The sequence below is a fragment of the Eurosta solidaginis genome, chromosome 2 (assembly GCF_040869045.1).
Source record: "Eurosta solidaginis isolate ZX-2024a chromosome 2, ASM4086904v1, whole genome shotgun sequence".
NCBI lineage: Eukaryota > Metazoa > Arthropoda > Insecta > Diptera > Tephritidae > Eurosta > Eurosta solidaginis.
In genome coordinates this window covers 243,175,268-243,247,356 of record NC_090320.1, presented here as the reverse complement: position 1 = coordinate 243,247,356, position 72,089 = coordinate 243,175,268, and positions in this window count along the sequence as shown.

The window sequence follows — 72,089 nt, the reverse complement described above, 5'->3', positions numbered from 1 at the left end:
ATCCAACAGATGATGTTCTGGTCACCCTGGTCCCCATTTTGGTCGATATCTGGAAAAGGCCTTCACATATACAACTACCACCACTCCCTTTTAAAACTCTCATTAATACCTTTAATTTGATACCAATATCGTACGAACACATTCTAGAGTCACCCCTGGTCCACCTTTATTGCGATATCTCGAAAAGGCGTCCACCTATAGATCTAAGCCCCACCCCTTTTAAAATACTTATTAACACCTTTCATTTGATACCCATATCGTACAAACATATTCTAGAGTCACCCCTGGTCCACCTTTATGGCGATATCTCGAAAAAGCGGCCACCTATAGAACGAAGACCCACTCCCTTTTAAAAATACTCATTAAACCTTTCATTTGATACCCATATCGTACAAACAAAGTCTAAGTTGCGATACCTCGAAAAGGCGGCCACCTATAGAACTAAGGCCCACTCCCTTTCAAAATACTCATTAACACCTTTCTTTTGATACCCATATTGTACAAACGCATTCTAGAGTCACCCGTGGTCCACCTTTATGGCGATATCTCGAAAAGGCGACCAGCTATACAACTACCCCCACTCCCTTTTAAAACCCTCATTAATACCTTTAATATTATACCCATATCGTACAAACACATTATAGACTCACCCCTGGTCCACCTTCATGGCGATATTTTGAAACGGCTTCCACCTATAGAACTAAGGCCCACTCCCTTTTAAAATACTCATTAACACCTTTCGTTTGATACCCATATTGTGCAAGCGCATTCTAGAGTCACCCCTGGTCCATCTTTATGGCGATATCTCGAAACGGCGTCCTCCTATGGAACTAAGGATCACTTCCTTTAAAATACTCATTAACACCATTCTTTTGATACCCATATTGTACAAACAAATTCTAGGGTCACCCCTGGTCCACCTTTATGGCGATATCTCGAAACGGCGTCCACCTATAGAATTAAGGATTATTTCCTTTTAAAATACTCATTAACACCTTTCATTTGATACCCATATCGTGTAAAGAAATTCTAGAGTCAACCCTGATCCACCTTTATGGCGATATCCCTAAATGGCGTCCACCTATAGAACTATAGTCCACTCCCTCATAAAATACTCTTGGACGAGAAGTTGCCAAATTGTACCCGATAAATAGGTGTCCCTGTATCTCATAATTTGTTGCACAGTAAATTCAAAAAAGGGTTTTTTCGTTTTGTATTGATAACTGAAAAACTAGTTTTTTATTGTTTTCGCATTTTGTGTGTTTTTTCGAATTGATGGTTTTCTTATTTTGGTGTTTTTTTTTTTTTTTAACAAGTGGCACCATCGTCATAAGTACAAAGTAGAGAGCGCAGTGAGCGTAAAATTCTGTTTGAAATTTGCTCAGGTATTGACAGTTGATCGCCGTTGAAATGACCTGTAAGATCAGTTGTGTTAACAGAAACATCAGTGAGATTGATTAGGAATCTGTCAATTTTACAAAATTTGGTAACTTAAGAGCGACAGTTTCTCTTCTGTTGAAATGACTAAACTAATTTGTTCGCTTGACAAAGAACACGGTCGGATTAACCATAATTGATCAATTTCACCGAATCTCTGTTAAGTCAAGAACAACAGAAAAGATTTGTTGATTTTACTAGCACCGTTTCTTTTAGTGATACTCCTATTACTATATGTATATTAGTAAATTATGTCAACATTCAACTCCAGTAATGATATGGTGCAACAAAATAGAAAAATTAAAGAAAATTTCAAAATGGGCGTGGCTCCGTCCTTTTTAATTTAATTTGTCTAGAATACTTTTAATGCCATAAGTCGATCAAAAATATACCAATCCTTGTGAAATTTGGTATGGAAATAGCTTCTGTGACGACAACTGTTTTCTGTGAAAATGGGCGAAATCGGTTGAAGCCACGGCCAGTTCTTATACACAGTCGACCGACCGTCTGTCCTTCCGGTCGGCCGTTAACACGATAACTTGAAAAAAAATCGATATACCTTTTCTAAACTTAGTTCACGTACTTATTTGAACTCACTTTATCTAGGTACTAAAAATGGACGAAATCCGACTATGACTACGCCCACTTTTTCGATATCAAAAATTTCGAAAAATTAAAGAAATGCCATATTTCTATACCAAATACGAAAAATGGGATGAAACATGGTGATTGGATTGGGTTTTTGACGCAAAATATAACTTTAGAAAAAACTTTGTAAAATCGAAAGCGTGGTGTTGGTGACTGTTGATGTCAAAGCATGTACTGCCTGTGGTGAATTTGCTTGAATGCAGCGAATACTTTACTAGTATTCGCGATTGGTTTTATATGCACCTATGCCTTTGAAGATTACTTGATACCTTTTTTATGAAGCTACACAATTAATGTCAAAAAAATGGTTGAACCACTTTTAAACGTTATATAGTGCTGCTAGTATGATTGTTAACTATATATTTATGCATTGAAATATAGAAGTATACGTATTTACCTATTTTAATAGAAGGGTCGTAACTTAAAAGTTTTGTTAATAAGGCCGTATCTGAGCGAAATCGTTAATAAAGTTCGTTTTAAAGAGGTCGCAACTGAAAAAAATATTTTTTTTGTCCAAAAAGCATCGAATTTAACTTTATTTCCCATTCACAACTTACAAAAGACTTAAATTGGTGAACCAGAATATTGATTTTGTCTCTCCTATAGTATAGTTTCGCATTTCAGCATTTATTCAACTTTCAAAAAAAAAATTTGAACTTTATTTAGTTAATATCTCGACCTTATTACGACTTTATTAACGACTTCGTTGAGATACGGTCTTATTAACAGAATATCTGAAATACGTTCTTTTTAACAAATCTTTTAAGTTACGACATTTCTTTTAGTACAGGCCGATATGTATTCAGCAAATTAAGTTTTTAAAGTTTTATGAAAAAAGCAGGGTCGGTTGAAAAGGAATTGATCAAAGTTAGAAAATTGTTTAGCAGCTTGATATTATGTCTCTATCTCAAGCTTTAAATGTTGAGATAATTAAAATAAGTATTTTTTACCTACGCTGTCTCCACTTGAGGTCTATTAAATATCTTAATTTAAACAATTTCCAAAAAATCATCAACGGAAATCAATGCTGATTAAGTCCACTTCTTCGGGTTACCAGATGCCCGAGATATGAATTGGGGACACTTCCATCAAAAAAGGTAATCAAATTTCAATAGTAACAAGTAAGGAAGGCTAAGTTCGGGTGTAACCGAACATTACATACTCAGTTGAGAGCTGTGGAGACAAAGTAAGGGAAATCACCATGTTGTAAAAGGAACCTAGGGTAACCCTGGAATTTGTTTGTATGACATGTGTATCAAATGGAAGGTATTAAAGAGTATTTTAAGAGGAAGTGGGCCATAGATCTATAGATGGACGCCATTTAGGGATATCGACATAAAGGTGGACCAGGTCTGACTCGAGAATTTGTTTGTACGATATGGGTATTAAATGAAATGTGTTAATGAGTATTTTAGAAGGGAGTGGGCCTTAGTTCTATAGGTGGACGCCTTTTCGGAATATCGTTATAAAAGTGGACCTGGGTTGACTCTAGAATGCGTTTGTACAATATGGGTGTCAAACGAAAAGTGTAATAAGTGTTTTAAAAGGGAGTGGGCCTTTGTTCTATGGGTGGACGCCTTTTCGGGATATCGCCATAAACGTGGACCAGGGGTGACTCTAGAATGCGTTTGTACAATATGGATATCAAATGAAAGGTGCTAATGAGTATTTTAAAAGGGAGTGGGCCTTAGTTCTATAGGCCTTTTCGAGATATCGCCATAAAGGTGGACCAGGGGTAACTCTAGAATTTGTTTGTACGATATGGTATCAAATGAAAGGTGTTAATAAGTATTTTAAAAGGGCGCGGGTCTTAGTTCTATAGGTGGACGCCTTTTCGAGATATCGCCATAAAGGTGGACCAGGGGTGACACTAGAATTTGTTTGTACGATATAAGTATCAAATGAAAGGTGTTAATGAGTATTTAAAAGGTCGTGGGTCTTAGTTCTATGGGTCGACGCCTTTTCAAGATATCTCCATAAAGATAGACCAGGGGTGAATCTAGAATTTGTTTGTACGATATGGGTATCAAATGAAAGGTGTTAATGAGTATTTTAAGAGGGAGTGGGCCTTAGTTCTATAGGTGGATGCCTTTTCGAAATATCGCCATAAAGGTGGGCCAGGGGTGACCCTAGAGTTTTTGTGTACGATATGGGTATCAAATGAAAGGTGTTAATGAGTATTTTAAAAGGGTGTGGGCCTTAGTTCTATAGGTGGACGCCTTTTCGAGATATCGCCATAAAGGTGGACCAGGGGTGACTCTAGAATTTGTTTGTACGATATGGGTATCAAATGAAAGGTGTTAATGAGTATTTTAAAAGGGCGCGGGCCTTAGTTCTATAGGTGGACGCCCTTTCGAGATATCGACATAAAGGTGGACCAGGGGTGACTCTAGAATTTGTTTTTACGATATGGGTATCAAATGAAAGGTGTTAAAGAGTATTTTAAAAGGGAGTGTGCCTTAGTTCTATAGGTGGACGCCTTTTCGAGATATCGCCATAAAGGTGGGCCAGGGGTGACCCTAGAATTTTTTTGTACGATATGGATATCAAATGAAAGGTGTTAATGAGTATTTTAAAAAGGCGTGGGCCTTAGTTCTATAGGTGAACGCCTTTTCGAGATATCGACATAAAGGTGGACCAGGGGTGACTCTAGAATTTGTTTGTACGATATGGGTATCAAATGAAAGGTGTTAATGAGTATTTTAAAAGGGCGCGGGCCTTAGTTCTATAGGTGGACGCCCTTTCGAGATATCGACATAAAGGTGGACCAGGGGTGACTCTAGAATTTGTTTTTACGATATGGGTATCAAATGAAAGGTGTTAAAGAGTATTTTAAAAGGGAGTGTGCCTTAGTTCTATAGGTGGACGCCTTTTCGAGATATCGCCATAAAGGTGGGCCAGGGGTGACCCTAGAATTTTTTTGTACGATATGGATATCAAATGAAAGGTGTTAATGAGTATTTTAAAAAGGCGTGGGCCTTAGTTCTATAGGTGGACGCCTTTTCGAGATATCGACATAAAGGTGGACCAGGGGCGACTCTAGAATTTATTTGTACGATATAGGTATCAAATGAAAGATGTTAATGAGTATTTTAAAAAGGAGTGGGCCTTAGTTCTATATGTGGACGCCTTTTCGAGATATCGCCATAAAAGTGGACCAGGGGTGACTCTAGAATGTGTTTGTACGATATGGGTATCAAATTAAAGGTATTAATGAGGGTTTTAAAAGGGAGTGGCCCTTAGTTGTATATGTGAATGCGTTTTCGAGATATCTACCAAAATGTGGACCAGCGTGATCCAGAACATCATCTGTCGGGTACCGCTAATTTATTTATATATGTAATACCACGTACATTATTCCTTCCAAGATTTCAAGGGCTTTTGATTTCGCTCTGCAACACTTTTTCATTTTCTTCTACTTAATATGGTAGGTGTCACACCCATTTTAACAAGTTTTTTTCTAAAGTTATATTTTGCGTCAATAGACCAATACAAATACCATGTTTCATCCCTTTTTTCGTATTTGGTATATAATTATGGCATTTTTTTCATTTTTCGTAATTTTCGATATCGAAAAAGTGGGCGTGGTCATAGTCGGATTTCGGCCATTTTTTACACCAATACAAAGTGAGTTCAGATAAGTACCTGAACTGAGTTTAGTAAAGATATATCGATTTTTGCTCAAGTTATCGTGTTACCGGCCGAGCGGAAGGACAGACGGTCGACTATGTATAAAAACTGGGCGTGGCTTCACCGATTTCGCCCTTTTTCACAGAAAACAGTTATCGTCCTAGAAGCTAAGCCTCTACCAAATTTCACAAGGATTGGTTAATTTTTGTTCGACTTATGGCATTAAAAGCATCCTAGACAAATTAAATGAAAAAGGGCGGAGCCACGCCCATTTTGAAATTTTCTTTTATTTTTGTATTTTGTTGCACCATATCATTACTGGAGTTGAATGTTGGCATAATTTACTTATATGCTGTAAAGATATTAACTTTTCTTTTAAAATTTGAATTAAAAAAAATTTTTTTTTTAAAAAGTGGGCGTGGTCGTTTTCCGATTTTTCTAATTTTTATTAAGCAGATATAAAGTAATAAGAGTAACGTTCCTGCCAAATTTCATCATGATATCTTCAACGACTGCCAAATTACAGCTTGCAAAACTTCTAAATTACCTTCATTTAAAAGTGGGCGGTGCCACGCCCATTGTCCGAAATTTTACTAGTTTTGCGTCATAAGCTCAACTCACCCACCAAGTTTCATCGCTTGATACGTATTTGGTAATGAATTATCGCACTTTTTCGATTTTTCGAAATTTTCGATATCGAAAAAGTGGGCGTGGTTATAGTCCGATATGGTTCATTTTAAATAGCGATCTGAAATGAGTGCCCAGGAACCTACATACCAAATTTCATCAAGATACCTCAAAATTTACTCAAGTTATCGTGTTAACGGGCAGACGGACGGACGGACATGGCTCAATCGAATTTTTTTTCGATACTGATGATTTTGATATATGGAAGTCTATATCTATATCGATTCCTTTATATCTGTACAACCAACCGTTATGCAATCAAAGTTAATATACTCTGTGAGCTCTGCTCAACTGAGTATAAAAAGTTTGACCAATTTTAACCTTCTAAACGCAGTCGAAGACGTGCAATTGCACCCAGAGAACTGCAAAAAAATTTATAAAGGGTAGGGGAATATTGTAAATAATTTAACAATTCGCACAAACATGTTGTTTATTACATATAATTGTTTATACATTCTTTTTTCTTACTTCTAATTTTAAGAATCTGGTGCTCTTTTTCTGTCAGCACTTCCCGACATATTTCTGGGAATTGCTGATTTTTTTCAAAAGTTCAGCATTCTCAGGAAGGGTTAAAATTGTTTGGAATTCGAGACATGTAAAATCTGAAAAATTAAACTTCACTCGAAGGATGTGCCCAATATTTTCAACAATCCAACGATTTCTTTCTTTTGTCCATTGCGAGCTCATTAAGAAAATTCTTTCGCAGTTCGCATTGTGACATGGTATCGAATGAAAAAATTGAGCAATTTTGAGCACTTCCGAATATCCTTCGAGATCTTTATTAGCTGAACAAAACGTAGCCATTTTGGCGCTTGCAGATTTTTGTGCAAAAAAAAATCGTGACCATCGGCCTTGGATTCCAAAAAGTTTCTCAAACTTACTATTTGATCATGTAACAAAGAATCATTGATGGTCACTTTTTTTCAAGCAAATAAAAGAGGCATGGTTCTGCTTCACTATATTGCAAGTTTTGATCTGTTTTGAAATTCAACCATTTGAAAACTCTGAATTCCAAAAATCCTGACGTCCAAAGTTTCAGATATTCTAATGTTTCACAATAAACAATATAGGTTTTTGCCAAATATTGTCCCAAGCATGGTCCTTTCCATCTTTTCTTAATTGTACCAAATTCGTCCATAAAATTCGGTTTTTGTCGTTCATCCACTTTTGATAGGAGGTCATCGTAAACTGAAATTATATCTAAATTGCTATCGTAAAAGGGGGGACATTTAGAGTATAAGCGGCGACGCTGGGACAAATCGTCGAAATCGGGGACAAATCCCCGAAAGTGGGGACGTCTGGCAACCATAACTTACTTAAAAACAGAACGGATGATTGTTATCTAAGTAAGTTTGATGCTAAAGTTAAGGCTAGGAAATAAGGAAGGTTTAACCAGCTGATTCACAAGGGCAAAATTAAATTAAAGTAAAATTAATCATTCACGGATTGTTATTTAATTTTTTTCATAATTTATATTTATGTTTTATGTTTTTGTCTTATCTTTTTTTTCTTACTTTATTTAAAAAAAAGTAAGCATTAATCCCCTGCTAAACTCTACTGAAAATTGGAATCACCTGAAATGATTCGTCCAACACCAAAAATTATTCGCTGCTTTTTAGAAGGCAGTAATGTCATTCGAGGTGTATGACGATGTTAAAGTGGTCAAACCAACCTGTATCATACAACGACAAAATGTTGCATACTTTTCAGGGTTTTTCACGCACACACAAACATTTTCGTTCATATACTGAAAATGCTTCTAAATATATTATTACTAAAATAGTATTCTCATATTTTATCAATAAAAAACAATTCTTCCTATCAAACTTATCTCTTGATTGAAAAAAATTTAATATATTTCAAATAATTTTATTCTAAAACTATAATAGTTCCACGTAAAATAAAAAATAAATGTAAGGCGCGATAACCTCCGAAGAGATCTAAAGCCGAGTTTCTCTTCCAATTTGCGTCGTGCTCCTCTTGATTTTCCCTATAAATTGGCCGGACGGGACCTACATGTTTTATGCCGACTTCGAACGGCATCTGCAAGGCAGATGAGTTTTCACTGAGAGCTTTTCATGGCAGAAATACACCCGGAGCGCTTGCCAAACACTGCCGAGGGGCGACACCGCTTAGAAAAATTTTCTTCTAATTTAAAAACCTTATTTCTAAAATTTTGATGTTGCTTTCCCGGGGTGCGAACCCAGGGCATACGGAGTGGTAGGCGGAGCACGCTACCATCACACCACGGTAGCCGCCATAGTTCCACGTAAAAAAGTACAAAATCTTAAAATTAAGTTGAATGAGTTTTTTCCTGATACAAAAAAATGCATATATATCTAATTATATATTTAGTTATTATTATTTTTAAAATTACTTAAAGCATTTAAGAATAATAAATTATTTAAACTTTTTGGTCCGTCATAATATATCCCGCGAGTGAAAAAATTCTTTCAGATGGGGCACTGCTTGCAGGAATGCACAAAATCATTCTTGCAAATTTTGATAGGCTGGGATATTCGGATGAATGGTGATCCCACCATTTCAATGGCTCAAAATTTTTATCAGAATTTACTTTACACGAGCAGTACCTTTGCAATTCATCTCCTACACGCCCTCTATCTGAACGGTTCTCTGTACTAATCACACTTGAGAAATATAAACTGAAATCTAGATCTTGATTTATGGAACGCATTGAGGTATTCTCGACCGCTAAATCAATTGTTGAGTTAACCATATTTCTTTCCAAAATTTTAGAAATGCAAAAATTTTTGATTTCAGCATTGTCTTCAATTAAATTATTAGTGGGAGGTTACAAAAAACAAGCTACTTTGTGGTATATGCTAAGATTTGTAATCCACTTCTCCTCTATTTGATGCAAAATCTAATCTTTCAATGTTTGTATGACTAATAAGTTTTCGTGATTAGGAGAACAAATCTGCCTCATGCTAGAAATCGAAAGGTAAACATAGTTTATTGACACATAATTTGTTCCCTGTATTTTTCGGTTGATTCCATCAAACTTTTCAAAAAGTTCTAACAATGCATTTAAAGTCGGGTAATCTATCGAACTTATTCTATACATTTCGTTGTGATTAGACAATATTTTGCCTATCTTTACCCAATTAGCTAAAATTGATTTGAATAAATTAAGATGGGAGCTCCAACGCCTAGTGCAAAATTTTTTTAATGAAGTATCTAGCATGTGCTGTAAGTTTGATTTTTTGAAATAACGGACCAGTTTTTTACAAGAGTCAAAAATTGGGCCTAGTTCCTCAGTTTCTTCAAATGCAGAGCGTTGAACATTGTTCAGCAAATAATTAGCACAGTTGGTTCTATTGAAGCCTTCAAGAGCTTTAAATATATTGGAACCCCTATCTGTTACAAATGTAACATTTTGAAGGTCTCTTATGTTAAATTCGTCTAAAAGTGATTGAAGCTTGGACAAAATATTTTCTCCTGTACATCTCTCGAATTCAAGAGATTTTGTGCCTAAGACTAACTCTGCCGGCTTGACACTTTTTTGTAAATGAAGAGTAGCACATAAATAATGTCTTCTTACAAAATAATCGCTCCGAAGGTCGCATGTAATTGACACCCCCTCTTCTATAAAAGGCCCTAACTCTGCTGATAATTCTGTAATCTTCTGTTGAGCCATTTGGCCGACATGCCGGTATAATGTAGTAGAACTAGGTATCATATCTTTTATATTGATATTTCTTCCATACTTTTCTCCAAGATTAACGAAGTATGTTATCATTTTAAGATATCATTTCCCATCCACCGACGAAAATGGCTTCGTATGTTCAACCACCCACTCGGAACATACTTCCATCAGTGATGATAATCATGTTACATTTGTACTTTTTTGGTACATTTCGCTTCCCGAAAGTACGTTGGTACTACATTGACATATTTCGTACATTTTTGTAAAATACAGCACTACACTTCAAGTCATTTGCAAAGCAGCTCTGAACGTAAGCAAATTTTAAATTTTTCGAAGAAAATATATAGTTAAGTTGTTTTTGTTGCCGAGCACATGGATCATTTAAATATGCTTATGAAAAATAGTATAACTGATTCTAAAATTGTGAACAAATTTTGCATCAATAGAATTAAAGCACAGAAAATAATAACTCAAATAACAGGGCCAGAAAATTATAAATCCACAACTGCATTTTGTCAGAAGAATTATTACTCTTTAATAACACTGTTCTACACTCATTTTGCACCTTAATACCGACCTAGTGTCGGTTGTAGGCCTTGATGAGTAGATCAAGATGCCGTGTTTCAAAATTTTCTAACACCCCGAAATTTTCAAGTTATTGTTGAAAACCTGTTTTTCTTGTACCTCACGCATTCAAAAATTCGTTACTCCGTTAATTTTCCATCAATTTTTGATTGCTTAACAGGTTTGGAAAGCTGCAAGATAGGGCTTCAAAAATATATATAATTGTCTACACTTTTTATAGCAAATTTTTGAGATTTTTTAAAAGATATCTAAAATTTTCTCGTTTTTTTTTAATTTTTCAAATTTTGACGGCTTTTTAATGTATCATTTCTTTAATGAAATTTTTGGACAATGGGCGTAGCCCCGCCCACTTTTAAATGAAGGTAATTTAGTAGTTTTGCAAGCTGTAATTTGGCAGTCGTTGAAGATATCGTGATGAAATTTGGCAGGAACGTTACTCTTATTACTTTATGTCTGCTTAATAAAAATTAGCAAAATCTGAGAACGACCACGCCCACTTTTAAAAAAAAAATTTTTTTTAAATTAAAATTTTAAAAGAAAAGTTAATATCTTTACAGCATATAAGTAAATTATGCCAACATTCAACTCCAGTAATGATATGGTGCATAAAAATACAAAAATAAAAGAAAATTTTAAAATGGGCGTGGCTCCGCCCTTTTTCATTTAATTTGTCTAGGATGCTTTTAATGCCATAAGTCGAACAAAAATTAACCAATCCTTGTGAAATTTGGTAGAGGCTTAGCTCCTAGGACGATAACTGTTTTCTGTGAAAAAGGGCGAAGTCGGTTGAAGCCACGCCCAGTTTTTATACACAGTCGACCGTCTGTCCTTCCGCTCGGCCGTTAACACGATAACTTGAGCAAAAATCGATATATCTTTACTAAACTCAGTTCACGTACTTATCTGAACTCACTTTGTATTGGTGTAAAAAATGACCGAAATCCGACCATGACCACGCCCACTTTTTCGATATCGAAAATTACTAAAATGAAAAAAATGCCATAATTATATACCAAATACGAAAAAAGGAATGAAACATGGTAATTGTATTGGTCTATTGACGCAAAATATAACTTTAGAAAAAGCCCTTGGAATCTTGAAAGGAATACTGTACGTGGTATTACATATATAAATAAATTAGCAGTACCCGACAGATGATGTTCTGGATCACCCTGGCCACATTTTGGTAGATATCTCGAAAACGCCTTCACATATACAACTAAGGGCCACTCTCTTTTAAAACCCTCATTAATACCTTTAATTTGATACCCATATCGTACAAACACATTCTAGAGTCACCCCTGGTCCACTTTTATGGCGATATCTCGAAAAGGCGTCCACATATACAACTAAGGGCCACTCCCTTTTAAAACCCTCATTAATACCTTTAATTTGATACCCATATCGTACAAACACATTCTAGAGTCACCCCTGGTCCACGTTTATGGCGATATCTCGAAAAGGCGTCCACATATAGAACTAAGGCCCACTCCTTTTTAAAATACTTATTAACACCTTTCATTTGATACCCATATCGTACAAACAAATTCTAGAGTCACCCCTGGTCCAGCTTCATGTCGATATCTCGAAAAGGCGTCCACCTATAGAACTAAGGCCCACGCCTTTTTTAAATACTCATTAACACCTTTCATTTGATACCCATATCTTACAAAAAAATTCTAGAGTCACCCCTGCCCCACCTTTATGGCGATATCTCGAAAAGGCATCCACCTATAGAAATAAGGCCCACTCCCTTTTAAAATACTCATTAACACCTTTCATTTGATACCCATATCGTATGAACAAATTCGAGAGTCACCCCTGGTCAACCTTTATGTGGATATCTCGAAAAGGCATCCACCTATAGAGCTAAGGCCCACACCCTTTTAAAATACTCATTAACACCTTTCATTTGATACCCATATCGTACAAACAAATTCTAGAGTCACCCCTGGTCCACCTTTATGGCGATATCTCGAAAAGGCGTCCACCTATAGAACTAAGGCCCACACCCTTTTAAAATACTCATTAACACCTTTCATTTGATACCCATATCGTACACAAAAATTCTAGAGTCAGCCCTGGTCCACCTTTATGGCGATATCTCGAAAGGGCATCCACCTATAGAACTAAGGCCCACTTCCTTTTAAAATACTCATTAACACCTTTCATTTGATACCCATATCGTACACACAAATTCTAGAGTCCCCCTGGTCTACCTTTATGGCAATATCTCGAAAAGGCGTCCACCTATAGAACTAAGGCCCACACCCATTTAAAATACTCATTAGCACCTTTCATTTGATACCCATATTGTACAAACGCATTCTAGAGTCACCCCTGGTCCACGTTTATGGCGATATCCCGAGAAGGCGTCCACCCTTAGAACAAAGGCCCACTCCCTTTTAAAACACTTATTACACTTTTCGCATTCTAGAGTCAACCCAGGTCCACTGTTATAACGATATTCCAAAATGCTTCCACCTATAGAACTTAGGCCCACTCCCTTTTAAAATACTCATTAACACCTTTCATTTGATACCCATATAGTACAAACAAATTCTATAGTCACCCCTGGTCCACGTTTATGGCGATATCTTGAAAAGGCGTCCACATATATAACTAAGGCCCACGCCCTCTTAAAATACTCATTAACACCTTTCATTTGATACTCATATCGTACAAACAAATTCTAGAGTCACCCCTGGTCCATCTTTATGGCGATATCTCGAAAAGGCGTACATCTATAGAACTTAGGCCCACGCTCTTTTAAAATACACATTAATACCTTTTATTTGATATCCATATCGTACAAAATAAACTCTAGAGTCACCCCTGGTCCACCTTTAAGGCGATATCTCGAAAAGACCTCCACCTATAGAACTTAGGCCCACTCCCTTTTAAAATTATCATTAACACATTTCATTTGATACCCATATCGTACAAACAAATTCTCGAGTCAGGCCTGGTCCACATTTATGGCGATATCCCTAAATGGCGTCCATCTATAGATCTATGGCCCACTTCCTCTTACAACACTCTTTAATACCTTCCATTTGATACACATGTCATACAAACACATTCCAGGGTTACCCTAGGTTCCTTTTACAACATGGTGATTTCCCTTACTTTGTCTCCACAACTCTCAACTGAGTATGTAATGTTCGGTTACACCCGAACTTAGCCTTTCTTACTTGTTTTATTTTATAAATTATTATTTTAATGGACTGTCTGTTATTTTACTTAGAGAGAGGTCACTATGTACCTGTTACACCTTGTATTTATTCATTGGGGGCTCCAAGGTATTGGCTGCGGGATGAGCCACCTTGTTTTGCTTTGAAAATCCCCTATTACACCTTGTATTTATTCATTGAGGGCGAGCACTGGGGGCTCCAAGGTATTGGCTGCGGGATGAGCCACCTTGTTTTGCTTTGAAAACCCCCTATTACACCTTGTACTTATTCATTGGGGGCGAGCACTGGGGGCTCCAAGTTATTGGCTGCGGAATGGGCCACCTTGCTTTGCTTTGAAAAACCCCGCTTTGGGATAAAAAATTTAAAGTATGTCTTTAGAATATTTCACTAACAAGTTGAGAATTACAAGCACACTCAATGGCTAATGAAACAAACGAAAGAAAAAAAAGTCATAGTTTAAGTCGCTTAAACAAAGAGATAGAGAGAATATTCTATCTCGAGTAAAAAAGTGCTGGTTGATTAAATTCCGTTGAGAATTCTTTAAATAACAAGACTTTTTGTGAACAAGAAAATTCTGCTCGCATTGTACAATCGATATTGCGTCGGGTGAGGATTAATTGTATGATTGCGGTATATCGCTGCCATCGTATTGAGCATTCTTATCGTTTCTGTTATTCCACCAATTATTTTTTGTTATAACAAAATTCCAATTATTGACTTAGTTATTTAAACAATTTCGATATTTTTTATTTATCTATATCATCTTGCGAGTAATTTTATTTCGCTCCTACGTTGGAGAGAAAAATTAAAGAAATAAATAGTTGCAAATATATTTACATACAATTTTGTTTTATTTTATGTACTTAATCCAAAAATACTTCGAATTTCGATAGCTATTAAAAATGTTTGCTAGATCTTCTACGTTTATAAGCCACATCGTCAGTATCGCGTTTTAGAGACCAGAAATAATTTGCCAGCATTCTGATCTGACTTTTTCCGATAAAGCGTTGTTCGATCTCTAATAGTTCCTGATGGAACCGTTCTCCCTGTTCGTCACTGAATTGTCCAAGATTTTCAGGGAAGAAATCCAAATGTGAATGCAAAAAATGGACTTTGATTGACATTCTGCACCCCAACTGCCCATAAGCCTCTAGAAACTTGTTCACTATTTTTACGTAGTTGGCGCTCCTGTTATTCCCCAAAAAATTGTTGCATAGAGAAATAAAACTTGCCCATGCTCTTTGCTCTACGTTATTAAATTTTTTGAAAAATTCCGTATCAGAAACAATTTTTCGTATTTGTGGCCCAACAAAAATATCTGTAAAGTTGACAATAATGAGAAAGTGAATGTGATGAAAATATTTCTTTTCATGTGTATATATTGTAACGAATTTACTTGCAAATCCTCTTATTTCCCCTTTTGCTAGGTTCGTATCGCTAAACTGTTGAATAAATAACTACAATATTGAATAATGGAAAAATGGCCTTTATTAAAATACTTCACAATAACACTTATACTTTGCAACTAGCTGGCTTAATAACCAAACTGATAGCTTAAATGAAACTGACTTTCAAAATAATACTGCTATTGCTCGCTAGATATCGTCTTAGTCGTAACTGCTTGACAACTCAAATCAAACTGAATTCCAGCGCCTCTACATCTGTTGCCTTTTATACTCTTTGACTTTAACATTCGCATCTTCTAGGCGCTTCCAGAATCTACTAATCCATTAGCTCTCAAACATCTCAGCTGTAACTACAATTGCACAATTTTATAGTTTTTCTCATTGCATACTTATAGGAGTATCTCAGATATACGCATGTATTTGTGCATTGACTCTCCGCTGCTCGTATACGTACATGGTACATATATGTAGACGCAGTTATTGTTTCGTTTATATAAATACATGTTGATTGAATTATTGATGTGCATTCACGTCACTGCTTAGCATCGGCTTAGAGCTGGCAGCACTCCTTAGTTTTGCTAATATTCGTAACACTGCCCTCCACCTAAGTCTGATCGTCCCGATCAGACAAATCTCTCGATCTAAACGCTGCTAGCATCGCTAAATGTACCAGTCTTCTACTCCGTGGTTTCTCTATGCGGTAGATGGTATCACTGATCTTCTTCACAACCTTGTACGGGCCTTCCCAACTGCACCGAAATTTGGATGGAACACCTTTCCGCCGGTGAGGGTTGTATAACAGTACCAAATCTCCCGCCAAGAAACCTTTCGAATTATTGTTCTCATGGTACCTGTGTTTCATCGTACTACTTAATACCCTGGTTCGTTCCTTCATACTCTGTTGTTTGGCCGATGAACTATTTCGTAGATCTTGCGCTGGACGGATTTGCTTTGCATAATCAGTATCGTTCCCACGTTTCCCCACAGTAGTGCGCTCTGGCTTGAAACTACCCTCGCATTCTTTCTCGGAAATTCGTTGCTTCGTTTTCCTGCATCTTTTAGGTTTTGTCAATGCCAGTGTTTCTCTCGCAGGTACTTTTGATTTTGATTTATTTGGCTCATTCGATCTATCAACCATTGCCTTTGACTTTCGTGGTCTTTGTCGAGTCTTTTCCTGATGTCATAGTCAACCAAGAAGTCCACTCCCAATATGACTTCATCAACGATCTCCGCCACAACGAATTTGTGTAGAATCATGACTTTTCCAATTAATACCTCACATACCACTTCGCCTTGGACTTGATTATACTCGCCTGTGACCGTACGCAACCTTGCTCCAGGTAATGACTTTACTCTCCTGTAGACCAAATCAGATCGAATCAAGGAATGAGATGCCCCCGTATCTACAGTCAGTACACGCTCTTTATCATCCACATTCCCTCTGATGGTAAGACTGCTTGATTTCCTTCCAATCTGCGACACAGATATCACAGGACATTCAATAGCCGGGGCAAGTTTTCGTTCTTTACATCCGACACGCTCTTGCTCATTTCTGCCAGTTTTGCGTTTACGGCCACCCACATTGTTGGAACTTTTAGGACCAATAACTCCGGCATTCTTCTGTTGAGATCCCTTCAGTGCTTACAAAATTGTGTCTACCCAATCTGGTCTTTCCACTTCCACACGATTGGCTTTGTATGCTGGTTTACTCAATAGTGAGGCCGTTTCCTGAGTCAATGCATGTGATACCGTTTCAGCAAATGTGAGTTTGGGTTTGCTTATGTAGCTCGCTTCGTTTCCACGTCCCGTATGCCATTTATAAAACTCTGGATTTTTACCCTCTCGACGGGTGCGTCCGCATTTGCGAGATGATCCAACCTTTCAACATCCGAGGCAAACTCCTGCAAAGTCTCATTCGCTCTTTGGTGACGGTTTTGCAACTCAATTTGGAATATCTGTTTCCTATGCTCGCTTCCATAACGTCTCTCGACAGCGGCCATCAATGCTTCACAGTTGTTCCGCTCTCCTTCGGGAATAGTCTGTAGGATTTCGGCTGCTGGCCCTTTCAATGCATCGAACAGAGCTGCAACTTTATCTTCAGCATTCCAGTTGATCGCTGCCGACGTCTTCTCAAATTGGAGCTTAAATACCTGGAATGGAACAGAACCATCAAACGTTGGGGCTTTTACCTTCAGAGTAGACGTTGAAGTGATTGGACGGTTCAATTGTAACTCCTGAATCCGATCTTTCAAAGCATCTATCTCGGGCTCCATTTTATCTTGTCGACTACTGAACCCTTCCTGAAACTGCGTTAGTTTCTCTTCCGTACGCGATTCTAGTTGTGCAGAGATCTGCGATGATACCTGTACTGAAATTTGTGTCGACATTTCTGATATACGTGCCTCTTTTGCTTCAATTTTAGATGTTATTTCTGACGACATTTCTGAGATACGTGTCTCCTGTGATTCATTCTTCGCTGTTATACGGTTCTCCTGTGATTCTAGTTGTTTTTCCATCTTGGATGTTATGCGTATCTCTTGGGATTCCATCTGTGATGACATATACGTTATCTGTTCTTCCAGTTGTGATGACATGTTGGTGGATATTTGTGATGACATTTCTGTTATACGTGCCTCTTGCGCTTCCAGTTGGAATGCCAATTGCGACGACATTGATGCTACTGTCGATGTTTGTGCAGATATTGCAGCCAATATCATGTTCAAGTCTGTGCTGGTAACCATCTGCGATTTTTCCTTTTTTCTCATATAAGACATCAATTCCTTCTGTTTCCATTGCCTCTCGTAGCCGTGCCTGAAGTTCAAGTTTAACGCCGCTTGTATTCAATCCACGGCTCTCCAACTCCTTCTTCAGTTGCTGGATCTTCAATTCACTGAACTTTGCCATGTCCTTGTTGTCCTCTGGAATTTATTCAACAATTCCTCTTCTGACACCAATTGTAACGAATTTACTTGCAAATCCTCTTATTTGCCCTCTTGCTAGGTTCGTATCGCTAAACTGTTGAATAAATAACTCCAATATTGAATAATTGAAAAATGGCCTTTATTAAAATACTTCACAATAACACTTATACTTTGCAACTAGCTGGCTTAATAACCAAACTGATAGCTTAAATGAAACTGACTTTCAAAATAATACTGCTATTGCTCGCTAGATATCATCTTAGTCGTAACAACTCAAATCAAACTGAATTCCAGCGCCTCTACATCTGTTGCCTTTTATACTCTTTGACTTTAACATTCGCATCTTCTAGGCGCTTCCAGAATCTACTAATCCATTAGCTCTCAAACACCTCAGCTGTAACTACAATTGCACAATTTTATAGTTTTTCTCATTGCATACTTATAGGAGTATCTCAGATATATGCATGTATTTGTGCATTGACTCTCCGCTGCTGGTATACGTACATGGTACATATATGTAGACACAGTTATTGTTTCGTTTATATAAATACATGATGATTGAATTATTGATAAGCATTCACGTCACTGCTTAGCATCGGCTTAGAGCTGGCAGCACTCCTTAGTTTTGCTAATATTCGTAACAATATAATAAAAAAGGAAAATATCAATATTATTGATTGAAGCCTGAATATAAAAACTGTTAATAAAATTTTTTCAAGGAAGAAAATTTATGAAATAAAAAAATAAGTATATAAATAATTTCGGAAGAATTTGAATCATAAAAATCATAAAAAAAAGGTTAAACGAAGCATAGAGAATGCTCAAAACAACGGCGACGATATACTGAAATCATTCATTCAATCCTGACATGGCGCGATATCGATTGTACAATGAGAGCAGAATTTTCTTGTTCACAAAAAGTGTTGTCATTTCAACAATTCTCAACCGAATTTGATCAACCAGTACTTTTTCTACTCGAGATAGAATACTCTCTCAATCTCTTTAAGAAAAAAAATAATTCATTAAATAAATGATACATTAAAAATTGACGACCTTGAAAAATTAAAAAAAAAACGAGAAAATTTTAAATAACTTTTAAAAAATCTCAAAAATTTGCTATAAAAACTGTAGACAAATATATATATTTTTGAAGCCCTATCTTTCAACTTTCCAAACCTATTAAGCAATCAAAAATTGATGGAAAAATGACGGAGTAACGAATTTTTTAATGCGCGAGGTACAAGAAAAACAGTTTTTCAACAATAACTTGAAAATTTCGGGGTGTTAGAAAATTTTGAAACACGATATCTTGATCTACTCATCAAGACCTACAAAAGTGCTTGAGATATTTTTTTTTGTAGCACTGTGTATTAGATGTAATGACTGATATATGTATATCAAAAAATTTGCCAGTTTCGATTCGAGTTTTTGATAAAAAATGCTTTGAAAGATTTTTACATTTGATACCTTTGACCGATAGTAGCACGGAGGGTATTTTTAATGCCATTATTAAATCTTTGAAATACCATTCAGTACCACTTGAAAAAATGATTGGTTTCACTGCCGACAATTGCTCGGTTATGATGGGAGCAAAAAGCGGAGTGCAAACAAGGCTGAAGCAAGTTGTTCCAAATCTGCATGTTTTGGATGTGTTTGTCACATTTTAAATTTAGCTTCAATGGCCGCTTGTGATGTATTTCCCAACAAAATTGATAAATTTTTAAAAGAGGTAAACTATCATTTTTGTAACAGCCCCCTTAGGAGGGCATACTTTCAGAGCTTTCAAGAACATTTCGGTACAGAAATGCATGTTATACTAAAGTACGCCCCCACAAGGCGGCTTTCTGGACAAGCAGTCATAGATAGAATTCTTGAGCAATGGGATGCCCTCAAGTATTATTTAAATCTTTACGTATTTGAAAATAAAAAGAGTAATCAAAATATTAATCTTATATCTGAAATTTTTCAAAATCCTATTTATAAAGTATATTTTACATTTCTTTCTTATATTTTAAAAGGAATAAATAATGTGAATATAGAAATGCAGTCTGAAGATATTCGCATACATTTACTTATTACCAAATTAAATATTTTATAAAAAAGTCTTATTTAGACTCCAGTCCTATTTGGATGTTAAATATTGATTCAGACGAAAATCACTTAACCCCAGATGAAGTTCACTGCGGTGTTAATGTGGATATTATTCTATCAAACAACCTTTTCAAAAAAGATGACGTACATATATTTAAGAGCTGTGCTAAAAAATTTTATTTACAAATGTAGTACTTTATTAAAGAAAGTAAATTTAAATGATAAAACTTTGTTGTGGGCTTCTAAGCTTTCACCAGAAAGTATTCTAAGCGGTGAAATAAATAGTATTGTACCTTTAGTTATGGACTTGTTTCCAAAATCTGAATTTGATAAAATAGAGAAAATTAATTCTGAATTTAGAGCTTTAGCAGAGAACGAGACTCTTAAAAAATTAAAGAATTTAAATATATGCAGCTTTTGGAAAGAATTAAGATAAGTTAAAAACAAGTAAGGACGGGACTGTCCTCGGCTGCGACGAAGACTTCATACCTTTCATGAATGGGGCTGAACAATAATCTGATCCCGTTCGTAATCTCCAAATAATCGGATGTATAAGATAAGAAATATATAGTGAACAGATGTACATACATACCTACACAGTTTTTAAGATAAATATAAAATAGACATGTAAGGAAGGCTAGGTTCGGGTGTAACCGAACATTACATACTCAGGTGAGAGCTATGGAGACAAAATAAGGGAAAATCACCATGTAGGAAAATGAAACTAGGGTAATCCTGGAATGTGTTTGTATGACATTCGTATCAAATGGAAGGTATTAAATAGTATTTTAAGAGGGAGTGGGTCATAGTTATATAGGTGAACGCTATTTAGGGATATCGCCATAAAGGTGGACCACGGCTGACTATATAATTTGTTTGTACGATATGGGTATCAAATGAAAGGTGTTAATGAGTATTTTAAAAGAGCGTGGGCTTAGTTCTATAGGTGGACGCCTTTTCTAGATATCGCCATAAAGGTGGACCAGGGGTGACTCTAGAATTTGTTTGTACTATATGGGTATCAGAAGAAAGGTGTTAATGAGTATTTTAAAAGGGAGTGGGCCTTAGTTCTATAGGTGGACGCCTTTTCGAGATATCGCCATAAAGGTGGACCAGGGGTGACTCTAGAATTTGTTTGTACGATATGGGTATCAAATAAAGGTATTAATGAGGCGTTTAAAAGAGAGTGGTGGTAGTTGTATATGTGAAGGCGTTTCCGGGATATTGACCAAAATGTGGACCAGTTTGACCCAGAAGATCATCTGTCGGGTACCGCTTATTTATTTATATATGTAATACCACGAACAGTTAGTCTGCCAAAATTCCAAGGGCTTTTGATTTCGCCTTGCAGAACTTTTTCATTTTCTTCTACTTAATATGGTAGCTGTCACACCCATTTTACACAGTTTTTTTCTAAAGTTATATTTTGCGTCAATAAACCAATATATATACCATGTTTCATCCCTTTTTTCGTATTTGGTATAGAATTATGGTATTTTTTTAATTTTTCGTAATTTTCGATATCGAAAAAGTGGGCGTGCTCATAGTCCGATTTCGGCCATTTTTTATACCAATACAAAGTGAGTTCAGATAAGTACGTGAACTTAGTTTAGTAAAGATATATAGATTTTTGCTCAAGTTATCGTGTTAAGAGCCATGCGGAAGGACAGACGGACGACTGTGTATAAAAACTGGGCGTGGCTTCCACCGATTTCGCCCTTTTTCACAGAAAACAGTTATCGTCCTAGAATCTAAGCCCCTACCATATTTCACAAGGATTGGTAAATTTGTGTTCGAATTACGGCTTTAAAAGTATCCTAGACAAATTAAATGAAAAAGGGCGGAGCCACGCCCATTTTGAAATTTTCTTTTATTTTTGTATTTTGTTGCACCATATCATTACTGGAGTTGAATGTTGACATAATTTATTATATACTGTAAAGATATTAACTTTTTTTTTATTTTGACTTGAAAAAATTTTCCTAATTTTTATTAAGCATATATATAGTAATAGGAGTAACGTTCCTGCCAAATTTCATCATGATATCTTCAACGACTGCCAAATTACAGCTTGCAAAACTTTTAAATTACCTTCATTTAAAAGTGGGCGGTGCCACGCCCATTGTCCAAGTTTCATCGCTTTATCCATCTTTGGTAATGAATTATCGCAGTCTGAGTTGAGTGCCCATGAACCTACATACCACAAATTTCATCAAGATACCTCAAAATTTACTAAAGTTATCGTGTTAACGGGCAGACGGACGGACGGACGGACATGGCTCAATCAAATTTTTTTTCGATGCTGATGATTTTGATATATGGAAGCCTATATCTATCCCGATTCCTTTATACCTGTACATCCAACCGTTATCCAATCAAAATTAATATACTCTGTGAGCTCTGCTCAACTGAGTATAAAAATAAACAAAGTTTCAGGTTTTTTGTGGTCTGCGTGTAAAAACTATGACTACGAATCACGTATTTCAACAATACATGACGTAAACATAACTATTTGATGAAATTTGATGAATTTTGAAGCTACTAGCCGTAAAAAAGGGAAAAAATGACAGTTTATATGGGGTATATAATATATGTACCACCGATCTCTATGATTTTTTCAGACAACAATAAATTGGTAAAATTTGAAGCTTCTAGCTGTTCAAATGGGGCTGAAATTGCAAAAAAAAATATATATATATACTATATATATACTATATATGCCATCATATATATATATATATATATATATATATTATATATATCACCTATCTCTATGATTTTTTTACACAACAATATAGACTATATACGCAAGCAATCGGTGAAATTTGAAGCTTATAGCTGTTGAAATGGGGTAGAAATTGCGAAAAGTTTTTTATTTGAACAATCGGTTGTATGAGATATATAATATATATACATGATTTTTTCATCTATGATTTTTTCAGACAACAATATATGCTATATACGTAAGCATTCGGTGAAATTTGAAGCCTCTAGCTCTTAAAATAGGGCAGTAATTACGTAAAGTTTCTTATCTGAACAATCGGTTGTGGGGGATATATACTATATATACGACCGATCTCATCAATTTTTTCAGACAACAATATGTGTAATATACGAAAGTATATGGTGAAGTTTGAATCTTCCTCTTTTTCTGAAAAATCGGTTGTATGGAGGATATATGCTATAGTGGTCCGATCCGGCGGGTTACGACAAATGTCTAATCGGACACCCAAATACACCCGCTCACCAAATTTTATCAAGATATCTCAAAAATTGAGGGACTACTTTGCATACAAACAGACAGACGGACAGACGGACATGGCTAAATCAACTCAGCTCTTCATCCTGATTATTTCGGTATACTTAATGGTGGGTCTATCTATTTTCCTTTAAGGACTTACAATTTTGGGTTTCATGATGAAATTAATATACCATTTCATTTTCATTAAAGGTATAATGAATTAAATGCGCTAATGTTTTCCAATATGTATAGAATAGTTCAAGGCATATTGTCGATTCCACATTCATCCACAAACGTAGAAAGGATATTTTCTATACAAAATTTAATTAAAACTAAGTGTAAATATAGACTTCAAATAAACACAGTTTCAAATTTAATAAAAACTAAAGACTTGATGAAATCAGTTTACAGTAGTTGTCATAATATAGATACAAAAAAAGCTTTTTGTCAACTGATGTATTTAAAGAACTCAAAGAAGAAGAAATGTTAATGTAGTGATTGAAACATGAGTTATTAGTATTGTAACGAATTTAGGGAAATTCCGTTTATTTTACACCTTATACTAATGTTCGTATCGCTAAATTGTTGAATAAATAACTCCAATATTCAATAATGCAAAATGGTCTTTATTAGCCTACTTTGGAAGTACTTCACAATAACACTTATATTTCGCGTCCAATAGCGTGCTCAAATCAAAATGTTTAGTCATGCCTCAGCTTCTGCTGCTTTTATACTCTCGGTTTCCTCGTTCACCCATTTCTCCTAAGGTATAGTAATTTCGTGAACTTCATTATTGTTTACCAGCTATACACATGTATATTTGTAGTTTGTATCCATATCCGTGTGTATATGTGGGTACTACTTCGGTTAATGTGGCATGCGTTTGTGAGTATCTCCCTGCTGCCATGTATGTATGTGTGTACATGATGATTGATTTGTTTACGTACATACTTAGTATCGGCTTAGCGATAGGAATATCGCTTAGTGATACTAATATTCGTCACAGTATAGATGTAGGGGACAATTTGTCAAATTTTATACCTGAATCTAAATCTTTTGTACCCAAAAATGTTTTTATGAAATATTTTTGCATTGAATGTATCTGTTATTATACTCAGTTGAGCAGAGCTCACACTTTGATTGGATAACGGTTGGTTGTACAGGTATAAAGGAATCGAGATAGATATAGACTTCCATATATCAAAATCATCAGTATCGAAAAAAATTTGATTGAGCCATGTCCGTCCGTCCGTCCGTTAACACGATAACTTGAGTAAATTTTGAGTTATCTTGATGAAATTTGGTATGTATGTTCCTGGGCACACATCTCAGATCGCTATTTAAAATGAACGAAATCGGACTATAACCGCGCCAACTTTTTTGATATCGAAAATTTCGAAAAACACAAAAAGTGCGATAATTCATTACCAAAGATGGATAAAGCGATGAAACTTGATATGTGAGTTGAACTTATGACGCAGAATAGAAAATTAGGCGTGGCACCGCCCACTTTTAAAAGAAGGTAATTTAAAAGTTTTGCAAGCTGTAATTTGGCAGTCGTTGAAGATATCATTATGAAATTTGGCAGGAACGTTACTCTTATTACTATATGTATGCTTAATAAAAATTTGCAAAATCGGAGAACGAACACGCCCACTTTTAAAAAAAATTTTTTTTAAGTCAAATTTTAATAAAAAATTTAATATCTTTACAGTATATAAGTAAATTATGTCAACATTCAACTCCAGTAATGATATGGTGCAACAAAATACAAAAATAAAAGAAAATTTTAAAATGGGCGTGGCTCCGCCCTTTTTCATTTAATTTGTCTAGGATACTTTTAATGCCATAAGTCGAACAAAAAATTACCAATCCTTTTGAAATTTGGTAGGGGCATAGATTTTATGACGTTAACTGTTTTCTGTGAAATTGGGCGAAATCGGTTGAAGCCACGCCCAGTTTTTATACACAGTCGTCCGTCTGTCCTTCCGCATGGCCGTTAACACGATAACTAGAGCAAAAATCGACATATCTTTACTGAACTTAGTTCACGTACTTATCTGAACGCACTTTATCTTGGTATAAAAAATGAACTAAATCCGACCATGATCACGCCCACTTTTTCGATATCGAAAATTACGAAAAATTAAAAAAATACCAAAATTCTATACCAAATACGAAAAAAGGGATGAAACATGGTATATGGATGATTGGTTTATTTACGCAAAATATAACTTTAGAAAAAACTTTGTAAAATGAGTGTGACACCTACCATATTAAGTAGAAGAAAATGAAAAAGTTTTGCAAGGCGAAATCAAAAGCCCTTGGAATTTTGGCAGAAATACTGTTCGTGGTATTACATATATAAATAAATTAAAGGTACCCGACAGATGATGTTCTGGGTCAAACTGGTCCAGATTTTGGTCAATATCTCGAAAACGCCTTCACATATACAACTACCACCACTCCCTTTTAAACCCCTCATTAATACCTTTATTTGATACCCATATCGTACAAACAAATTCTAGAGTCACCCCGGGTCCACCTTTATGGCGATATCTCGAAAAGGCGTCCACCTATAGAATTAAGACCTCCCTTTTAAAATACTCATTAACACCTTTCATTTGGTACCCATATCGTACAAACAAATCCTAGAGTCACCCCGGGTCCACCTTTATGGCGATATCTCGAAAAGGCGTCCACCTATAGAATTAAGACCCACTCCCTTTTAAAAAACAAACAAATTCTAGAGTCCCCCCTCCCCCCCCCCCCCCCCCCCCCCCCCCCCCCCCCCGGTCCACCTTTATGGTGATATCTCGAAAAGGCGTCCACCTATAGAAATATAATGTAATGTTCGGTTACACCCGAACTTAGCCTTCCTACTTGTTTTCCTCGTTTGGATAAAAAATGAAAAAACCCATTTATCATCCCTGACTTCCATTACTCCAGTTTTGTCATCGGTGCTTATAATTTGCAGTTCATCCTCTACGTTTCTGTTAATGTAACACCTATGGCGCAGAAGGTTCGATGTTTGCTTTCCATTGTATGATAATATCTTTTGGCAGTTTCGGCAAAACGCAATCCCATCTATTATTGTGTCGGCATCCTTTTTGACCAGCCAAATACTTTCCACATTTGGCTTTTATTTTTTCCTTAGGAGCAACGGAGTAACTTCCGCTCAAAATTTTGCTAATACTTTCATGGTTGTCCATGGTAAATACTATCAGGAACTTTAAATGGCAGATTCGCGTGAAAGTAAAAATTATACTAGTGATATATTCAGAAGTAGTTGTTTTGTTTATAAAAATTTATTGCGTAGTTATGAATTGTTGAGATTACGAGCATTGTTTAATATGTGCATTGTGAAATGGTACAAACAATAGTTTTTTGGGCAGTGCGTTAAACAAAAAACATATTTTTGAAAATATACAATTTTTAACCTTAAACTGTTGCTCTAATCATTCTTAAATCAATACACATATTATCCACCCATAAAAATAGATTGTTTTACAAAAGATGCAAAACCGAATTTAATGGCATTTAATAATAATGTTTGTAAAGATATTTTTTTACTTTTTCCTTTTTTAGATTAGAATTTAGTGCTCAAAATTACAAAAAAAAGGTATACCCATATAAGTAGGTATTTTTTTTGCTTGAACAAGCTTAACGGATAACTATATTTCGAGTTTTGCGAATAAGAAGAAATCATTCTTAGATATTCACCCTTATCGCGAAGTTCACGCGGAAAATTGTTCGCCTTCACTTTTTTGTTCGGGTGAACTTTTTCCGCCTAACGGCAATTTCGGGCGAAAAAAAGTTCACTTCGAAACACCTGATGATGCTCTATTGTGAATTAGCAATTGCGTAAATTTTGTTACCAAGCATATATTTCCTTAAAATACAGCAAAAATAGAGAAAAAAAAATTAGAAAAAATGTATTGCACTTAGGTTGGTATTGATTGAGCGCGAGGAGAATATAAATGTGAAAGCGATTCGGAGGCAATTAAGGGACAGTTCTAACCCTTTGGAGTTAAGTGACTCACTGTAAGTTAAAAATTACTATTTTCAGCACTTTTGAATAACAAATTAACTTTTTCCAACTAGTTTTCTACAATATTACAGGCTAAATAAGCCGGCATTCAAATATTTGCTAGATATTCTTACCAACTCCTTGCCACCATTTAAGCAAAAATATGGAGTACAACCAATTGTAAAGTTGAGCGCATGTGTTCATTTTTTCGCAGAGGGAGGACATCAACAAGTCGTTGGAAAGGACTATGAGGTGGGCTTTAGTCAATCTTGTTTCAGTGAGGTACTTTCAGAGGTGCTGAACATTTTGGAACCGTTGCTTTGTCCACAATGGATAATTTGGCCGACTTTGGAAGAACAACGTCAAACTGCATGCGATTTTTATGACAAGTTCGGAATGCCAGGGGTTGTAGGATGTATTGATGGAACACACGTTAACATAGCAACCCTTTCCAAGAGCGTTCACCAATTTTACAATAGGTAAGGCAAATGCAGTTTAAATGTTATGCTGGTGAGTGCTGTGCATATAACTTAGGCTAAAATAAAATATAAATTATGTACATAAATATTTTTCCAGGTATGTGACAGCAATCTGAGAATTCGTGCTATCGATGCTACGCACCCTGGTGCTTGCCACGATGCATTCATATGGAACATAAGCGGCTTAAGATCAGAAATGGAACAGAATTATTTGCAAAGTCACAGCAATGCCCATCTACTAGGTAATAGCTTAAAAGAAATGAAACGAATGCATTTGAAATCAACAAGTTTTCAGGTGACGCTGGGTTCCCTCTAGAGCCTTGGCTACTTACTCCATACAGAACTCCAAAAAAGTGGATCACCTGAGGCAAAATTTAATGAAGTTCACACGCGTTGTCGAAATATAATCGAAAGAACAAATGGTGTTCTTAAAAACCGTTGGAGGTGTCTTTTAAGTACAAGAGAGTTGTATTATTCTCCTGCAAAGGCAATAAAAATAATTAGCGTTTGCGTAGCTTTACACAACATTTGCATTCATTACAACAGTGAAGCAAATTTGCCAACGCCATCTGATAACAGACATTTGAACGAGACATTAGAAAATCAACATATTGGCAAAGTAAACAGTACCTATATGGTGGCAGGTCAGCGTATTCGTACAGAAATCACAAACACTCTTTAAATAAAATTTATTAATTCAAATTCATTCATTATTTTTATTTTAAAGTATTAAGGTAGCTATGTTATCTAACTTATTTGTATTAAAAATCAAACATAAATACTTCATTTCATGAAACTTTCATCTTACACGTGGTATAAAAAAAGGAACACAAATACCACATTGCACTAAACTATATATATATTTTCAAGCAGAGCTCACACAGTATATTAACTTTGATTGGATAACGGTTGGTTGTACAGGTATAAAGGAATCGAGATAGATATAGACTTCCATATATCAAAATCATCAGTATCGAAAAAAAATTTGATTGAGCCATGTCCGTCCGTCCGTCCGTCCATTAACACGATAACTTGAGTAAATTTTGAGCAATCTTGACGAAATTTGATATGTAGGTTTCCGGGCACTCATCTCAGATCGCTATTTAAAATGAACGATATCGGACTATAACCACGCCAACTTTTTCGATATCGAAAATTTCGAAAAATCGGTAAAGTACGATAATTCATTACCAAAGACGGATAAAGCGATGAAACTTGGTAGGTGGGTTGAACTTATGACGCAGAATAGAAAATAAGTAAAATTTTGGACAACGGGCGTGGCACCGCTCACTTTTAAAAGAAGGTAATTTAGAAGTTTTGCAAGCTGTAATTTGGCAGTTGTTGAAGATATCATAATGAAATGTGGCAGGAACGTTACTTGTATTACTATATTTATGCTTAATAAAATTTGCAAAATCGGAGAACGACCACGCCCACTTAAAAAAAAATTTTTTTTTAAGTGAAAATTTTACAAAAATTTAATATCTTTACGGTATATAAGTAAATTATGTCAACATTCAACTCCAGTAATAACATGGTGCAACAAAATACAAAAACAAAAGAAAATTTCAAAATGGGCGTGGCTCCGCCCTTTTTCATTTGATTTTTCTAGGATACATTTAATGCCATAAGTCGAACAAATATTTACCAATCCTTGCTCAGCCACGCCCATTTTTTATACACAGTAGATCGTCTGTCCTTCCGCTCGGCCGTTAACACGATAACTTGAGCAAAAATCGATATATCTTTACTAAACACAGTTCACATAATTATCTGAACACACTTTATATTGGTATAAAAAATGGCCGAAATTCGACTATGACCACGCCCACTTTTTCGATTTCGAAAATTAAGAAAAATGAAAAAAATGCCATAATTCTATACCAAATACGAAAAAAGGGATGAAACATGGTAATTGCATTGGTTTATTGACGCAAAATATAACTTTAGAAAAAAACTTTGTAAAATGGGTGTGACACCTACCATATTAAATAGAAGAAATGAAAAACTTCTGCAGGGTGAAATCGAAAACCCTTGGAATCATGACAGGAATACTGTTCGTGGTATTACATATATAAATAAATTAGCGGTACCCGACAGATGATGTTCTGGGTCACCCTGGTCCACATTTTGGTCGAAATCTCGAAAACGCCTTCACATATACAACTACCACAACTCCCTTTTAAAATTCTTATTAATACCTTTAATTTGACACCCATATTGTACAAACACATTATAGAGTTACTCCTGGTCCACCTTTATGGCGATATCTCGAAGAGGCGTCCACCTATAGAACTAAGCCCCACTCCCTTTTAAAATACTCATTAACACCTTTCATTTGATAACCATATCGTACAAACAAATTCTAGTGTGACCCCTGGTCCACCTTTATGGCGATATCTCGAAAAGGCGTCCACCTATAAAACTAAGGCCCACTCCCTTTTAAAATACTCATTAACACCTTTCATTTGATACCCATATTGCATAAACAAATTCTAGAGTCACCCCAGGTCCACCTTTATGGCGATATCTCGAAAGGGCGTCCACCTATAAAACTAAGGCCCACTCCCTTTTAAAATACTCATTAACACCTTTAATTTGATACCCATATCGTACAAACAAATTCTAGAGTCACCCCTGGTCCACCTTTATATCGACATTTCGAAAAGGCGTCCACCCATAGAACTAAGGCCCACTCCCTTTTAAAATACTCATTAACACCTTTCGTTTGATACCCATATTGTATAAACGCATTCTAGAGTCATCCCTGGTCCACCTTTATGGCGATATCTCGAAAAGGCGTCCACCTATAAAACTAAGGCCCACTCCCTTTTAAAATACTCATTAACACCTTTCATTTGATACCCATATTGTATAAACAAATTCTAGAGTCACCCCTGGTCCACCTTTATGGCGATATCTCGAAAAGGCGTCCACCTATAGAACTAAGGCTCACTCCCTTTTAAAATATTCATTAATACCTTTCATTTGACAAGTTCGTACAAACAACACATTCCAGGGTTACCCTAGGTTCATTTTCCTACATGGTGATTTTCCCTTATTTTGTCTCCATAGCTCTCAACTGAGTATGTAATGTTCGGTTACACCCGAACTTAGCCTTCCTTACTTGTTAATTTTAACGTCCGTCGATTAAATTCCATTTGCTCCTCAATTTCACGTTTACGTAGCTTTTCCATTTTCATATTAGGTATGCTTTTTTAGTTCAATTAACTTTTTTCTTTTAAATCGCACATACGATCCAGTGTATCATAATTTTTCATTGTTCGGTCTTAATTCTGTTAAAATTTCGCCCAATTTATCGCATAGGTCTTGTTGAGTCTCAAGTTCCTGGCGAATCAGCTCTGTGTTTGTCAATTTTTTTGGAAAAAGACCTACTTTGCACAATCGCCTGAATGCTGCTATCGCTTGGTGGACAACCACGTTCAGCAGCAGCAGGACCACAATTTGTATCCACAGGTTCGCTGTCTGTCATGATTGTAGGCAAATCGGTACTACAACCAGGAACGTCATCATTACTACAACCAGGAACTTCACATAGTACAATGTTCGATACTATTTCCATTGGCGAACCCGTTTTCGCCTTTTTTGAAGGTATTCCGTAGCTATGTGAGTCTTGAATACCTTCAACTGAATCTTTTAAATCCAGCAGTTGGTATATTGCCTCTTCTGCAGTCGAAAGTTTTTGCATTCTGTACGGCCCGTCTCCTGTCCCCCTCGCGTAAAGAGCATTTTTTGATGCCTTCTTCCGTACATATCTTTTTTGGTCATTCCATACCTAGAAAAATATACGTTGTCATAAAAAATTGAGTTGACATAATTAGCAATAAAAGAGTTTGACTTTTTTCCACTCAGCTTCACTCTTAATGGGTGGACCAAGGCTATTTAAACATAAACTTAGCTTCTTCCAGAAGTCCGCCACTTTTTCCAGATTTTCTTTTGAAAACCCTCTTGCAATGCCGGGATTTTGCATAATTTTTTCAAGAAGCATTTCTGATTGCGCATTATTTATTGATTTAGTCCTAATAATAAAAGTACATAAAATTATGAGAATATCAATATGCAAAAAAAAATTACTCACATTTTGATTTTCTTTCGTTCGCCTGCAAAATACTTACTTACTTACTTACTTAATTGGCGCTTAGCCGTCTAAACGGTTATGGCCGTCCAACAAGGCGCGCCAGTCGCTCCGCCAACCGGCGCCAATTGGTCACACCAAGGGAGTTTAAATCGCTTTCCACCTGGTCCTTCCAACGGAGTGGGGGCCGCCCTCTACCTCTGCTTCCATAGGCGGGTTCCGATAGAAACACTTTCTTGGCCGGAGCATCATCATTCATTCGCATAACATGGCCTAGCCAGCGCAGCCGCTGTGTTTTAATTCGCTGGACTATGTTGATGTCTGCGTATAGCTCGTACAGCTCATCATTAAATCTTCTTCGGTACTCGCCATCGCCAACGCGTAGAGGTCCATAAATCTTTCCAAGAACTTTTCTCTCGAACACTCCTAAAGCCGCTTCATCTGCTGTTGTCATGGTCCATGCTTCTGCTCCATATAGCAGGACGGGTACGATAAGTGACTCGTAGAGTATGATTTTCGTTCGCCGAGAGAGGACTTTCCTTTTCAATTGCCTACATAGACCAAAGTAGCATTTATTGGCAATATTGATTCTTCGCTGGATTTCAGTGCTGATGTTGTTGCTAGTGTTGATGTTGGTTCCCAAATAAACGAAGTCTTTTACTATTTCGAAATTATGGCTGCCAACAGTAGCGTGGTTGCCAAGGCGCCTATGCGCTGACTCTTTGCTGGATGACAACAGGTACTTCGTTTTGTCCTCATTCACCAACAAACCCATCTTTACCGTTTCTTTTTCCAGTTTGGAGTAAGCAGAACTAAGAGCGCGGGTGTTTAGGCCGATGATATCAATGTCATCAGCATATGCCAGTAATTGCACGCTATTATAGTATATTGTTCCAGTGCGGTTAAGTTCTGCAGCTAGTATAATTTTCTCCAGCATCAAATTAAAGAAATCGCACGATAGGGGGTCACCCTGTCTGAAACCTCGTTTAATTTCGAACGGCTCGGAGAGGTCCTTCCCAATTCTGACTGAGCTGATGGTGTTGCTTAACGTCATTTTGCACAGCCGTATAAGTTTTGCGGGGAAACCAAATTCAGACATAGCGGCATAAAGGCAGCTCCTTTTCGTGCTGCCGAAGGCGGCTTTAAAGTCGACGCAGAGGTAATGTGTGTCGATTCTCTTTTCACGGGTTTTTCCCAAGATTTGGCGCATTGTGAAAATCTGGTTATGGTAGATTTACCAGGTCTGAAGCCGCACTGATAAGGTCCAATCAGCCGGTTCACGGTGGGCTTCAATCTTTCGCACAATACACTTGAAAGGACCTTATATGCGATATTAAGAAGGCTGATTCCACGATAGTTGGTGCATTTTGCAGTATCCCCCTTCTTGTGGACTGGGCAAAGAACACTTATATTCCAACCGTCGGGCATGCACTCGTCCGCCCATATTTTGCTAAGAAGCTGCTGCATGCGCACCGTACTTGAATAGCTCCGCAGGCAAACCATCAGCGCCCACGGCCTTGTTGTTTTTCAATCTGGTTATTGCTATTCTAACTTCGTCATAATCGCCTGCAAAATATAAGTGAATAAATTTGGGTTTTCCCCGCTGTTCATTTCGCCCGTACAAAGGGTTGCCAATAAGGCGAAATCTTTTTCCAACATGAAAAATTTGTTCGCCACCCTTTGCGATAGGGTGAAGAAAAACTGTGAATAATTTCGGGTGAAAAAGTATGCAACATTTTGTCATTGTATGATGCAAGTTGCTTTCACCACGTTAACATCGTCATACACCTCGATTGACATTGCTGCCTTCTAAAAAGCAGCGAATAATTTTTGGTGTTGTACGAATCATTTAAGGTGATTCCAAATTTCAGAGTGCGCTGCATTATGCTAATTTTTATTAAGTTAAAACAAGATTTAATTTTGGAAATTCCGTAAAGAATTCGTTTCAGCTTAGTAAGCCTTGACTATTAACCGCAATTTACTGATCCATGTTATATATTCATAACTAATAATAGATATGCACTAATTACTTTCGCAAGTAGGGCAAGTGATGCCCCGCTATTAGCCAACCTACTAAATTTTCTAAGATTTGAAAAGGCTTACATTATTGTTATATTCGCCCACAGAAGACTTCGAGGAAAAATTTGCACTCGCTGATTTTGGTCTTTGTTATGATGATTAAAAGGATACGGGTTTGCTGTTTCATTTTTTAAACCAATGCCACACTAAAATGTAGTACTATGTAACTAAACATTTGTACGTATTCAATTTGATAAAAAAAAACATGCGTTTACTATATAAATGTATGTATTTAAAATCTCTATTATTAATATTAAAAGTGATTTTATCCCTGGTATATTGGTCATTATACTCAAATGAGCAGAGCTCACAGAGTATATTAACTTTGGTTGGATAACGGTTGGTTGTACAGGTATAAAGGAATCTAGATAGATATAGACTTCCATATATCAAAATCATCAGTATCGAAAAAAAATTGATTGAGCCATGTCCGTCCGTCCGTCCGTCTGTCCGTCTGTCCGTTAACACGACAACTTGAGTAAATTTTGTGGTATCTCGATGAAATTTGGTATGTAGGTTCCTGAGCACTCATCTCAGATCGCTATTTAAAATGAACGATATCGTACTATAACCACGCCCACTTTTTCGATATTGTAAATTTCGAAAAACCGAAAAAATGCGAAAATTCATTGCCAAAGACGGATAAAGCGATGAAACTTGGTAGGATGGTTGAACTTATGACGCAGAGTACAAAATTTGTAAAATTTTGGACAATGGGCGTGGTACCGCCCACTTTTAAAAGAAGGTAATTTAAAAGTTTTGCAATCTGTAATTTGGCAGTCGTTGAAGATATCATAATGAAATTTGGCAGGAACGTTACTACTATTACTATATGTACGCTTAATAAAAATTAGGAAAATCGGTGCAAGCACACGGCCACTTTATAAGAAAAAATTTTTTTAAAGTCATATATTAACAAAAAATTTAATATTTTTACTGTATATAAATAAATTATAGCAACATTCAACTCCAGTAATGATATGGTGCAACACAATACAAAAATAAAAGAAAATTTCAAAATGGGTGTGGCTTTTTCATTTAGTTTGTCTAGAATACTTTTAATGCCATAAGTCGAACAAAAATTTACCAATCCTTCTGAAATTTGGTAGGGGCATAGATTCTATAACGGTAACTATTTTCTGTGAAAATGGGCGAAATCGGTTGAAGCCACGCCCAGTTTTTATACACAGTCGACCGTCTGTCCTTCAGCTCGGCCGTTAACACAATAACCTGAGCAAAAACCGATATATCTTTACTAAACTTAGTCCACGCACTTACCTAACCTCACTTTATCTTGTTATAAAAAATTGCCGAAATCCGACTATAACCACGCCCACTTTTTCGATATCGAAAATTACATAAATGAAAAAAATGCCATAATTCTATACCAAATACGAAAAAAGGGATGAAAGATGGTAATTGGATTGGTTTGTTGACGCAAAATATAGCTTTCGAAAAAACTTTGTTAAATTGGCGTGACACCTGCGATATTAAGTAGAAGAAAATGAAAAAGTTCTGCAGGGCGAAATCAAAAGCCCTTGGAATCTTTGCAGGAATACTATTCTGGGTATTACATATATAAATAAATTAGCGGTACCCAACAGATGATGTTCTGGGTCACTCTGGTCCACATTTTGGTCGATAAAACTAAAGGCCACTCCCTTTTAAAACACTAATTAGTGCCTTTAATTTGATACCCATATCATACAAACACATTATAGAGTCATCCCTGGTCCACCTTTATGGCGTTATCTCGAAAAGGCGTCCACCTATAGAACTAAGGCCCTTTCCCTTTTAACACCTTCCATTTGATACCTATATCGTATAAACACATTCTAGAGTCACCCCTGGTCCACCTTTATGGTGATATCCCGAAATGGCGTCCACCTATAGAACTATGGCCTGCTCCCTTTTAAAAAACTCTTTAATACTTTCCATTTGATACCCATGTCATACAAACACATTCCAGGGTTATCCTAGGTTCATTTTCCTACATGGTGATTTTCCCATATTTTGCCTCCAAAGCTGAGTATGTAATGGTCGGTTACACCCGAACTTAGCCTTCCTTGCTCGTTTTTGTTTTACTGTGAATATATCTTTTATATGCTGGACATTCCTTACTGAATGCAGCATGGTGTACATTAGACTGGGTTGGTCCCCATACAAAAAAAAAGTTGCTAATGTCCGCCCCTAAATTTGAAGATTATGTGGAGAGGGTTTCGGAAAAATTTTTTTCAATTTTTTTTGATCCATCGAAATACAGCCGAAAATGTTTTTTCGTTGTAAATTGGTTATTTGATGTCCGATTTTTAAAATTGATATGTCATTATTTTGGCCTTGTGAAGCTTCACATTTCCGTTTAATGTCCTTTTAAGCTATGAAGTCGTTTTCACATGATTAGGTCAGCTAAAAAAAATTGGAGGCTAAGTTCGAAAATAGTACTTTGTTTACTTAAGCCTCAATCTCTACAAAAAAGTCGGTTTTGTCCAATACCCAGAAAAAAAGTTGATTTTGTCGCATAACGTTAAGCGCCAAATACGCAGCTTTGGCCATACACCATACGAACTTTTGGCCGAACATTAGTTCTCTTTCAGATAGCGATGAATACGGACAACAATTGTGCAAAAAAAAGTCGCATAATCATTATTCTTTTTAATTCTATTACAATAATCTTTGCTTTTTACTTGCCACAATGATGACAAAGATTTATACATTTCAATAAATTCACTCAGAAATTTTTTATTGTCCATTTTACTTTTCCGCGCACGTCTGTTCCGTTCAGAAATTACTACGATTATGAGCTATTTCGCCATACACGCACGAACAGTTCGCGCAAATGTTCGCCAAAAATTAAAATATTTTGATTTTTGGCGAACATTTGCGCGAACTGGCAAACACCACCATACACGACAGAAAAGGTCGCAGAAACATGACATAACGGGAATGTTCGCGGAAATGTTCGTGTCGTGTATCTGGCGCTTTATTATTATAAATACGAAACAACAGGTTTGACTCACTTATTTACTTTGACTTCCCCTATTCATGATCACCCTTATCTCGAAGTTCACGCGGAAAAGTGTTCGCCTTCACTTCTTTTGTTCGGGAGAACTTTTTCCGCCTATCGGCAATTTTGGGCCAACAAAAGTTCACTTCGAAACAGCTGATGTGAATTAGTAGTGAACAAATAATTTACTTACAAATGTGTAAATTTTGTAACCGAGCATATATTTCCTTAAAATACAACAAAAATTTAAATAAAAGATTTTTAAAATAATAATTAGTATTGCACTTAAGTTGGTATTGATTGAGCGCGAGGAGAATATAAAAGTGAAAGCGATTCGGAGGCAATTAAGGGACAGTTCTAACCCTTTGGAGCTAAATGGTTCACTGTAAGCTAAAACTTACTATTTTCTGCGCTTTTGAATAACAAGTTAATTTTTTTCAATTAGTTTTCGCCAATATTACAGGCTAAACAATCCCGTATTCTAATATTTGCTAGATATTCTTACCAACTCCTTGCCTTCATTGAAGCAAAAATTTGGAGTTCCACCAATTGTAAAGTTGAGTACTTGTCTTTGTTTTTTCGCATACGGAAAGGCGTTGGAAAAGACCATGAAGTGGGTCTTAGCCAATCTTGCTTCAGTGAGGTGCTCAACATTTTGGAACCGTTGCTTTGTCCACAATGGATAACTTGGCCGACTGACACGTTGTCATAAAAAATAGAATTTACATACTTAGCAATACAGGAATTTCAATTTTTTCCACTCAGCTTCCGATCGTGCATTATTTATTGATTTATTTCTAATAATAAAAGTACATATAATTATAAGAGTATCAAATTTCAAAACAAACAAGTAAGGAAGGTTAAGTTCGGGTGTAACCGAACATTACATACTCAGTTGAGAGCTATGGTGACAACATAAGGGAAAATCACCATGTAGGAAAATGAACCGAGGGAAACCCTGGAATGTGTTTGTATGACATGTGTATCAAATAAAAGGCATTAAAGAGTATTTTATGAAGGAGTGGGCCATAGTTCTATAGGTGGACGCCATTTAGGGATATAGCCATAAAGGTGGATCAGGGTTGACTCTAGAATGCGTTTGTACGATACGGGTATCAAATGAAAGGTGTTAATGAGTATTTTAAAAGGGAGTGATGCTTAGTTCCACAGGTGGACGCCGTTTCGAGATATCGCCATAAAGGTGGACCAGGTGTGACCCTAGAATTTGTTTGTACGATATGGGTATCAAATTAAAGGTATTAAGGAGGGTTTTAAAAGGGAGTGGTGGTAGTTGTATAGGTGGTCGCCTTTTCGAGATACCGACATAAAGGTGGACCAGGGGTGACTCTAGAATGCGTTTGTACGATATGGGTATCAAATGAAAGGTGTTAATGAGTATTTTAAAACGGAGTAATCCTTAGTGCCATAGGTGGACGCTATAGTGTTAACTATTTTGTACTCTTTACTTTAATTTTTAAAATAATTTTTAATTGAGTTTTCGTGTTAACTTAAAATTTTTGAATAACTTCAAAAAATGAAAATTCTAGTTAGTTGGAAAATATTTAAACTCAAAAATAAATAACATAATATTTTTAAAAAATAAAATAAATATTTGGCTTATTACCAAATATATTGGCGATTCTACCAACGGACCTAAATTTTTATATAAGTCTATATGTGAACAATTACTGAATGTGACGCTTTAGTATCGCAAAGCTATTGACCAATAAAATACCGCAAATAAAAGTGCAACTAAGTGACGTGCTCAAGTAAAAACACCATCATCACAATACATCAGTGCTATGACAAAAACCCTCACCACTAACAAAGCTCTAACAAACAAATGTGTGATTTGTAAATTAATATACTAAAAAATAAAATAAAGCAGATTTAATATCTATAAGAATTATTCAATGCAAAACTCAATGAATTTAAATTAAACTGCCACTTAATTTTAATAAAAGAGGCCAAGAAATTGTGTACCTAAACGAAAATCGTGTTTATTAATAACAAAACTAAGAAGCTTAAAATAATTTTAAAGAACCGCTGACCCATTGACATTATATTTTCACGTCCTATCTGATATTTAAATCAATATTGAAGAACTGAAAGAATATGCGAAAATGTTTGAATTAGATTAACGCACATCATTTGCTGTCGTATATATTAAACTTAAAATTCATTAAGATAATACCGCTAATTCCTCCCTACAATTCATTCATATATCGAAGTATTTTAATACTCAACGAAACATCGTCATTTTGTATACCATTTGTTGGAATCACTTGTAACCTTTAACGTCCTCTTCACTAATTACAAAGCCATTGCATAACAAAGCCATTGCATAGACAGCAACAACGATGTATTTAATTGTCATCACGTCAAAAAACGCAATTGATTCACTTAAAATCTTTGCAATATTCAATCAACTACTTATTAATTTTAATATTTTTTTATTAAATTTAATTTTATGTAAGTATAATTTTTATTTTAATATTAAATTTAAAATTTTCAATTATAATTCAAATTAAAATTTTAAACCCTTTAAATTTTCAATTTATTTTAAGACTATTTTTATATCTTAAAAATTTTAATATAAGTTATTTTAATTAACTTATTTTTTATATAAAATTAAATATTGTATTTAAATTGTTAACTCCCTTTCCAAAAAAATTCTTAAATATTTTCTAATTTTAAAATTTTTCATTTAAATTTTTGTTTCATATGGTTCTACGTTCACCAATACGAACCCGTAATTTTACAAATTCGGAAAATCAAAACAACAACTATACAAATAACACAATGACTCAGAATACAACTCAAAATTCTAACATTAATACAACACAAAACAACATCTCTAATATAACACGAGATACTTCAACACAAAATAACTTTACAAATGTTTCTTCTACTAAATCTATTAAATTACCACAATTTTGGCAAGAATCTCCCAATGCCTGGTTTTTACTTGTTGAAGGATAATTTGAAATTAATAATATCACTGATGATAATTTAAAATTTCAAAATGTTCTAATTACCCTTCAACGAGATACTATTTCTAAAATTTTTGACATCATTAACCCTCCTCCTCTTTTCAATAAATATGATACAATCAAAAAAATTTTATGTGAAAGATTTTCTCTTAGCGAAGAAAAACGATTAGAACAATTATTTTCAAAAACTGAACTTGGTGATCGTTCACCATCTGAATTATTCAGATTTATGAAATCTGTAACAATAAAAATAAAGATGAAGTAATTATTTTAGCTGACAAACTTTTTGATTTAATCAACAAACCTCATTCTTCTAAATCTCCTATAGTTTCGAGTATAAATAATAATATTTTAGAACAATGCGTTAAAAATTTAACTGAATTAACTACGGCCATTTATCAAAATTTAAATAAAATTTCTAATGATATTAATCAATTACAAATCCGTTCCAGATCTATAGATAGAAATAGATCTAATTTTTCAAGATCAAGAAATTTTTCAAACAATCGTAATTTTACTTCACAAACAAATATTTGTTGGTATCACAAAAAATTTAAGAATAACGCTCTTAAATGTATACCCCCATGCAATTTTAATCAAAATCACAATTCAAATTCCGAACAAAATTTAAACTGAAACGATCCATTATGACGGTGGCGGATAATGGAACTATTATTAAACCTACTCGTCGCCTATTCATATTTGATAAAATCAATAAACTTAATTTTCTTATCGACACCGGCGCAGTTGTATCAGTTATTCCTTTTTCTAAATTTAAAATTTATAAAAGAAATTCGGATCTTACTTTGACTGCAGCAAACGGTTCTTCAATTGAAACTTTCGGTACAAAACTACTTAAAATTGATTTAGGTTTAAGAAGAGATTTTGAATTTCCATTCATTATTGCGAATATTGATAGACCAATTTTAGGAGCAAACTTTTTAGAAAAAATCGGAATTATTGTCAATATTAAAAATAAAGAAGTAATGGATTCTACTACAAAAATTAAAGTTGCTGGATCTTCTGGATTTTCTGATATTTTCTCACTCAAAATTCCTATTGTCGAAAATAAGTTTTCAAAATTACTTAATGAATTTCCATCTATTACCTGCGAACCAGATTATACTAAAAAAGTTAAACACCATACGGTTCACAGGATAGAAACAAAAGGTATTTTACCATTTTTGAAACCCAGACGTCTTGATCCAATCAAACTTAAAATTGCTAAAACTGAATTTGAATTTTTAGTTCAAACTGGTATATGCAGACCCTCAAATTCTCCTATTGCATCTCCACTTCATCTCGTTCCTAAAAAAGAACCAAATGATTGGAGACCTTGCGGAGACTATCGAAGACTTAATTTTATTACTACACCAGATCGGTATCCTTTACCACATATCCACGATTTAACAATTGATTTAAAAAACAAAAATTTGTTTTCCAAAATTGATCTTGTGCGTGCTTACCACCAAATTCCAATGGCAGAAGAAGACATTCATAAAACTGCAATAACTACCCCTTTTGGAATGTTTGAATTCGTAAGAATGCCTTTCGGTTTACGAAACAGTGCTGAAACTTTCCAACGCTTTATTAATGAAGTATTTTCTGATTTCGATTTTGTATTTACATACATTGATGACATTCTTATTGCCAGTGATAATGAAGATCAACATATAAATCATTTGAAATCAGTTTTCAAAAGACTTGAAGAATATAATTTAAATATCAAACCTTCAAAATGTACTCTCGGTGTAAATAAATTAAATTTCTTAAGTTACGAAATTTCAGGCGAAGGTATTAAACCATCTTTAGATAGAATTGAAATCATAACAAATTTTGAAAAACCAATTTCTATAAATAAATTACAAAAATTTTTAAGTATGATAAATTACTATCACAGATATATTAAAATGTTAGCAACAGAACTTAGTCCTCTGCATGAAATGTTAACACATGCAATTAAAAACAAACTCAAACAATTAAATTGGACAAATGAAACCACAACAGCTTTCGAAAATGTTAAAAAACTTTTTGCTAAAAATACTTTACTTACACATTTCGACAAAAATGGTACTTTATCATTGGCAGTAGATGTATCAAATGTTGCTATTGGAGCAGTTCTTCAACAAACTAGCAATAATATACTAGAACCCTTAGCTTATTTTTCAAGAAAATTAACTACAACAGAAACTAAATATTCCACATTTGATCGTGAACTTTTGGCTATTTAAAATTCTATTAAACATTTTAAACATTTTCTTGTAGGTAGAACTTTTACAATTTATATTGATCATAAACCTTAAATTCATGTTCTAAATTCTAAAGTAGATAGATCTCCTCGTCAACTACGTCATCTTGAATATATTGCTCAATTTACAAATGATATTCAATATATACGTGGAAGAGACAACATAGTTGCCGACACACTTTCCCGTATTCCACAAATAAATGCAATTTCAACTCAAGATATAAATTTAGAAACTTTATATAAAGAACAGCAAACTGATACATTTTTACAAAAAACCATTTCTGATCAAAATTCTAAAAATAATTTGAAAGAAATTCATATTCCAGTTATTAATTTAAACATATGGTGTGATGTTTCTCTACAACCTTTTCGACCTTATGTTCCACATTCTATGAGAAGAATTATATTTGACAAAATTCACTCATTATCTCATCCAAGTATAAGAACAACTAGAAAATTAATTCAAAATAAATATTATTGGCCTAACATGCGTAAAGAAATTAACGATTGGACTTCATCTTGCATCAGTTGTCAAAAATCCAAAATTTCAAGACATACTAAATCTCCTATTCAAAAAATTCAAATACCATCAGGTCGTTTTGAACATATTCATATGGATATTGTTCGACCTCTTCCAGTTTCAAATGAAAATTGTTATATTTTAACAATTATTGATAGATTTTCACGTTGGCCTGAAGCTTATCCACTTAAAGATATTTCAACAAATACTATAGTAAAAACTTTTATTCAAAATTATATACCACGATTTGGTATACCATTAAATATTACAGTAGATCAAGGTTCACAATTCACTTCAAAATTTTTTACGGAATTAACTAAACTTTTAGGTTCTCATTAAATTCATACATCTCCTTACCATCCCCAAGCAAATGGCATGATAGAGAGATTTCATCGAACTTTAAAAGCAGCAATTATAGCATCAAACGACTCGGTTAATTGGTCTGACATTTTACTATTCATTCTACTTGGTTTACGAACTTCTATTAAAGAAGATTTAAAATGTTCATCTGCTGAACTTGTTTATGGCCAAACACTTAGAATACCTGGTGAATTAATTATTTCAAATAGTAATAAAGAATATGATTTTTCTAATGACGCTCTTCATAAAATAAGAGAATATTTTTCGCTTGTTCGTTCTAAAGTTTTTCATCATAACAAAGAAAATTTTTTCGTTCCTAAACAATTAGAAAATTGTGAGTATGTTTTTGTTAAAGTTCTTCGTAAATCTAATATAGAATCACCTTATGAAGGACCTTTTAAAGTTATCTCTAAGAAACATAAAACATTTACAATTCAATACAAAAATACTATTAAAAATATTTCAATTGATTTACTTAAACCAGCAAACATACTTATTAACACTAATTTAAATACAAATACATTAAACAACAAAAAACAAAAAAAGGTTACATTTAATATTAATTAATAATTTGTTTGTTTCAAATTTTCTTGGAGGGGGAGTAAATATAGTGTTAACTATTTTGTACTCTTTACTTTAATTTTTAAAATAATTTTTAATTGAGTTTTCGTGTTAACTTAAAATTTTTGAATAACTTCAAAAAATGAAAATTCTAATTAGTTGGAAAATATTTAAACTCAAAAATAAATAACATAATATTTTTAAAAAATAAAATAAATATTTGGCTTATTACCAAAGACGCCGTTTCGAGATATCGCCATAAAGGTGGACCAGGGGTGACCCTAGAATTTGTTTGTATAATATGGGTATCAAAAGAAAGGTGTTAATGAGTATTTTAAAAGGGAGTAATCCATAGTTCCATAGGTGGACGCCGTTTCGAGATATCGCCACAAAGGTGGACCAGGGGTGACCCTAGAATTTGTTTGTACAATATGGGTATCAAAAGAAAGGTGTTAATGAGTATTTTAAAAGGGAGTGATGCTTAGTTCCACAGGTGGACGCCGTTTCGAGATATCTCCATAAAGGTGGACCAGGTGTGACCCTAGAATTCGTTTGTAAAATATGGGTATCAAATTAAAGGTATTAATGAGGGTTTTAAAAGGCAGTGGTGGTAGTTGTATAGGTGGTCGCCTTTTCGAGATATCGCCATAAAGGTGGACCAGGGGTGACTCTAGAATGCGTTTGTACGATATGGGTATCAAATGAAAGGTGTTAATGAGTATTTTAAAAGGGAGTAATCCTTAGTTCCATAGGTGGGCGCCGTTTCGAGATATCGCCATAAAGGTGCACAAGGTGTGACCCTAGAATTTGTTTGTACGATATGGGTATCAAATTAAAGGTATTAAGGAGGGTTTTAAAAGGGAGTGGTGGTAGTTGTATAGGTGGTCGCCTTTTCGAGATATCGCCATAAAGGTGGACCAGGGGTGACTCTAGAATGCGTTTGTACGATATGGGTATCAAATGAAAGGTGTTAATGAGTATTTTAAAACGGAGTAATCTTTAGTTCCATAGGTGGACGCCGTTTCGAGATATCGCCATAAAGGTGGACCAGGGGTGACCCTAGAATTTGCTTGTATAATGTGGGTATCAAAAGAAAGGTGTTAATGAGTATTTTAAAAGGGAGTAATCCATAGTTCCATAGGTGGACGCCGTTTCGAGATATCGTCACAAAGGTGGACCAGGGGTGACCCTAGAATTTGTTTGTACAATATGGGTATCAAAAGAAAGGTGTTAATGAGTATTTTAAAAGGGAGTGATGCTTAGTTCCACAGGTGGACGCCGTTTCGAGATATCGCCATAAAGGTGGACCAGGTGTGACCCTGGAATTCGTTTGTACAATATGGGTATCAAATTAAAGGTATTAATGAGGGTTTTAAAAGGCAGTGGTGGTAGTTGTATAGGTGGTCGCCTTTTCGAGATATCGCCATAAAGGTGGACCAGGGGTGACTCTAGAATGCGTTTGTACGATATGGGTATCAAATGAAAGGTGTTAATGAGTATTTTAAAAGGGAGTAATCCTTAGTTCCATAGGTGGACGCCGTTTCGAGATATCGCCATAAAGGTGGACCAGGGGTGACCCTAGAATTTGTTTGAACAATATGGGTATCAAAAGAAAGGTGTTAATGAGTATTTTAAAAGGGAGTGATGCTTAGTTCCACAGGTGGACGCCGTTTCGAGATATCGCCATTAAGGTGGACCAGGTGTGACCCTAGAATTCGTTTGTACAATATGGGCATCGAACGAATGGTGTTAATGAGTATTTTAAAAGGGAGTGGGCCTTAGTTCTGTAGGTTGACGCCGATTCGAAATATCGCCATAAAGGTGGACCAGGGGTGACTCTAGAAAGTGTTTGTACGATATGGATATCAAATTAAAGGTATTAATGAGGGTTTTAAAAGGTAGTGGTGGTTGTTGTATAGGTGGTCGCCTTTTCGAGATATCGCCATAAAGGTGGACCAGGGGTGACTCTAGAATGCGTTTGTACGATATGGGTATCAAATGAAAGGTGTTAATGAGTATTTTAAAAGGGAGTAATCCTTAGTTCCATAGGTGGACGCCGTTTCGAGATATCGCCATAAAAGTGGACCAGGGGTGGCCCTAGAATTTATTTGTACAATATGGGCATCAAACGAAAGGTGTTAATAAGTATTTTAAAAGGGAGTGGGCCTTAGTTCTATAAGTGGACGCCGTTTCGAAATACCGCCATAAAGGTGGACCAGGGGTGACTCTAGAATGTGTTTGTACGATATGGGTATCAAATTAAAGGTATTAATGAGAGTTTTAAAAGGGAGTGGTGGTAGTTGTATATGTGAAGGCTTTTTCCAGATATCGACCAAAATGTGGACCAGGGTGACCCAGAACATCATCTGTTGGATACCGCTAATTTATTTATATATGTAGTACCTGCCAAGATTTTAAGGTTTTTTTATTTCGCCCTGCAGAACTTTTTCATTTTCTTCAACTTAATATGGTAGGTGTCAAAACCATTTTATAAAGTTTTTTCTAAAGTTATATTTCGCGTCAATAAACCAATCCAATTACCTCACCATGTTTCCTCCCTTTTTTCGTATTTGGTATAGAATTATTGCATTTTTTCATTTTTCGTAATTTTCGATATCGAAAAAGTGGGCGTGGTCATTGTCGGATTTCGTTCATTTTTCATACCAAGATAAAGTGAGTTAAAGTAAGTACGTGAACTAAGTTCATTAAATATATGTCGATTTTTGCTTAAGTTATCGGGTTAACGGCCATGCGGAAGGACAGACGAAAGACTGTGTATAAAAACTGGGCGTGGAATCAACCGATTTCGCCCGTTTTCACAGAAAACAGTTAGCATAATAAGAGCTATGCCCCTACCAAATTTCAAAAGGATTGGTTAATTTTTGTTCGACTTATGGCGTTAAAAGTATCCTAGACAAATTAAATGAAAAAGGGCGGAGCCAACCCCATTTTGAAATTTTCTTTTATTTTTGTATTTTGTTGCACCATATCATTACTGGAGTTGAATGTTGACATAATTTACTTATATACTGTAAAGATATTAAATTTTTTGATACAATTTTACTTAAAAAAAAATTTTTTTTTTAAATTGGGCGTGGTCCTTCTCCGATTTTGCTAATTTTTTTAAGCGTACATATAGTAATAGGAGTAACGTCCCTGCCAAATTTCATCATGATATCTTCAACGACTGACAAATTACAGCTTGCAAAAGTTTTAAATTACCTTCTTTTAAAAGTGGGCGGTGCCACGCCCATTGTCCAAAATTTTACTAATTTTCTATTCTTTTTAGCTGACCTAATCATGTGAAAACGACTTCATAGCTTAAAAGGACATTAAATGGAAATGTGAAGCTTCTCAAGGCCAAAATAATGACATATCAATTTTAAAAATCGGAGTCAAATAACCAAGTTACAACGAAAAAACATTGTCGGCTGTATTTCTAAGGATCAAAAAAAAAATTTTTTTTAATTTTTTCCGAAACCCTCTCAACATAATTTTCAAATTTAGGGGGGGACATTGGCAATTTTTTTCCGACCCAGTCTAGTGTACATTCGCCTCTAATAGTGTTTTCTGTACAAGTTCACAACAATTAACACAATTAAAAAAAATCTTTACAACTTTAAATTGTTTACCCTCAAATATACTGATTTGCTTCGTAATACAGCAAAGATTTTTGAACATAAAGATGTTGCATACGCGATGTTCAGTGGAAAGCAGCGGAGCTTAAAAAAATTCTGGTAGGTCACATTCACCACACCACAAACTTTAACACAATTTTTAACATAATTTAAGTACACAAAATACACTGATTGGAGTTTTAGAGAGTAAAAGTTAAAATTCTGAAGATATTAGCTGAATAAAAAATGTACAAATAATTATTAAGTAATAAATACAGGCAGTGGTAGTTTAACACATTCTGCTGTGGTGAGTGGTGAATGTGACCTACTAGAGTTTGGTAGGTTGCTTCCCTCTATTTTTCGCGCATGCAACATCTCTACTTCAAAATTGTCTCTGAATACAGTCTATTCCCGCAGCTCTACCATTAGGCTGTGACTTCGTCTTTATGATTGCTGCTTAATTCAGTGTTTCTGTTTTTGTCTTTATTTATTTATTTAACTCATTAAAACTGACAAACGTAAGTTATAAGAATATTTTAAAGATGTCCTGTACTGTGAACTTTTGAATATCAAATTTATTTTTATTTTATTTCTTGTTTACAATCTTTGCGTGAACAAAATTTTACTATTTTCCATATATGTTGATAACAAAACGATAACCACGATTACGTTGACTAGTGAACTGTAGCGTAATAGAAGTATAACCGATCCCACCGCTTGTCAATTTAACATCTCCACCTTTGCCATTTTCGCATCGATCGTGCACTTTTACATACGTAATTTTAGGAGCATTTTTTATATCCTATTAAATAAAATATGTTAAAGAAATAAGAAATGTTTATTTTAATCCACCTTGTTCACAAGTCACAAGCAATTTTCACAATTTCATTAATTTACTAACCTTTGGTTTATAAGTATAATCCTCAGTTTTCTTGCACAAGAATCTCCGTTCACAAGACAATACCTTAGTGTCTAAAAGAAGGTCATTGTCTTGACGTTCACCCCATTCTTCATGATGACGATCCTCAGCTGCTACAAGCACAGTTAATGCTAAAAATATTAACACGAAAAATGATTTCATGTTTTGTGTTTTTTTTTTTTTTTTATGGACGCGCTAATTTAAATTTTATGCGTACAATTAGGTATTTTCTGTCCGCTTGAGATAATTTTCACTTGGTCTGATGTATTTCATATAGGCTAAGTATTTACGAAAAGTTCTCTACTTTTTTCATAGATTTATTAGAATTATTTGCTTAAAGTGCCAGCATCTTCTGGTTGTAGCTGCAAAATTAAAATATGTCTGTTGTGAATTCCGACTCGGCTAATAAAGTAATAGACAACTATCTTCGGGTAGTGTTCTCAATTGAGTGTCAATCTATTTGAAGAATAATTAGCCGTGTTTTTTTACAAGCGTATACGTTTACGTTTGCGCGTAAAAAACGCTTATCCTCGCTTAGATAATGCTTAGGAAACCCATCTAGCGGCTGTTGTTAAATATCTAGCTCCAGGACAGGGTGTACCTAAAATCGGAGACACAAACCTCTGGTGGCCATAATGTATAAGATAGCTGAATCAGTTGCGACGAATAGTGGACACGAATAGAATACATAGAGTTAGTGTAGAGAGTGAAACATGAACACATATTTCAGTTAGATCTGAGTATAAAGTTTGACGTTTAGCAGCACATATAAAGTTTAGGCGTATAGATGTAAAAATAAACACGGCTATTGTTAGTTTTTGTTATGCAACGAAAAGATTTGCCTACAATCTGAAATGATGAAAGACAAGACTAGACAATTTTAGCTGGATGATTACGAAATTCGAAGTAATTTTATTATTATTTTATTATTTCATAATTTATTTAATTTTTTTTATTAATTTAATTTTGGTTTATTTCATTTTATTTTATTTAGTTTAATTTTCTTTTTTTTTGTTTGTTTAATGGTGTGCTCAATTTATACTTATTAATTAAGAATTTAAGAGCTTTAACACCGGCCTATTGAAATAGAAATGTTTTTTTCTTTCTTTCCAGTTTCTCTTAGAAAAACATAATAATTTAATATTCAATCAATTATTATAATGCGGTGTTAAAACTCGTGAGTTCTTAAATTATTTTATTTTATTTTTATTTTATTTTTTTAATTTTTTTTATTTCATTTTATTTTATTTCTTTTTATTTTATTTATTTACCGGGAAGTCCCGAATTTGGGATTGCAAACATTTTAAATACTTCAGAAATCAGTTGAGAATTTCAAGCAAACTTATTGGGTAATGGAAAGAAACGAAAGAAAAAGTATTAAAGTCTTAAGGCGTTTAAATAGAGGCCGAAGTAATCCCCGTGCGAACAACCAAAAGAGATTGTAAATATTGCAGTGCCGAAAGCTCTTTTAACAGGAAACACTTACCAAAGTCGGCTAATCTGCCGAACGATGTATATCTCGATTGGGATGCTGAATATCTAAAAAGAAACTAGCATCAAGGCATGGGTTACCAATAGATGGTTTGTTTTAAAATAAATTTGAACAGAGAAGAAGGCCACGTCTAGACATAAAATATTTTTTAAATCCTGGCTATTCAACATAAAGTATTCAATTGGCTTTAAGCTAACTCTTCTCCAGCTTCGCTAAGTCAAGGTTCCGGGCTTAAGACTAGAATTGTAAATATATGCTTTAATTCCCTTTTTAGTTATATTAGGACATCTCTTCTGCAGGTTTTGGCTCTTTTCATCTGAGAATATTAGAAGGTGAATATATGAGCCCATTGATAGACGAGAGATGAGGCAATTAATACAACATGGTCGGTGGCAAGTGAAAAAATAAATGTTCAAGATATTAGAATCGACGGTTTAATGGTGCATTCATCACAAGCCTAAGCCAACTTAAGCCATTTTAACAAATTGCCGCGTATTAACGCAAGCAATTGTTCAAATAAATGGCTTTGTTTCGCACAAAATTCTTATTTTTATTAATTTCCTCTTAGAGAAACAAGTGACTCTTTTTATTTCACAGTATGGCGAATCATTTTTTACATGCCTGACTAGAAAAACTCAAAACATTTATATAATATTTGTGCATTTTGTTTATACATATCTAGATATGTATGTCTCATTAAACAAAGCAGTTTCAATATTATTATACCCATTATTAATTAAGCTAATTGCTTTCGGCCGTTAACACGATAAAAATTGATATATCGTCACAAGATTTGGTACATTGGCTTATCTTGATCCAGAATATTTTGGCACTGAAAATATCCGAAATGGAAAATAGCCACGCCCACTTTTTCGATATCAAAAATCGATCGCGATTTGAAAATGATCGAAAATTTCGAAAAATGGGAAACCTGATTAATAAATACTGGCAGAATTTTGAAACAAACAGGTCGACCATGATTCAATTACTAGAGGTTTGTTTTCCAATGATGACAGAGCTTTGACACTCCCAAATCCAAAATCTGGACGGGTTGCTTTTACTAAGTAAGGAAAACGGAGAATAATTCAAACCCCTTCAGCGAAAATTGTTGTAAAAAAGTACCTTTAGTAGTATATTAGTAGTGATTATAAATTTGTAAATGCCAACAGGTTTTGCGGCAAATAATTCATTTTCTATAAATATTTCGTGAATTGATAAAGAGTTATGTTGGTTTGGTCATTCTTTCAGAATTTGTTTGAATTTTATTCAAAAATACAATATCTGAGATAAGGCGCTCTTTAATCTAATTCTAGGGCGTTTTTGTGACAAATCCTGAAATGAGAAATTTTTTAAAAATATTTTGAGATAGGACAATTTTGAACAGGCAGACGACATGGGGTGATACTCTTCTCAGCAGCCGCAATAAATTCACAAAAAATAAATAAAAGGAAATGGCTTATTGTTTTAGAACTTTATATTCCGGCCTTGACTTTGACAGAACAGTTAAGCTTTTGTGCGGTACCGCTACACAGGGAGTATTGACATTTTTATTCTGAAATTTCGGAAGGCTCTTTTCCGTGAAGTACTCATGGAAGTGTTCCGGATAAACCGTTAATTTAGAATATTCGGAACACGGTCGTTTGATACTACCTAACGAGGTCCGAATATATGAAATGAGTATATACATAATATTCCTTATATAAACCGATTCCACACATTTTTAAATGGAGATGAATGTTCCGAACATACGGAATAAATAAATTAACATGTTCAATGAGTTCACCCCGTTATAGAATATTCATTATTAGTAATGACATTTTTCCGTGAATCGATTTACTAGTCGAGTTTTTGACGTTGAACGATGAATTTTGAATTGGTTCAGGTGTCGTACGTTCATAGGTTTACGAAAGTGCACGATTCCTTGGTGTCCGTACTTTTCATAAAATTACCTATGTTCAGCCACACTAATAGATCGAGGCATAGTTAATAAATTCATCATAAAATTAACAAGTAAAGGTGCCTAGGTTCGGGTGTAACCGAACATTATATACTCAGCATGTGCTTCAATTATATATTTCATTTCAGATAAATTAATTTTCTACATAACACGTGGCACCGCCCATTTAAAAAAAAATGACTCCCCATTTCCTCTTAAAATAAAATTTGATAAGTGAAGTATCATTGATTCAAAACTATTTTTTGCTAAGTTATAGCTTATTATTCTAGTCTACGACCCTTTTAAACTTGTTTTATATCTAAGTTGCCGTGGTCTTTAACAGATCTCGTCCATTTTTCTTAGAATATTTCCTTCTATAGGGAAAATGTGTGTACCCAATTTTTTTACGATCCGTTAATTTTTCTTCGAGTTATGTTAGTCATAAAAGGGGCGGTGCCACGCCCATTTTTTTAAATTTGAAGTTTTTCCTATTTATTGTTATAACTCCACTTGGGATATGAAATACCATTTTGCAAAGATATAGCTTATTTTATTCGCATATCAATACCTATGAAGTAGCGCCAATAATTATTCAACTAAATGGGGACCGCTCTTATAAAAGTTACGTTCCAATGACGCGTGAACCAGATACGGATAGAAATTAACATGCAAATGCAACAACAACGTCGTGATCCTGATATTTTTCTGGTACAATTTCTGATCCGTATAGCAGTTCTGTTCGTTTCGTTTTCTGTAGTAGATTTTTTAACAGCTAACCACTTTTGAGTTGGTAACATTAATGACTCAAGTATATGGTTGGCTCATCTCTACAGCAACAACATACCTTTATTCGGATGCACAGTGTTTCGTGTAGAACAAGCTAACTGGACAAAAACAAAGTTCTTATTCCAAGAAAAGTGTAATGAGAAATGAAAGAAAACAAACAAAATAACGGGATTTTTGCTTTTTTTTGATATTTTTGCTCATATATATTGAGTAATTGAAGTAAGAAGGCAGGAGTGGCCGTAAAATGCATTGATTAATTTGCAAAATTCTTGTTGAATATTAAGCTTCATATTTCTTTTAGGTGAACACTTTTATATAATTTTTTTGATGGATTCTAAGCTCGAAGGTAAGTAAAATTTTTTAATAGTGATTCTTTCGCAATTAGAGTATTTGTAATATATTTAACATTCCGTTATTAAGAAGAAAAGTTATTTTTTCTCTATATTTTTAATTTTAGGGAGAACAAAGTTACATACATCCGCGGACATCCGGGCTAAATTTTACATATGTTATAGTCGCAAGTATTCTCTAATAGTCGAATGAAAAAACCATTGCGAATTCTTTGCACATTTATTTTTAATTTTTTTTTTTGTAGATTAAGTTATCTCTACATATAAAAGAGGATGTATGTACGTACCAGCTCCGATGAGATATTTGAACCTTTAAAGCTGATCTCCAAACGGCAAAACCAATTCCCAGGTACAGGGAACAAACACGTAGCCATAAAACATACTAAAATAAACGCGCAAGGTCAACAAGAGCACACCAAAAGCAAAAAGGCGAAGATCACTGTCTTCAACCTGCCACAACCTACCGCACTAGTCACCAAGGCATAAAAACAGGTACATACAAAGCAATCCTATTGCAGGTTTAACCACACAGGAACGCTACATAAAACAACCCCATTTGGTAGCATTTACGCCAATACCTGAATGTAATATAAATACTGCACAACTTGGATTGATAGTAGATAAACCAAAACCAGGTTACGGCAATACCAATGACGGCAACACTGCTCGTAGGTTTTTCGAAAATTCTGAGGCTAGTGCTGAGATTACGGGATTAGATGATACGCTCATCAAAAGATTCGACACTCTCCTTCGCGCATTAGCATCTGGGTATAATATAAATATCCAAAGATTTGAAAAATTTGCGGTCGAGACTAAAGAACTATACATAGATCTCTATCCATGGTTTAATATGCCTGTTACTGTTCATAAAATCTTAGTGCATAGTACTGATATTATAAAATCAGCAATCTTACCTATTGGTCAACTTTCTGAGGAGGCACAGGAAGCCCGTAACAAAGATTTGAGACGATTCAGGGATGATAACACACAAAAGCAGTAGCGTGAAGCCACGAATAGAGATCTTATGAGTATGTTGCTTATAACATCGGATCCTTTAGTTAACAGTTTTAGGGAGATACCTAAGAAAAAATTTAAAAGTCTGACTTCAGAAGTCTTAAATTTACTGTCCCCCGATAATGTTGAGGAGTCAATAAATACCCCAGTTGTTTCAAGCTTTCACAGTAGTGTTGGTGATGCTCATGACTATTCCACAAGTGACTCATCGAATGAAAGTGATGAAAGCGAATAATAACATAATTATAAAAGATAACCTACCCTATAACTTTTTGTTGGATCAGGTTTTATTTAATTTAAATCTATTGTCTTTTCTACTTTGTATGAAACTTTACTTTTAAGTTTTTGTAAAAAGTAATTTTCACATAATTAATTTAATTATTTACATTTTTATTATTATTATTGTAATTCACTTTTACATTCCTGACTTTTACTATAAAATAATTTTGTAAAAATTGTAGTGCCAGGATAAATACTCAAATATATACAAAATATGTATGTACATATGTACAGTCACTCATATAAATTAGTAGGCACCCCATTTTGGGCAATTCTTACAATTTTCGCTTTCGCAAATTAATTTTAACTAATTTCCCATAAGAAAATTTGTCAGGATCTATAACAAAAACTAAATTATACTTAAAAAATGTTTGAAAAATTCAACGAATTTTCATATTTAACTAATTTCCCATAAGAAAATTTGTCGCGATCCATAACAAAAACTAAATTATATTTAAAAAATGTTTGAAAAATTCGACGAATTTTCATAAAAAATTTAAATTTTTTTTTCCGAATTTTTAGAATTTTTTAGAGTATTGAGATTTGTAGTCCATTCAATTTAAGTACAATAAAGTAATATTCTTAAGTCCTTTAAATTTTTTTGGATCTATGTCACTTATTCACATGAGTTACTGTATATGAAATAAGCAAATGTATGCGTATGAAGTAAAATTTTGGAAAAAAATAAAAAAAGAACATATGCCTAAAAAAATGACGTAGTTGTAATAAATGACTGCATATGAAACGGAAAATCTCATAAAATAATTTTGTCCAGCTAGCTTGTTCTACACGAAACTCTGTGGGATGGTCAAAATCAGCGTCTTAGTGTTAGACGAATGGGTTAATTTTGCGTTTTCCATCTCCTTCTGACAATCCCTACTCCAGTGAAATGAAAACAAGTAAGGAAGGTTAAGTTCGGGTGTAACCGAACATTACATACTCAGTTGAGAGCTATGGTGACAACATAAGGGAAAACAACCATGTAGGAAAATGAACCGAGGGAAACCCGGGAATGTGTTTGTATGACATGTGTATCAAATGAAAGGCATTAAAGAGTATTTTATGAGGGAGTGGGCCATAGTTCTTTAGGTGGACGCCATTTAGGGATATAGCCATAAGGGTGGATCAGGGTTGACTCTAGAATGCGTTTGTACTATATGGGTATTAAATGAAAGGTGTTAATGAGTATTTTAAAAGGGAGTAATCCTTAGTTCCATAGGTGGACGCCGTTTCGAGATATCGCCACAAAGGTGGACCAGGGGTGGCCCTAGAATTTGTTTGTACAATATGGGCATCAAACGAAAGGTGTTAATGAGTATTTTAAAAGGGAGTAATCCTTAGTTCCATAGGTGGACGCCGTTTCGAGATATCGCTATAAAGGTGGACCAGGGGTGACCCTAGAATTTGTTTGTACAATATGGGCATCAAACGAAAGGTATTAAATGAGTATTTTAAAATGGGCCTTAGTTCTATAGGTGGACGCCGTTTCGAAATATCGCCATAAAGGTGGACCAGGGGTGACTCTAGAATGTATTTGTACGATATGGGTATCAAATTAGAGGTATTAATGAGGGTTTTAAAAGGGAGTGGTGGTTGTTGTATAGGTGGTCGCATTTTCGAGATATCGCCATAAAGGTGGACCAGGGGTGACCCTAGAATTTGTTTGTACAATATGGGTATCAAAAGAAAGGTGTTAATGAGTGTTTTAAAAGGGAGTAATCCTTAGTTCCATAGGTGGACGCCGTTTCAAAATATCGCCATAAAGGTGGAGCAGGGGTGACTCTAGAATTCGTTTGTGCAATATGGGTATCAAACGAAAGGAGTTAATGAGTATTTTAAAAGGGAGTGGGCCTTAGTTCTATAGGTGGACGCCTTTTCGAGGTATCGCAATAAAGGTGGACCAGGGGTGACTCTAGACTTTGTTTGTACGCTATGGGTATCAAATGAAAGGTGTTAATGAGTATTTTTAAAAGGGAGTGGGCCTTCGTTCTATAGGTGTTCACCTTTTCGAGATATCGCCATAAAGGTGGACCAGGGGTGACTTTAGAATATGTTTGTACGATATGGGTATCAAATGAAAGGTGTTAATGTGTATTTTAAAAGGGCGTGGCGCTTAGTTCTATAGGTGGATGCCTTTTCGAGATATCGCCATAAAGGTGGACCAGGGGTGACTCTAGAATGAGTTTGTACGATATGGGTATCAAATTAAAGGTATTAATGAGAGTTTTAAAAGGGAGTGGTGGTAGTTGTATATGTGAAGGCGTTTTCCAGATATCGACCAAAATGTGGACCAGGGTGACCCAGAACATCATCTGTTGGATACCGCTAATTTATTTATATATGTAATACCTGCCAAGATTTTAAGGGTTTTTTATTTCGCCCTGCAGAACTTTTTCATTTTCTTCTACTTAATATGGTAGGTGTGACAACCATTTTATAAAGTTTTTTCTAAAGTTATATTTCGCGTCAATAAAACAATCCAATTACCTTGCCATGTTTCATCCCTTTTTTCGTATTTGGTATAGAATTATGGCATTTTTTTCATTTTTCGTTATTTTCGATATCGAAAAAGTGGGCGTGGTCATAGTCGGATTTCGTTCATTTTTCATGCCAAGATAAAGTGAGTTCAAGTAAGCACGTGAACTGAGTTCATTAAAGATATATCGATTTTTGCTCAAGTTATCGTGTTAACGGCCATGCGGAAGGACAGACGGACGACTGTGTATAAAAACTGGGCGTGGTATCAACCGATTTCGCCCGTTTTCACAGAAAACAGTTAACGTCATAAAATCTATGCCCCTACCAACTTTCAAAAGGATTGGTTAATTTTTGTTCGACTTATGGCGTTAAAAGTATCCTAGACAAATTAAATGAAAAAGGGAGGGGCCACGCCAATTTGGAAATTTTCTTTTATTTTTGTATTTTGTTGCACCATATAATTATTGAAGTTGAATGTTGACATAATTTACTTATATACTGTAAAGATATTAAGTTTTTTGTTAAAATTTTACTTTAAAAAAAATTTTTTTTTTAAAGTGGGCGTGGTCCTTCTCCGATTTTGCTAATTTTTATTAAGCGTACATATAGTAATAGGGGTAACGTTCCTGCCAAGTTTCATCATGATATCTTCAACGGCTGCCAAATTACAGCTTGCAAAATTTTAAATTACCTTCTTTTAAAAGTGGGTGGTGCCACGCCCATTGTCCAAAATTTTACTAATTTTCTATTTTGCGTCATAAGTTCAACTCATCTTCAAGTTTCGTCGCTTTATCTGTCTTTTGTAATGAATTATCGCACTTTTTCGGTTTTTCTAAATTTTCGATATCGAAAAAGTGGGCGTGGTTATAGTCCGATATCGTTCATTTTAAATAGCGATCTGAGATGAGTGCTCAGGAACCTACATACCAAATTTCATCAAGATACCTCAAAATTTACTCAAGTTATCGTGTTAACGGACGGACGGACATGGCTCAATCAAATTTTTTTTCGATCCTGATTATTTTGATATATGGAAGTCTATATCTATCTCGATTCCTTTATCTATGTACAACCAACCGTTATCCAATCAAACTTAATATACTCTGTGAGCTCTGCTCAACTGAGTATAAAAATAAAATCAGCTGATGAGATGAGCCAACCATGGCGGAACGATACAAGGTGGCAGCATGGGACAGCTGATTATGAACTTTTTTTATTTGATTTGATACATCAACTTCCGGTGCAGTACGATTTTTACATTTGTCCATCGAATTTACAAAAACAAAGCACTAGGAACTTTTATTTATGTTTGTAGGTATGTCACCATGCTGCCACCTTGTATCGTTCCGCCATGGAGCCAACCTTATAGTTGAGCCATGGTAGCACTTAAATAAATATGTATACATATGTGTATACATAAAAGATTTCGCCATATTTAAAAGCAAAAGCACGGAGAGAGTAAACAACTTGAAGAAAATGTAAGGAAAATAAATAGTAGGGGGACTCATGAAAGCATATAAACTTATAAGGTGTAAAATTATATCGTTTTACACACACTGTTATATGAACGCACCTAGTAATATTCTTGATAAACTTGATTGTTTATCAGCTGTATTATTGCCAAACAAAAATTTTTTGATTGTTATACAAATTAAAAATGCCAAGAATAAGTGAAAAATCAAAGCTAAAACGCATTTACACAATGAAATGTGCGCGTAAATTTGATGCAGATCGTTCCATGGAGGTTTGATCGTGAGCCAGAGCCCGATAACTCAATGGAACGCTCCTAAAGGGTGCTCCAACGTTGTTTGCGCAAACAGGTTGTAGTATTCCATTAATGTCTTCAATGACTCTAATATATTAACATCCAAAGACAATACCTTTACAGTTTTGCATAAAAATTTAAGAAGTCTCAGGCATAGTTTCGATTCCTTAGTTTGCAACCTCGAATCCTTTGTTAATCTTCCCGATATTATATTTGTCTCAGAAATTTGGATTTTTTCTTATGGTTATAAATTTTTTGCAAATACAAATGACTCGTATAATGCTGGTGGTGTTGGAGTTTTTATACGTGATTTTTACGAGTGTGAAGTTGCTTGCTTTAGTCTATCAAGCGCTGATGTAATAAAAATTTCATTGCAAATATGCAATGTACCTTTCACTTTTGTATGTCTGTATAGATTTCACTCATTATCTTTTAAATTGTTCCATGAGGAATTCTCTCTTTTTTTAAGTAGAGAAAAAGCATCAAATATTGTTATATTAGGCGATTTTAATTTTGATTTAATGAGCACCAATTCTATGTTAGACAACTATCTTGCGCTCCTCGCAGAACATGGTTTATTTTCCTTCATTCATGAGGTTACTAGGCCAGAATCAGGGACCTGTATAGACCATGTTTATGGTAGATTTAGTAATATTGAAGATAATATGCATGCTGGTATAAACCTTGACTTTGGAATTTCGGACCATTGTATGACCGGAATTCAACTTACTAATTTAAATGCAAATAGGCGAATTACCAATTGCGATATATTATCAACTATTACGAAAATTAATTTTTATGTTTTAAATGAATCACTTCGCTTTGAAAAATGGGAAACAGTTTTAAATGAGCCAAATGTAGACAAAGCATATAATTTTTTTATGGAAACACTTACGATGCACATAAACTACTCAAGTATCTCTATTTTTCCTAAAAGATCAACTTTAACTCTTAAACCTTGGATCACTCAAACTCTTTAAAAAAGATCAGGCTGAAAAACACATTACGGAAAAAAAGCAACAGGCATCCGGCGAATACTAAGCTAAGAAATCGGTCGCGTCTGTTGACTAAAAGGGTAAACAAAGAAATGCGTACAAGGCGGGATAAATATTTTCAAAACCTTTTTTTTCATAGCGCAGGGTAACTCCAAAAAAGAATGGGATGCTGTAAATAGAATAACAAACCGTAATTCTAAAAGAAAGTGCGACTCGCTCGTATTAAACGTGAATAGTGTAGATGTGTCGGAGCCTCGGGAAGTTGCAAACGAACTCAATGATTTCTTCGTCAACGTAGGAAAAGCTTCCGATTTAAGCCGTAATCCTAAGCACTGCACCTGCTACACAAACCCAATACGTACCGAATTCCTTCCGCCGAGTAACAGTTTTTTCTTTGATGCCATTACAGGCGCAGAAATTATTAATATAATTAAATCTCTTAGTAACTCTAATTCATGTGGTAATGACAACATATCAAATCGAACGTTAAAGAGCATCATAGCCTTTATCATTGTTGATATTTTAAAACATTTATTTAATTTAAGTATATAGCCTCCGGAGTTTTTCCTGCTCACTTAAAATGCGCTACGGTTATACCACTCTTTAAAAAGGGGAATAAAAATGACAAAAATAACTACAGGCCCATATCTCTTTTATCTTCAGTTTCAAAAATTTTTGAGAAAGCAGTAAAAAATAGGGTGCTGTCGTATTTAATCAAAGTTAAATTTTTTAGCCCTAAGCAATTTGGGTTTATTTTCGGGCTTTCTACTGAAGATGCTCTTCTAGATTTTTCTTCCTTTATTTATAAGTCAATTGATGATAAAAAATGTTGTGCGAGTCTCTTTGTAGACATAACAAAGGCATTTGATAAGGTTGATCATAGTATTCTAATAAGCAAGCTTAGCTACGCAGGTTTTCGTGGTAACATTATTAATTGGGTTACGTCATATCTAGAGAATAGAGTTCAGAGAGTTAAAGTTGAAAATAATCTAAGTGAACCCAGGCCTATAACCCTAGGGCTTCCACAGGGTTCGGTTCTTGGACCAATCTTATTTTTATTATACATTAATTCAATATTCTCTTTGCCTTTTATTGGTAAAGTAACAGCTTTTGCTGTCATTGCCATCGCATATGGATCGAAAAATGAATTTAATCTTTTTGCTGATATTAATCACGATGTTTACCTTTTAAGATCTTGGTTCGCAAGGCATAAGCTCGTGGTAAGCAGCAAAACGAAGTTGATGTATTTCAACCTTTGCGGGAAGGAAATACCTAAAAACGAGGTTGTCTTTCACAGTTCTATATGTATGCGGCATCGTTTGTGTTCAACTACTTGCACTCAAAATAAGAAAACTGTCAGTTTTGATGAGAAAATAAGTTGTGACAGTAAATGTTTTGAGATCGAAGTCGCCTCTAATTTCAAATATTTGGGTGTTATAATCGATCAAAATCTAAGTTGGTCATCACATATTTCTGCAATGAAATCTTATATGTTATCAGCTCTTCGTTCTTTCTATAACTTAAGAAAACTGTGTTCCAATAGAATATTGTTATTGGTGTATCATGGACTAATCCATTCAAAATTACAATACGGAGTAAGTTGTTCGGGTGGTGCCTACGCTAGTAAGATCCATCCGCTTTTAATCCTACAGAAGTATCTAATCCGAAGAATATGTAAAGCTGGTCGTTTAACACACTCTATGGAGCTATTCAAAAAATTAAATATTCTTCCTGTGCGGCACTTATACAATTTTAAAGTTTAAAAAATATTTTTTATAAGGAGCGGGTATTCGCAAAGCCCAATATACAACCTTTACAATCTGAGAAATAAGACGTTATCTCAAACAAAAGTTCCTAGCTTTCGCACCACACTTTTTCGTAACTTCTACACCATCTTATCACGTAATCTATATAACAAACTACCTGCTGAGATACGACTCATTAGAACGCTAGCAGCGTTTCTGAGGGAAGTGAAACAGTGGCTACTTGGTTTCAATCATGAGGGCATTGAAAATCTCTTGAGACCTATAATATAAGTACCTGTGTCCATTAGCATCGAGGTGTTTTTTTCTTTTTCCATTCAATGAAAGTACCTTGACATCTCTAATTTTTGAATTTTTTGTTTTCCTTATACATATTTATATATTTTCAATTGTAAGCAATTAGTTATAATTTGTTAATATTATGCGCCCCATAAGCATTTATAATACTAAACGAATGAAATAGCATTTCCTCTGCTCTTTGAATGAGCATCTAATGTCATTATCTATTTTCTTATTTGTATTTTTATTTCATATTGTAATACTCTAGAAATTGTAAATATTTACGAGAAAATAAAGACTATACAATACAATACAATTCCATTGTAGATGATTCAAGTTATAGTTAATACAATTATTGCTGTGTAATTGGTTTAAATATGTATTTATATATATACGTGCATTTCTCTCTTTTAAATCTTAATTTTTATACCCAGCTCTACTTGTACACAGGGTATTATTACTTTGATTGGATAACGGTTGGTTGTACAGGTTCCATATATACAAATCGTCAGTATCGAAAAAAAATTTGATATATCCGTCCGTCTGTCCGTTAACACGATAACTTGAGTAAATATTGAGATATCTTCACCAAATTTGGTAACCGAGCTTATCTGGGCCTAGAATTGATTGGTGTTGAAAATGAGCGAAATCGGATGATAAACACGCCCACTTTTTATATATACATATAAAATTTTGGTTAACACAAAAAGCCTGATTATTTAGTCAAAAATATACCTAGAATACCTAGAGACTCTTGATAAAAATTAGAAAAAAAAATTTAAAATGGGCATGGCACCGCCCACTTGTGATAAATCAAATTTTACAAATATTATTAATCAAATCAAAAATCGTTAAAACTATCGTAACAAAATTCGGCAGAGAGGTTGCCTTTACTATAACGAATGCTTTGAAGAAAAATTTACGAAATCGGTTAAGGACCACGCCCACTTTAATATAAAAGCTTTTTAAAAGGGTCATGGACGAATAAAATAAGCTATATCTCTGTAACCAAGAGCTTTATATCAATGGTATTTCATTTCCCACCGGCGGCCACCGTGGTGTGATGGTAGCGTGCTCCGCCTATCACACCGTATGCCCTGGGTTCAACTCCCGGGCAAAGCAACATCAAAATTTTAGAAATAAGATTTTTCAATTAGAAGAAAATTTTTCTAAGCGGGGTCGCCCCTCGACAGTGTCTGGCAAGCGCTCCGATTGTATTTCTGCCATGAAAAGCTCTCAGTGAAAACTCATCTGCCTTGCAGATGCCGTTCGGAGTCGGCATAAAATATGTAGGTCCCGTCCGGCCAATTTGTAGGGAAAAATCAAGAGGAGCACGACGCAAATTGGAAGAGAAGCTCGGCCTTAGATCTCTTCGGAGGTTATCGCGCCTTACATTTATTTATTTATTATTTCATTTCCCAAGTAGATTTATAACAACAAAATAGGAAAAACTTCAAATTTAAAAAATGGGCGTGGCACCGTCCCCGTTTGGGGGGGGGGGGGGGGAGTGCGCCCTATCCCCTCAAAATTTCGAGAAATCCGAATTTATTTCAGAAATTAAAATATACACTTACTGAAATCTTTCTACGTTCGGAAATTGTTCATGCCTATTATCTATTTTCAAGTTGTTAGATTACGATGATTTTGCTGGCTAGGAAGACATTTGGGCTTAATTCTTATTTTGTAAGTAGTGTATTAAACAACATGTTGTAAACCCACGCCAGACCTGTACAATCGATAGTCATATGCGTGCTGGTATATCGTGCTACATGCATGCTGGTATGTGTGCTGGTATATCCAAAGAGGATAGATATCTATCCTCTTTGGTTCTAGGTGCATAAACACCCCTTTGAAATGATTCTTACCTCATACTTAAGTTGAGGATATATGTACGTATGAGAAGGGTTGGAAAAATCACTTGGGCTTACATTCAAACATCTGTTGTTTATTTGCGAAACTATACAAAACGTCTGAAATGTTAATTTTGATTTTCACACTTCATCCTTCAACACCCAAGTCTCCCGGTTTGACATTTTCTAAAGTTGGCGGCCCTATCCAAAACTAGTCCCTTGGAGTGAATCACATTGATTATAGCCTATTAACGAAGTTAAAATATCACCTACACGTTACAGCTCCTTTTACAAATTTGAATACGTATGCACAAATATTTACTAGGTGAGGCTTTGTCCTTCGCAAGAACACTCAAAGCAGTGAAGTAAAAGCTTTCCCAAGACAGTCGAACTAATGACCGTGTGTGCTACTACCCTAACGTAGTGGACAGTCGAACTAGTTTGAAAACTGAAGCTACGCGGTCATCCATAATGAGTTCTTATATCATTAGCCCGGAAGCTCTTATATCATAAGAGTTAACATCTTTCAACTTAAAATCGGTCGAATTTCATTGTAAAATATCGCTTTGATTTAACGAAGACTATTGAAACCAATGTTGTGAATACAAACGTCTGTAAACTTTGGTTTACATTTTTAAAATTTTATCCAGGATCCGCAATGACATCCACTTAGACGAGGGCGGCATCCTTGGCCGAATATTCACTCCATAACATTTCATAGATCGACAAAAGCATCCGTTGGAAAGTCTTCGGAGCTACGCCTAGAGCTTCTAGGAAAGTGACGTCGACAAAGGTATGAGTTCGAAGTCCTATAGCTTCTCAGTAGGCGTGATAGCGACTGGTGGTCGGGATTGCTACTGTTCGCACATCGGGAATTGTAGCTCTTAAAACAGTCGAAAAAACTGGGAGCGTCCTGTGCCAAAACAGTCATGAGTATTAATAGACCATTAATAGCAACCGTAAGTCGCCTTTGTGCTTGACCGCCAAGGAGCCACAAATGATTTAAGGAAATTGTGTTCCCGACGATTATTAGGAGTTAACCCCTGGTGAAACTACGCTTTGCCCGAGTTATACAAACAAAAGTGTGACAATTTTATGTATCTATTTCTTTTCAGCAGACGCAGCAGTACCAATTCCAAAGACCGGGGTTAGGTTCGAAGCCTCTCCGCAAGGAGCTACTCCTGAAAATTTTTGAACGGTATGCGAGATCATGAGGAAAAAACCCCGGATCTTTCCGAAATGACCAACACGTTGATTTCCTTAAATACATACAAACAAAACCTTTCCTAAATATTATTATTTTTTGAACAGAAAAATCAAGCTTTTTAAAGTAAGAACACCGGAATACGCCGGCGCGCCGCCCACGCCGCCGCCACCGGTATATAATGGAGCCTACGCCGCCGCCGCCGATAAAGTGATCGGCGCAAACCTCTAGTACGCAGATCAAAAGCATACATTCAAGAAAAATTTTGCATTTTTCTTGAGCATGGAAATAGCAGTAGGCACAAAATTTTGGCATTTCACGATGCATGGCAATTTATGCATGAATACCGCTTTTATAAAAATAAAACAAAATTTATAAAACTTTTCATAATTTCTACACTATTTGATTACTTATACCATATACATATTGTTGTCTAAAAAATCATAGAGTCGGTGGTATATAGGTACATTTATTATATACCTCATATAAACTCTAATTTCTGCCCCCTTTTTAACGGCGAGAAGCTTCAAATGTCATCAAATGCTTACATTTAAGTTAAATATTTTTCAGATAAGTGATTCATTGTCGTAGCTATTTCATGCAGACCACAAAAAACGTGAAACTTTGCATCCTCACACAAAGTACCTATGTACCTATTTACTACCTTTATATTAAGTCCCTTTCCCCTCATTTCCATACGAATTTTTAACCCACGGAAGTCTTTTTCGGTAACTTCCCGTTGAGCAAGACACTTGATACTTAGAACATAGTTCCGATCTGGGAGACATTACAATGCAAGTTAAAAAAATTCGCTAGGTGGCGCACGGATCGAGATATACAGAAAATTTATTTTAAAATAGAAATTTTGCGATCGACTGAAGCTTAGCACAGGGTTTGCGATTCGATGGCACTACAATTCGTGGAAAACAAAGTGCCGCCACGTGGCAGACGAATCGAGATGAACAAAAATCCCTGAAAATCCCCGAAAAAACGCAGGGAATCTTGCGATCTATTTTTAAGTAATTTCCCGGTGAGGTAGGGACTTGAAACCTGGGCTATGAGTCAGAACCCGGTGACAATGCAATATTTGATGAAAAAAATTCGCTAGGTGGCGCATGGATCGAGATATTATGAAAATTAGTTTTGACTTGGGAATCTTTCAGTCCATTTTTAACTAACTTCCCGGTGACCTAGAGACTTCAAACTTGGCACACAGTTCGAGGCTTGGTGACAATACAATTCAAGGGAAACAAAATTCCGCTAGGTGGCGTGCTAATTGAGATAACTACAAATCCCTGAAAAACGAGGGGAATCTTTCGATCGATTTTTGAGTAACTTGCCGGTGAGCTGGGGACTTGAAACTTGGGCCGTAAGTCAGAACCCGGTGACAATGCAATATTTTATCAAAAAAAAAAAATTCGCTAGGTGGCGCATGGATCGAGATATTAGAAAAATTAATTTTAATTTGGGAATCTTTCAATCCATTTTAATTAACTTCCCGGTTACCTAGAGACTATTAAATTACCCGGTGACAATACAATTTATAGAAAACAAAGTTCCGCTAGGTGGCGTGCTGATTAAGATAACTACAAAGAGCGCGTGCTTAAATTTTAAATAATCAATTAGTTACTCCCAAGTGCATGGTTTGTCTTAAATTGAAAGATTGCGCTCCACCTTAATAGTTTTAAATACCAAAATTCTTTTAAAAGAGGGATTGTTAAAGTTTTTTAGTCAAAATTCAACAAGACTATGTCTGTATTAAAGGAAAAATTGCCTTCTATTTTTTGGTCCATTTATATAAAGGTAGTCCTTAAAATTTTTTTATCATCTTTTTATTTTTATTTATCTTAAAAATCGCTTTAGCTGATTATTTGGATAGTGCGAATGGGATAAGATTATTGTTCAGCCCCATTCATGAAAGGTATGAAGTAGTCGGTACAGCCGTAGGCAGCCCGTCCTTACTTGTTTTTTTTTTTTTTGCCAAAGCTGCTTTGAAGTCGACAGTGGGATATTGCTTGCCGATTCTTTTTACATAGGAAATTTTAAGTATGTGGCGTATCGCGGAAGTTTCATAGTGTCTGAAGCCGCTCTATTTAAGCCAAATATTGAGGTCTTTCGCACAGATAATACCTGCTGATTTCGGGGCGATTTCGGAAGAATACACTGAATTTGAGGTAAACTTCAATTTTAGGCATGCGCTCGACGTACAAAACTTCACCTCAATAGTTAAAGAGTAGACCCAGGACATTCGGGGTTAAAACAATAACAGTAGTATGCCGAGTAGGACATCATTTCGCGTCACGGAGCGGATTATGGGTTTCGCTATACAGCAATAAGAGAAAAGGCCACCTGCAATCTCTGTCTGTATGTTGCTTTCGTTATCTTTCGGAATTTTTTGTCCACTAAGGCCTTTTGGTAATGCCGATACACATTTTTCAATAATTTTTTACATATATAATACCGGAAAGATTCTAACACATGTATAATGTAAGGCTCTAGTTCTAGAATGTTCTTGCAACTCTATCAAGCAATGCAAATGTACAAACATAATAGGGATGTCACGAATATTCTCGTTCGCAAATGTGGGTTGATATTTGGATTCATAGAATCGTAGGCATACTTTCCTGCGCACTTGATACTGTTTTAAATATTGTGACGAATATTAGCGACACTAAGGGATACTATCATCTCTTAGCCGATACAAGCAGCGGAGAGTATGCAATCATCAGCGAAGTAGTTCTCACATATACACACGCATATGGCTATGCGAGAGACTATAAACTACAAATTCACATGCATATATCTGAAATACTCACAAAAGTATGCAATCATCGGTGGAAGTATTACTTACATATACACGCGCATATGTCTATGCGAGAGGCTATAAACGTGAATCTGTAGTTTATAGCTGGTAACCAAGTAGAAAATTCTAGAAACGCCTAGAAGTATGCGAACGAGACAGCAAAGAGTATAAAAGGAGCGAAAGCTGAGTAAGCATCAATCAGTTTGATTTAAGCACGCTATTGTTTGCGAACTATAAGAGTTATTGTGAAGTAAAAGTAGTCTAATAAAGACCATTTTTGTATTATTGAATATTGGAGTTATTTATTCAACAGTTTAGCGATTCGAACGTTAGCAGAAGATTTGGAATAAGCGGAATTTCCCTAAATTCATTACAATAGATCATAAGGGGAATTGTTGAATAAATTCCGAAGACTTCGAATACAACTTGGACATGGCAAAGTGGAGTGAATTGAAGATCCAGCAATGAAGAGGGAGTTGGAGAGCCGTGGATTGAATACAACCGGCAATAAACTCGAACTTCGGGCACGACTACGAGAGGCAATGGAATTAGAAGGAATTAACGTGGAAGAGTATGTCTTTCCTCTTGATGGCGAGGAGACAACAAAAATTGAAGAGAAAAACGAAACATCGCAGACAGTTACGAGCACAGACGTGACCATGATTTTGGCTGCAATATCTGCTCAAACATCTACAGTGTCATCTCAACTGGAAGAACAGAAGACATATATGGCATCTCAACTGGAAGAACAGAAGACATATATGACATCTCAGTTGGCTGAGCAGTTAAAAGCACAGGAGGCCGCATTTTCTCGCAGCTGGCGGCACAGGAGATAAGGGTATCATCGAAGCTGGAGGCCCAGGATACAAAATTTTACAGTTTGAGGAAAAAATCGAGGCCGAGGTGGATGCTTTGAGAGGATGTATCGAGCAATTACAACTAAATCTCCCAGCAGTTTCAGCGAGTAATTCAAAGGTAAAAACACCATCCTTTGACGGTTCTGTTCCTTTCCAGGCTTTTAAGCTACAGTTTGAGAAGACCGCAACAGTGAACAACTGGAATGCTGAAGATAAAGTTGCTGCATTGTTCATGGCTTTAAAAGGACCTGCAGCGAAAACCTTACAGACTATTCCAGAGTACGAACGGAACAGTTATGAAGCATTGATGGCGCTGTCGAGAAACGTTGTGGAAGCGAGCATAGGAAAGAGATATACCAAATTGATTTGCAAAACCGTTACCAAAAGGCAAATGAGACTTTGCAAGAGTTTGCTTCGGATGTTGAAAGGTTGGTTCATTTGGCAAATGCGGACGCACTCGTGGAATACACTGAGAGGGTAAAAATCCAGAGTTTTATAAATGGCGTACGGGACGTTGAAACGAAGCGAGCGACATATGCAAACCCAAAACCCACATTTGTTGAAACAGTATCCCATACGCTGACTCAGGATACAGCATCGCTTCAGTGTAAGCCAGTTTTCAAAGCTCGCCGTGTGGAAGTAGAAGGGCCAGACTGGGTGAGCACAATATTGGATGCGCTGAAAGGATCGCAAAAGCGGAGTAATAGAGTAATCAAATGCTTCAAATACGGTAAGCCTGTCCACATTGCACGTCATTGCAGCACCGGTCTTGGTAGTTCTAACTTGGCTGTTCGTAAACGCAAAGCTGGAGGAGAAACGCAAGAGCGAGTCAGATGTAAAGATTGAGAACTAGCTCCAGCTATTGAATGTCCTGTGATATCTATATCGCAAATCGGAAGGAAATCGAGCTGTCTTATCGTCAGAGGAAATGTGGATGGCAAGGAGCGATACTGCAAATACGGGCGCATCTCATTCCTTTATCCGGTCTGAATTGGTCAACAGGAGAGTAAAGCCATTACCTGGAGCGAGGTTGCGTACGATCACTGGCGATTATAACCAAGCCCAGGGAGGAGTGATATGTGAGGTCTTAATTGGAAAGATCACGCTACACAAATTCGTTGTGGCGGAGATTGTTGATGAAGTCATATTGGGAGTGGACTTCTTAGTGCACCATTACTTCAGGATCGACATGCAAAGAAGGAATATGCGCTATAAGAACCAGGGTATACCACTTAACTTCAGTTTGGAAAAAGGGTTCAGCAGTAAGCCAGTGATGGTGGAGGAGATTCAACAAAGACCACCAAAGTCAAAGGCAAAGATTGATGGATCGATGGGCCAAATAAAGGGAAATCAAAAGTACCTGCAAGAGAAGCACTGGCATTGACAAAACCAAATGTACGCCCAAAAACGAAGGAAATAATTTCGCAGAAAGAATTCAAGGGTGGTTTGAAGCCAGGGCACACCACTGTTGTTAAACATCGGAAAGATACTGATTATGCAAAGCCACTCCGTCAAGCGCAAGCTCTACGAAGTAGTTTATTGGCCAAACAACAGAGTGTGAGGGAACGAACCAGGGTAGTGAGTAGAAAGATGATACACAGGTACGACGAGAACAAAAATTCGGAAGGTTTCTTGGAGGGAGATTTGGTACTGTTATACAATCCTCACCGGCGGAAAAGTGTTCCATCCAAATTTTGGTGCAGTTGGGATGGCTCATACAAAGTTGTGAAGAGGATCAATGATACCATCTACCATTGGGAAACCACGAAATAGAAGGGTGGTTCATTTGGAGAGGCTAGCAGTGTTTAGATCGAGAGATTTGTCTGATCGGGACGATCAGACTTAGGTGAAGGGCAGTGTGACAAATATTAGCAACATTAAGGGATACTATCATCTCTAAGCCGATACAAGCAGCGGAGAGATACAAAAGTATGCAATAATCAGCGAAGTAGTTCTCACATATACACACGCATATGGCTATGCGAGAGACTATAAACTACAAATTCACATGCATATATCTGAGATACTCACAAAATTATGCAATCATCGGTGGAAGTATTACCCACATATACACGCACATATGGCTGTGGGAGAGGCTATAAACGTGCATCTGTAGTTTATAGCTGGTAACCAAGTATAAAATTCTAGAAGTATGCGAACGAGACAGCAGAGAGTATAAAAGGAGCGAAAGTTGAGTCAGAATCAATCAGTTTGATTTAAGCACGCTATTGGTTGCGAAGTATAAGTGTTATTGTGAAGTACTATAAAAGTAGTCTAATAAAGACCAGTTTTGCATTATTGAATATTGGAGTTATTTATTCAACAGTTTAGCGATTCGAACGTTAGCAGATTATGATTATTTATGGCGATGGGGTTTCAATGTTAGCGAAAGTTGGAATTTGGGGGCAATATGACTTTACACAACAGCATGGCGGAACCATACAAGGTGACAGCAATGTGACATATAAAAAACTTTCATGTACTTTGTATATGTAAGTCGTAGACTGTTGTCTAAATCGTGCTGCGCCGAAAGTTGAAATTTGAAATCATATTAAAAAAGAACGAACCAACTGCCGCAAATTCCAACCTTCGCTAGAGCTAAAAGTCCATCGCCAAAAATATCTAAAACATCACAAAACATATCATGTGCGTAGAAAAGCAAGCAGCATTTATTACCATGTGGTCATAAGGAATAAACGCCTAAGTCCTATGCATAAATATATTATGTTACGTGGTTGACTGTTTGGATGGCGAGTAGCGGTAGCAAGCAGGTATGCTTGCATCCCAGGCTAGCTCATCGTCTTGGGAGGGGTATTTCACCACCGTCCTCACCGGCAGTCACATGAACATATGTGTTGGAAAGAAAAGCTAAAACAGATGGAAATAGACGTGTGGGGCAAAGTTATAGAGGGAAAGCATAAGGGGCAGCAAAAGATGAAGTCCTGTCCTGTCAGGTGGAGTCTGCCCTCCCTCTGCAGTACAACTTGCACCGCACCGTGGGCACTGTGCTGACTCCTATCTACTTACAGTGCCCCAAACCTGACATTTCTCTATCCGTCCTCATTCGGTCATTTCCCTACTACTCACCTTCACGTTACCTTACCACGCGCAAGCGCAGCACCTTCACCAAAGATTATGTTTAGCCCTGCATAATTCAGAACTATATCTTCATCCAAACATTTCTAAATTTTATTTACAATTCGATATCTCTTAAGTCTACACCCTAGGCTATCTAACCTATCGAATGTAACCCAAAACTATAAATAAATAAATAAACGCTTAAATTAAATTTCAAAAGGAACAAAATAAAATAATAATATACGATCTAAATTCAATTTGATTCAATACAATTGTTTGTAAAAGGAGAAAGGCTCACTCCTTGCTTATTTCTGAAAAAAATCAATTTTTTGAGCCACCCTAATGCGCTATCCTACCAGCCCATATCTTAAAGTTTAACGATTCAGAATTCAAATAAAGTACAATGTAGGTGTAAACAAAGAAAAAAAATTCAAAAACCATAATCCCCGACCTACCGCAAACTCCCAAACAAATCCAAAATCAATTTCCTACAAAGTAAAGTAGGTCACCAAAAACAAGGTATGTAGGTGCAATTGTATGTTTGTAAAATTCTCATGTATGCACATATATTATTTTGGTTTCTTTTGTCATCGCCAATTCCTCTTCTAATTTTGTAAGACTAGGAATTGTCTGGCAATATATGCACATACATACATACATGCGTGCGTATATACTCTTCCGAATGTAAAACATTGTCATTCACCGTGTCACTCACTCCGTTGGAGGCGCCTGCATGAAGTTGAGTAG